The sequence below is a fragment of the Struthio camelus genome, chromosome 21 (assembly GCF_040807025.1).
Source record: "Struthio camelus isolate bStrCam1 chromosome 21, bStrCam1.hap1, whole genome shotgun sequence".
NCBI classification, from domain to species: Eukaryota; Metazoa; Chordata; class Aves; order Struthioniformes; family Struthionidae; genus Struthio; species Struthio camelus.
This window is the reverse complement of record NC_090962.1, coordinates 7,957,262-8,026,745: the sequence shown is the minus strand read 5'-3', so window position 1 is coordinate 8,026,745 and position 69,484 is coordinate 7,957,262.

Here is a 69,484-nt window from a genome sequence, read left to right as displayed (position 1 = left end):
GAAAGACACTCGGAGGCCCCTCGCCCTCCCCGAAAGCCACTCGGAGGCCCCTCGCCCACCCCGAAAGACACTCGGAGGCCCCTCGCCCTCCCCGAAAGACACTCGGAGGACCCTCGCCCTCCCCGAAAGCCACTCGGAGGCCCCTCGCCCTGCCCGAAAGACACTCGGAGGCCCCTCGCCCTGCCCGAAAGACACTCGGAGGCCCCTCGCCCACCCCAAAAGCCACTCGGAGGCCCCTCGTCCTGCCCGAAAGACACTCGGAGGCCCCTCGCCCTCCCCGAAAGACACTCGGAGGCCCCTTGCCCTCCCCGAAAGACACTCCGAGGCCCCTCGCCCTGCCCGAAAGACACTCGGAGGCCCCTCGCCCTCCCCGAAAGACACTCGGAGGCACCTCGCCCACCCCGAAAGACACTCGGAGGCCCCTCGCCCTCCCCGAAAAACACTCGGAGGCCCCTCGCCCTCCCCGAAAGACACTCGGAGGCCCCTCGCCCTCCCCGAAAGACACTCGGAGGCCCCTCGCCCTCCCCGAAAGACACTCGGAGGCCCCTCGCCCACACCGAAAGACACTCGGAGGCCCCTCGCCCTCCCCCAAAGCCACTCCGAGGCCCCTCGCCCTGCCCGAAAGCCACTCGGAGGCCCCTCGCCCTCCCCGAAAGACACTCGGAGGCCCCTCGCCCTCCCCGAAAGACATTCCGAGGCCCCTCGCCCTCCCCGAAAGACACTCCGAGGCCCCTCGCCCTCCCCGAAAGACACTCGGAGGCCCCTCGCCCTCCCCGAAAGACACTCCGAGGCCCCTCGCCCTGCCCGAAAGACACTCGGAGGCCCCTCGCCCTCCCCGAAAGACACTCGGAGGCCCCTCGCCCTCCCCGAAAGACACTCCGAGGCCCCTCGCCCTCCCCGAAAGACACTCCGAGGCCCCTCGCCCTCCCCGAAAGACACTCGGAGGCCCCTCGCCCACCCCGAAAGACATTCCGAGGCCCCACGCCCTCCCCGAAAGACACTCGGAGGCCCCTCGCCCTCCCCGAAAGCCACTCCGAGGCCCCTCGCCCTCCCCGAAAGACACTCGGAGGCCCCTCGCCCTCCCCGAAAGACACTCGGAGGCCCCTCGCCCTCCCCGAAAGACACTCCGAGGCCCCTCGCCCTCCCCGAAAGACACTCGGAGGCCCCTCGCCCACCCCGAAAGACACTCGGAGGCCCCTCGTCCTGCCCGAAAGACACTCGGAGGCCCCTCGCCCTCCCCGAAAGCCACTCGGAGGCCCCTCGCCCTCCCCGAAAGCCACTCGGAGGCCCCTCGCCCTCCCCGAAAGACACTCCGAGGCCCCTCGCCCACACCGAAAGACACTCGGAGGCCCCTCGCCCTCCCCGAAAGACACTCGGAGGCCCCTCGCCCTCCCCGAAAGACACTCGGAGGCCCCTCGCCCTCCCCGAAAGCCACTCGGAGGCCCCTCGCCCTCCCCGAAAGACACTCGGAGGCCCCTCGCCCACACCGAAAGACACTCGGAGGCCCCTCGCCCTCCCCGAAAGCCACTCCGAGGCCCCTCGCCCTCCCCGAAACACACTCCGACGCCCCTCGCCCTCCCTGAAAGACACTCGGAGGCCCCTCGCCCTCCCCGAAAGACACTCGGAGGCCCCTCGCCCTCCCCGAAAGACACTCCGAGGCCCCTCGCCCTCCCCGAAAGCCACTCGGAGGCCCCTCGCCCTCCCCGAAAGACACTCCAAGGCCCCTCGCCCACCCCGAAAGACACTCCGAGGCCCCTCGCCCTCCCCGAAAGACACTCGGAGGCCCCTCGCCCACCCCGAAAGACACTCCGAGGCCCCACGCCCTCCCCGAAAGCCACTCGGAGGCCCCTCGCCCTCCCCGAAAGCCACTCCGAGGCCCCTCGCCCTCCCCGAAAGACACTCGGAGGCCACTCGCCCTCCCCGAAAGACACTCCGAGGCCCCTCGCCCTCCCCGAAAGCCACTCGGAGGCCCCTCGCCCTCCCCGAAAGCCACTCGGAGGCCCCTCGCCCTGCCCGAAAGACACTCGGAGGCCCCTCGCCCTCCCCGAAAGCGACTCCGACGCCCCTTGCCCTCCCCGAAAGCCACTCCGAGGCCCCTCGCCCTCCCCGAAAGCCACTCGGAGGCCCCTCGCCCTCCCCGAAAGACACTCCGAGGCCCCTCGCTCTACCCGAAAGACACTCGGAGGCCCCTCGCCCTCCCCGAAAGCCACTCGGAGGCCCCTCGCCCTCCCCGAAACACACTCGGAGGCCCCTCGCCCTCCCCGAAAGACACTCGGAGGCCCCTCGCCCTCCCCGAAAGACACTCGGATGCCCCTCGCCCTCCCCGAAAGACACTCGCAGGCCCCTACCCTCCCCGAAAGACACTCGGAGGCCCCTCGCCCTCCCCGAAAGACACTCCGAGGCCCCTCGCCCTGCCCGAAAGACACTCGGAGGCCCCTCGCCCTGCCCGAAAGACACTCGGAGGCCCCTCGCCCACCCCAAAAGCCACTCGGAGGCCCCTCGTCCTGTCCGAAAGACACTCGGAGGCCCCTCGCCCTCCCCGAAAGCCACTCCGAGGCCCCTCGCCCTCCCCGAAAGACACTCCGAGGCCCCTCGCCCTCCCCGAAAGCCACTCGGAGGCCCCTCGCCCTCCCCGAAACACACTCGGAGGCCCCTCGCCCTCCCCGAAAGACACTCGGAGGCCCCTCGCCCTCCCCGAAAGACACTCCGAGGCCCCTCGCCCTCCCCGAAAGACACTCGCAGGCCCCTCGCCCTCCCCGAAAGACACTCGCAGGCCCCTCGCCCTCCCCGAAAGACACTCGGAGGCCCCTCGCCCTCCCCGAAAGACACTCGGAGGCCCCTCGCCCTCCCCGAAACACACTCGGAGGCCCCTCGCCCTCCCCGAAACACACTTGGAGGCCCCTCGCCCTCCCCGAAAGACACTCCGAGGCCCCTAGCCCTCCCCGAAAGACACTCGGAGGCCCCTCGCCCTGCCCGAAAGCCACTCCGAGGCCCCTCGCCCTCCCCGAAAGCCACTCAGAGGCCCCTCGCCCTCCCCGAAAGCCACTCGGAGGCCCCTGGCCCTCCCCGAAAGACACTCGGAGGCCCCTCGCCCACACCGAAAGACACTCGGAGGCCCCTCGCCCTCCCCGAAAGACACTCCGAGGCCCCTCGCCCTCCCCGAAAGACACTCGGAGGCCCCTCGCCCTCCCCGAAAGCCACTCGGAGGCCCCTCGCCCACCCCGAAAGCCACTCGGAGGACCCTCGCCCACCCCGAAAGTGACTCCGAGGCCCCTCGCCCTCCCCGAAAGACACTCCGAGGCCCCTCGCCCTCCCCGAAAGACACTCCGAGGCCCCTCGCCCTCCCCGAAAGACACTCGGAGGCCCCTCGCCCTCCCCGAACAACACTCGGAGGCCCCTCGCCATCCCCGAAAGACACTCCGAGACCCCTCGCCCACCCCGAAAGACACTCGGAGGACCCTCGCCCACCCCGAAAGACACTCGGAGGCCCCTCGCCCTCCCCGAAAGACACTCGGAGGCCCCTCGCCCTCCCCGAAAGACACTCGGAGGCCCCTCGCCCTCCCCGAAAGACACTCGGAGGCCCCTCGCCCTCCCCGAAAGAAACTCGGAGGCCCTTCGCCCTCCCCGAAAGAAACTCGGAGGCCCCTCGCCCTCCCCGAAAGCCACTCGGAGGCCCCTCGCCCTCCCCGAAAGACACTCCGAGGCCCCTCGCCCTACATGAAAGACACTCGGAGGCCCCTCGCCCTCCCCGAAAGCCACTCGGAGGCCCCTCGCCCACCCCGAAAGCCACTCGGAGGCCCCTCGCCCACCCCGAAAGACACTCGGAGGCCACTCGCCCACACCGAAAGACACTCGGAGGCCCCTCGCCCTCCCCGAAACACACTCGGAGGCCCCTCGCCCACCCCGAAAGACACTCGGAGGCCCCTCGCCCTCCCCGAAAGACACTCGGAGGCCCGTCGCCCTCCCCGAAAGACACTCGGAGGCCCCTCGCCCACACCGAAAGACACTCGGAGGCCCCTCGCCCTCCCCGAAAGACACTCGGAGGCCCCTCGCCCTCCCCGAAAGGCACTCGGAGGCCCCTCGCCCTCCCCGAAAGCCACTCGGAGGCCCCTCGCCCACCCCGAAAGACACTCGGAGGCCCCTCGCCCACACCGAAAGACACTCGGAGGCCCCTCGCCCTCCCCGAAAGACACTCGGAGGCCCCTCGCCCTCCCCAAAAGACACTCGGAGGTCCCTCGCCCTCCCCGAAAGCCACTCAGAGGCCCCTCGCCCTCCCCGAAAGACACTCGGAGGCCCCTCGCCCACACCGAAAGACACTCGGAGGCCCCTCGCCCACACCGAAAGACACTCGGAGGCCCCTCGCCCTCCCCGAAAGACACTCGGAGGCCCCTCGCCCACCCCGAAAGACACTCGGAGGCCCCTCGCCCTCCCCGAAAGACACTCGGAGGCCCCTCGCCCTCCCCGAAAGACACTCGGAGGCCCCTCGCCCTCCCTGAAAGACACTCGGAGGGCCCTCGCCCACCCCGAAAGACACTCGGAGGCCCCTCGCCCTCCCCGAAAGCCACTCCGAAGCCCCTCGCCCTCCCCGAAAGACACTCGGAGGCCCCTCGCCCTCCCCGAAAGACACTCGGAGGCCCCTCGCCCTCCCCGAAAGACACTCGGAGGCCCTTCGCCCTCCCCGAAAGACACTCCGAGGCCCCTCGCCCACCCCGAAAGACACTCGGAGGCCCCTCGCCCTCCCCGAAAGACACTCGCAGGCCCCTCGCCCTCCCCGAAAGACACTCGGAGGCCCCTCGCCCACCCCGAAAGACACTCGGAGGCCCCTCGCCCTCCCCGAAAGACACTCGGAGGGCCCTCGCCCTCCCCGAAAGCCACTCGGAGGCCCCTCGCCCTCCCCGAAAGGCACTCGGAGGCCCCTCGCCCTCCCCGAAAGCCACTCGGAGGCCCCTCGCCCTCCCCGAAAGACACTCGGAGGCCCCTCGCCCACACCGAAAGACACTCGGAGGCCCCTCGCCCTCCCCGAAAGACACTCGGAGGCCACTAGCCCTCCCCGAAAGACACTCGGAGGTCCCTCGCCCTCCCCGAAAGACACTCAGAGGCCCCTCGCCCTCCCCGAAAGACACTCGGAGGCCCCTCGCCCACCCCGAAAGACACTCGGAGGCCCCTCGCCCACACCGAAAGACACTCGGAGGCCCCTCGCCCTCCCCGAAAGACACTCGGAGGCCCCTCGCCCTCCCCGAAAGACACTCGGAGGCCCCTCGCCCTCCCCGAAAGACACTCGGAGGCCCCTCGCCCACCCCGAAAGACACTCGGAGGCCCCTCGCCCACCCCGAAAGACACTTGGAGGCCCCTCGCCCTCCCCGAAAGACACTCGGAGGCCCCTCGCCCTCCCCGAAAGACACTCGGAGGCCCCTCGCCCTCACCGAAAGACACTCGGAGGCCACTCGCCCTCCCCGAAAGACACTCGGAGGCCCCTCGCCCTCCCCGAAAGCCACTCCGAGGCCCCTCGCCCTCCCCGAAAGCCACTCGGAGGCCCCTCGCCCACCCCGAAAGCCACTCGGAGGCCCCTCGCCCTCCCCGAAAGACACTCGCAGGCCCCTCGCCCTCCCCGAAAGACACTCGGAGGCCCTTCGCCCTCCCCGAAAGACACTCGGAGGCCCCTCGCCCACCCCGAAAGAAACTCGGAGGCCCCTCGCCCTCCCCGAAAGCCACTCCGACGCCCCTCGCCCTCCCCGAAAGCCACTCGGAGGACCCTCGCCCACCCCGAAAGACACTCGGAGGCCCCTCGCCCTCCCCGAAAGACACTCGGAGGCCCCTCGCCCTCCCCGAAAGACACTCGGAGGCCCCTCGCCCTCCCCGAAAGCCACTCCGAGGCCCCTCGCCCTCCCCGAAAGGCACTCGGAGGCCCCTCGCCCTCCCCGAAAGCCACTCGGAGGCCCCTCGCCCTCCCCGAAAGACACTCGGAGGCCCCTCGCCCACCCCGAAAGACACTCCGAGGCCCCTCGCCCTCCCCGAAAGACACTCGGAGGCCCCTCGCCCACCCCGAAAGCCACTCGGAGGCCCCTCGCCCACACCGAAAGACACTCGGAGGCCCCTCGCCCACCCCGGAACACACTCGGAGGCCCCTCGCCCACCCCAAAAGCCACTCGGAGCCCCCTCGCCCTCCCCGAAACACACTCGGAGGACCCTCACCCTCCCCGAAAGCCACTCGGAGGCCCCTCGCCCACCCCGAAAGACACTCGGAGGCCCCTCGCCCACCCCGAAACACACTCGGAGGCCCCTCGCCCACACCGAAAGACACTCGGAGGCCCCTCGCCCTCCCCGAAAGACACTCGGAGGCCCCACGCCCTCCCCGAAAGACACTCGGAGGCCCCTCGCCCTCCCCGAAAGACACTCGGAGGCCCCTCGCCCACACCGAAAGACACTCGGAGGCCCCTCGCCCACCCCGAAAGACACTCGGAGGCCCCTCGCCCACCCCAAAAGCCACTCGGAGGCCCCTCGCCCTCCCCGAAAGACACTCGGAGGCCCCTCGCCCTCCCCGAAAGACACTCCGAGGCCCCTCGCCCTCCCCGAAACACACTCGGAGGCCCCTCGCCCACAACGAAAGACACTCGGAGGCCCCTCGCCCTCCCCGAAAGCCACTCCGAGGCCCCTCGCCCTGCCCGAAACACACTCGGAGGCCCCTCGCCCTCCCCGAAAGACACTCGGAGGCCCCTCGCCCTCCCCGAAAGCCACTCCGACGCCCCTCGCCCTCCCCGAAAGACACTCGGAGGCCCCTCGCCCTCCCCGAAAGACACTCGGAGGCCCCTCGCCCTCCCCGAAAGACACTCGGAGGCCCTTCGCCCTCCCCGAAAGACACTCGGAGGCCCCTCGCCCACCCCGAAAGACACTCGGAGGCCCCTCGCCCTCCCCGAAAGACACTCGCAGGCCCCTCGCCCTCCCCGAAAGACACTCCGAGGCCCCACGCCCTCCCCGAAAGACACTCCGAGGCCCCTCGCCCTCCCCGAACGCCACTCCGAGGCCCCTCGCCCACCCCGAAAGACACTCGGAGGCCCCTCGCCCTCCCCGAAAGACACTCGGAGGCCCCTCGCCCTCCCCGAAAGACACTCGGAGGCCCCTCGCCCTCCCCGAAAGACACTCGGAGGCCCCTCGCCCTCCCCGAAAGCCACTCTGAGGCCCCTCGCCCTGCCCGAAAGACACTCGGAGGTCCCTCGCCCACCCCGAAAGACACTCGGAGGCCCCTCGCCCTCCCCGAAAGACACTCGGAGGCCCCTCGCCCTTCCCGAAAGACACTCGGAGGCCCCTCGCCCTCACCGAAAGACACTCGGAGGCCACTCGCCCTCCCCGAAAGACACTCGGAGGCCCCTCGCCCTCCCCGAAAGCCACTCCGAGGCCCCTCGCCCTCCCCGAAAGCCACTCGGAGGCCCCTCGCCCACCCCGAAAGCCACTCGGAGGCCCCTCGCCCTCCCCGAAAGCCACTCGGAGGCCCCTCGCCCTCCCCAAAAGACACTCGGAGGCCCCTCGCCCTCCCCGAAACACACTCGGAGGCCCCTCGCCCTCCCCGAAAGACACTCGGAGGCCCCTCGCCCTCCCCGAAAGACACTCGGATGCCCCTCGCCCTCCCCGAGAGACACTCGCAGGCCCCTACCCTCCCCGAAAGACACTCGCAGGCCCCTCGCCCTCCCCGAAAGACACTCGCAGGCCCCTCGCCCTCCCCGAAAGACACTCGGAGGCCCCTCGCCCTGCCCGAAAGACACTCGGAGGCCCCTCGCCCTCCCCGAAAGACACTCGGAGGCCCCTCGTCCTGTCCAAAAGACACTCGGAGGCCCCTCGCCCTCCCCGAAAGCCACTCCGAGGCCCCTCGCCCTCCCCGAAAGACACTCCGAGGCCCCTCGCCCTCCCCGAAAGCCACTCGGAGGCCCCTCGCCCTCCCCGAAACACACTCGGAGGCCCCTCGCCCTCCCCGAAAGACACTCGGAGGCCCCTCGCCCTCCCCGAAAGACACTCCGAGGCCCCTCGCCCTCCCCGAAAGACACTCGCAGGCCCCTCGCCCTCCCCGAAAGACACTCGCAGGCCCCTCGCCCTCCCCGAAAGACACTCGGAGGCCCCTCGCCCACCCCGAAAGACACTCGGAGGCTCCTCGCCCTGCCCGAAACACACTCGGAGGCCCCTCGCCCTCCCCGAAAGACACTCGGAGGCCCCTCGCCCTGCCCGAAAGCCACTCCGAGGCCCCTCGCCCACCCCGAAAGACACTCGGAGGCCCCTCGCCCTCCCCGAAAGCCACTCGGAGGCCCCTCGCCCTCCCCGAAAGACACTCCGAGGCCCCTCGCCCACCCCGAAAGACACTCGGAGGCCGCTCGCCCTCCCCGAAAGACACTCCGAGGCCCCTCGCCCTCCCCGAAAGACACTCGGAGGCCCCTCGCCCTCCCCGAAAGACACTCGGAGGCCCCTCGCCCACCCCGAAAGCCACTCGGAGGCCCCTCGCCCACCCCGAAAGCCACTCGGAGGACCCTCGCCCACCCCGAAAGTGACTCCGAGGCCCCTCGCCCTCCCCGAAAGACACTCCGAGGCCCCTCGCCCTCCCCGAAAGACACTCCGAGGCCCCTCGCCCTCCCCGAAAGACACTCGGAGGCCCCTCGCCCTCCCCGAACAACACTCGGAGGCTCCTCGCCATCCCCGAAAGACACTCCGAGACCCCTCGCCCACCCCGAAAGACACTCGGAGGCCCCTCGCCCTCCCTGAAAGCCACTCGGAGGCCCCTCGCCCTCCCCGAAAGACACTCGGAGGCCCCTCGCCCACCCCGAAAGACACTCGGAGGCCCCTCGCCCTCCCCGAAAGACACTCGGAGGCCCCTCGCCCTCCCCGAAAGACACTCGGAGGCCCCTCGCCCTCCCCGAAAGAAACTCGGAGGCCCTTCGCCCTGCCTGAAAGAAACTCGGAGGCCCCTCGCCCTCCCCGAAAGACACTCGGAGGCCCCTCGCCCTCCCCGAAAGACACTCCGAGGCCCCTCGCCCACCCCGAAAGACACTCGGAGGCCCCTCGCCCTCCCCGAAAGCCACTCGGAGGCCCCTCGCCCACCCCGAAAGCCACTCGGAGGCCCCTCGCCCTCCCCGAAACACACTCGGAGGCCACTCGCCCTCCCCGAAAGCCACTCGGAGGCCCCTCGCCCTCCCCGAAACACACTCGGAGGCCCCTCGCCCTCCCCGAAAGACACTCGGAGGCCCCTCGCCCACCCCGAAAGACACTCGGAGGCCCCTCGCCCTCCCCGAAAGACACTCGGAGGCCCCTCGCCCTCCCCGAAAGGCACTCGGAGGCCCCTCGCCCTCCCCGAAAGACACTCCGAGGCCCCTCGCCCTGCATGAAAGACACTCGGAGGCCCCTCGCCCTCCCCGAAAGCCACTCGGAGGCCCCTCGCCCACCCCGAAAGCCACTCGGAGGCCCCTCGCCCTCCCCGAAAGACACTCGGAGGCCCCTCGCCCTCCCCGAAAGACACTCGGAGGCCCCTCGCCCTCCCCGAAAGACACTCGGAGGCCCCTCGCCCACCCCGAAAGACACTCGGAGGCCCCTCGCCCTCCCCGAAAGACACTCGGAGGCCCTTCGCCCACCCCGAAAGCCACTCGGAGGCCCCTCGCCCACCCCGAAACACACTCGGAGGCCCCTCGCCCACCCCGAAAGACACTCCGAGGCCCCTCGCCCTCCCCGAAAGACACTCCGACGCCCCTCGCCCTCCCCGAAAGACACTCCGAGGCCCCTCGCCCTCCCCGAAAGACACTCGGAGGCCCCTCGCCCTCCCCGAAAGACACTCGGAGGCCCCTCGCCCACCCCGAAAGACACTCCGAGGCCCCTCGCCCTCCCCGAAAGACACTCGGAGGGCCCTCGCCCTCCCCGAAAGACACTCGGAGGCCCCTCGCCCACACCGAAAGACACTCGGAGGCCCCTCGCCCTCCCCGAAAGACACTCGGAGGCCCCTCGCCCTCCCCGAAAGACACTCCGAGGCCCCTCGCCCTCCCCGAAACACACTCGGAGGCCCCTCGTCCACAACGAAAGACACTCGGAGGCCCCTCGCCCTCCCCGAAAGCCACTCCGAGGCCCCTCGCCCTGCCCGAAAGCCACTCGGAGGCCCCTCGCCCTCCCCGAAAGACACTCGGAGGCCCCTCGCCCTCCCCGAAAGCCACTCCGACGCCCCTCGCCCTCCCCGAAAGACACTCGGAGGCCCCTCGCCCTCCCCGAAAGACACTCTGAGGCCCCTCGCCCTCCCCGAAAGACACTCGGAGGCCCTTCGCCCTCCCCGAAAGACACTCGGAGGCCCCTCACCCACCCCGAAAGACACTCGGAGGCCCCTCGCCCTCCCTGAAAGACACTCGGAGGCCCCTCGCCCTCCCCGAAAGCCACTCGGAGGCCCCACGCCCTCCCCGAAAGACACTCCGAGGCCCCTCGCCCTCCCCGAAAGCCACTCCGAGGCCCCTCGCCCACCCCGAAAGACACTCGGAGGCCCCTCGCCCTCCCCGAAAGACACTCGGAGGCCCCTCGCCCTCCCCGAAAGACACTCGGAGGCCCCTCGCCCTCCCCGAAAGCCACTCTGAGGCCCCTCGCCCTGCCCGAAAGACACTCGGAGGCCCCTCGCCCACCCCGAAAGACACTCGGAGGCCCCTCGCCCTCCCCGAAAGACACTCGGAGGCCCCTCGCCCTCCCCGAAAGACACTCGGAGGCCCCTCGCCCTCACCGAAAGACACTCGGAGGCCCCTCGCCCTCCCCGAAAGACACTCGGAGGCCCCTCACCCTCCCCGAAAGCCACTCCGAGGCCCCTCGCCCACACCGAAAGCCACTCGGAGGCCCCTCGCCCTCCCCGAAAGCCACTCGGAGGCCCCTCGCTCTACCCGAAAGACACTCGGAGGCCCCTCGCCCTCCCCAAAAGACACTCGGAGGCCCCTCGCCCTCCCCGAAACACACTCGGAGGCCCCTCGCCCTCCCCGAAAGACACTCCGAGGCCCCTCGCCCTCCCCGAAAGACACTCGGATGCCCCTCGCCCTCCCCGAAAGACACTCGCAGGCCCCTACCCTCCCCGAAAGACACTCGCAGGCCCCTACCCTCCCCGAAAGACACTCGCAGGCCCCTCGCCCTCCCCGAAAGACACTCGGAGGCCCCTCGCCCTCCCCGAAAGACACTCGGAGGCCCCTCGCCCTCCCCGAAAGACACTCCGAGGCCCCTCGCCCTGCCCGAAAGACACTCCGAGGCCCCTCGCCCTCCCCGAAAGCCACTCGGAGGCCCCTCGCCCTCCCCGAAACACACTCGGAGGCCCCTCGCCCTCCCCGAAAGACACTCGGAGGCCCCTCGCCCTCCCCGAACAACACTCGGAGGCTCCTCGCCATCCCCGAAAGACACTCCGAGACCCCTCGCCCACCCCGAAAGACACTCGGAGGCCCCTCGCCCTCCCTGAAAGCCACTCGGAGGCCCCTCGCCCTCCCCGAAAGACACTCGGAGGCCCCTCGCCCACCCCGAAAGACACTCGGAGGCCCCTCGCCCTCCCCGAAAGACACTCGGAGGCCCCTCGCCCTCCCCGAAAGACACTCGGAGGCCCCTCGCCCTCCCCGAAAGAAACTCGGAGGCCCTTCGCCCTGCCTGAAAGAAACTCGGAGGCCCCTCGCCCTCCCCGAAAGACACTCGGAGGCCCCTCGCCCTCCCCGAAAGACACTCCGAGGCCCCTCGCCCACCCCGAAAGACACTCGGAGGCCCCTCGCCCTCCCCGAAAGCCACTCCGAGGCCCCTCGCCCACCCCGAAAGCCACTCGGAGGCCCCTCGCCCTCCCCGAAACACACTCGGAGGCCACTCGCCCTCCCCGAAAGCCACTCGGAGGCCCCTCGCCCTCCCCGAAACACACTCGGAGGCCCCTCGCCCTCCCCGAAAGACACTCGGAGGCCCCTCGCCCACCCCGAAAGACACTCGGAGGCCCCTCGCCCTCCCCGAAAGACACTCGGAGGCCCCTCGCCCTCCCCGAAAGGCACTCGGAGGCCCCTCGCCCTCCCCGAAAGACACTCCGAGGCCCCTCGCCCTGCATGAAAGACACTCGGAGGCCCCTCGCCCTCCCCGAAAGCCACTCGGAGGCCCCTCGCCCACCCCGAAAGCCACTCGGAGGCCCCTCGCCCTCCCCGAAAGACACTCGGAGGCCCCTCGCCCTCCCCGAAAGACACTCGGAGGCCCCTCGCCCTCCCCGAAAGACACTCGGAGGCCCCTCGCCCTCCCCGAAAGACACTCGGAGGCCCCTCGCCCACCCCGAAAGACACTCGGAGGCCCCTCGCCCTCCCCGAAAGCCACTCGGAGGCCCTTCGCCCACCCCGAAAGCCACTCGGAGGCCCCTCGCCCACCCCGAAACACACTCGGAGGCCCCTCGCCCACCCCGAAAGACACTCCGAGGCCCCTCGCCCTCCCCGAAAGACACTCCGACGCCCCTCGCCCTCCCCGAAAGACACTCGGAGGCCCCTCGCCCTCCCCGAAAGACACTCGGAGGCCCCTCGCCCACCCCGAAAGACACTCGGAGGCCCCTCGCCCACCCCGAAAGACACTCCGAGGCCCCTCGCCCTCCCCGAAAGACACTCGGAGGGCCCTCGCCCTCCCCGAAAGACACTCGGAGGCCCCTCGCCCACACCGAAAGACACTCGGAGGCCCCTCGCCCTCCCCGAAAGACACTCGGAGGCCCCTCGCCCTCCCCGAAAGACACTCGGAGGCCCCTCGCCCTCCCCGAAACACACTCGGAGGCCCCTCGTCCACAACGAAAGACACTCGGAGGCCCCTCGCCCTCCCCGAAAGCCACTCCGAGGCCCCTCGCCCTGCCCGAAAGCCACTCGGAGGCCCCTCGCCCTCCCCGAAAGACACTCGGAGGCCCCTCGCCCTCCCCGAAAGCCACTCCGACGCCCCTCGCCCTCCCCGAAAGACACTCGGAGGCCCCTCGCCCTCCCCGAAAGACACTCTGAGGCCCCTCGCCCTCCCCGAAAGACACTCGGAGGCCCTTCGCCCTCCCCGAAAGACACTCGGAGGCCCCTCACCCACCCCGAAAGACACTCGGAGGCCCCTCGCCCTCCCTGAAAGACACTCGGAGGCCCCTCGCCCTCCCCGAAAGACACTCCGAGGCCCCACGCCCTCCCCGAAAGACACTCCGAGGCCCCTCGCCCTCCCCGAAAGCCACTCCGAGGCCCCTCGCCCACCCCGAAAGACACTCGGAGGCCCCTCGCCCTCCCCGAAAGACACTCGGAGGCCCCTCGCCCTCCCCGAAAGACACTCGGAGGCCCCTCGCCCTCCCCGAAAGCCACTCCGAGGCCCCTCGCCCTGCCCGAAAGACACTCGGAGGCCCCTCGCCCACCCCGAAAGACACTCGGAGGCCCCTCGCCCTCCCCGAAAGACACTCCGAGGCCCCTCGCCCTCCCCGAAAGACACTCGGAGGCCCCTCGCCCTCACCGAAAGACACTCGGAGGCCCCTCGCCCTCCCCGAAAGACACTCGGAGGCCCCTCACCCTCCCCGAAAGCCACTCCGAGGCCCCTCGCCCACACCGAAAGCCACTCGGAGGCCCCTCGCCCTCCCCGAAAGCCACTCGGAGGCCCCTCGCTCTACCCGAAAGACACTCGGAGGCCCCTCGCCCTCCCCAAAAGACACTCGGAGGCCCCTCGCCCTCCCCGAAACACACTCGGAGGCCCCTCGCCCTCCCCGAAAGACACTCCGAGGCCCCTCGCCCACACCGAAAGACACTCGGATGCCCCTCGCCCTCCCCGAAAGACACTCGCAGGCCCCTACCCTCCCCGAAAGACACTCGCAGGCCCCTACCCTCCCCGAAAGACACTCGCAGGCCCCTCGCCCTCCCCGAAACACACTCGGAGGCCCCTCGCCCTCCCCGAAAGACACTCGGAGGCCCCTCGCCCTCCCCGAAAGACACTCCGAGGCCCCTCGCCCTCCCCGAAAGACACTCCGAGGCCCCTCGCCCTCCCCGAAAGCCACTCGGAGGCCCCTCGCCCTCCCCGAAACACACTCGGAGGCCCCTCGCCCTCCCCGAAAGACACTCGGAGGCCCCTCGCCCTCCCCGAAAGACACTCCGAGGCCCCTCGCCCTCCCCGAAAGACACTCGCAGGCCCCTCGCCCTCCCCGAAAGACACTCGCAGGCCCCTCGCCCTCCCCGAAAGACACTCCGAGGCCCCTCGCCCACCCCGAAAACCACTCGGAGGCCCCTCGCCCTGCCCGAAACACACTCGGAGGCCCCTCGCCCTCCCCGAAACACACTCGGAGGCCCCTCGCCCTCCCCCAAAGCCACTCCGAGGCCCCTAGCCCTCCCCGAAAGACACTCGGAGGCCCCTCGCCCTGCCCGAAAGCCACTCCGAGGCCCCTCGCCCACCCCGAAAGCCACTCGGAGGCCCCTCGCCCTCCCCGAAAGCCACTCGGAGGCCCCTCGCCCTCCCCGAAAGACACTCCGAGGCCCCTCGCCCACCCCGAAAGACACTCGGAGGCCCCTCGCCCACCCCGAAAGACACTCCGAGGCCCCTCGCCCTCCCCGAAAGCCACTCGGAGGCCCCTCGCCCTCCCCGAAAGACACTCGGAGGCCCCTCGCCCACCCCGAAAGCCACTCGGAGGCCCCTCGCCCTCCCCGAAAGCCACTCGGAGGACCCTCGCCCACCCCGAAAGTGACTCCGAGGCCCCTCGCCCTCCCCGAAAGACACTCCGAGGCCCCTCGCCCTCCCCGAAAGACACTCCGAGGCCCCTCGCCCTCCCCGAAAGACACTCGGAGGCCCCTCGCCCTCCCCGAACAACACTCGGAGGCCCCTCGCCATCCCCGAAAGACACTCCGAGACCCCTCGCCCACCCCGAAAGACACTCGGAGGCCCCTCGCCCTCCCTGAAAGCCACTCGGAGGCCCCTCGCCCACCCCGAAAGACACTCGGAGGCCCCTCGCCCACCCCGAAAGACACTCGGAGGCCCCTCGCCCTCCCCGAAAGACACTCGGAGGCCCCTCGCCCTCCCCGAAAGACACTCGGAGGCCCCTCGCCCTCCCCGAAAGAAACTCGGAGGCCCTTCGCCCTGCCCGAAAGAAACTCGGAGGCCCCTCGCCCTCCCCGAAACACACTCGGAGGCCCCTCGCCCTCCCCGAAAGACACTCCGAGGCCCCTCGCCCACCCCGAAAGACACTCGGAGGCCCCTCGCCCTCCCCGAAAGACACTCGGAGGCCACTCGCCCTCCCCGAAAGCCACTCAGAGGCCCCTCGCCCTCCCCGAAACACACTCGGAGGCCCCTCGCCCTCCCCGAAAGACACTCGGAGGCCCCTCGCCCACCCCGAAAGACACTCGGAGGCCCCTCGCCCTCCCCGAAAGACACTCGGAGGCCCCTCGCCCTCCCCGAAAGACACTCGGAGGCCCCTCGCCCACCCCGAAAGCCACTCCGAGGCCCCTCGCCCTCCCCGAAACACACTCGGAGGCCACTCGCCCTCCCCGAAAGCCACTCGGAGGCCCCTCGCCCTCCCCGAAACACACTCGGAGGCCCCTCGCCCTCCCCGAAAGACACTCGGAGGCCCCTCGCCCACCCCGAAAGACACTCGGAGGCCCCTCGCCCTCCCCGAAAGCCACTCGGAGGCCCCTCGCCCTCCCCGAAAGACACTCGGAGGCCCCTCGCCCACCCCGAAAGACACTCCGAGGCCCCTCGCCCTGCATGAAGGACACTCAGAGGCCCCTCGCCCTCCCCGAAAGCCACTCGGAGGCCCCTCGCCCACCCCGAAAGACACTCGGAGGCCCCTCGCCCTCCCCGAAAGCCACTCCGAGGCCACTCGCCCTCCCCGAAAGACACTCGGAGGCCCCTCGCCCTCCCCAAAAGACACTCGGAGGCCCCTCGCCCTCCCCGAAAGACACTCGGAGGCCCCTCGCCCACCCCGAAAGACACTCGGAGGCCCCTCGCCCTCCCCGAAAGACACTCGGAGGCCCCTCGCCCTCCCCGAAAGACACTCGGAGGCCCCTCGCCCTCCCCGAAAGGCACTCGGAGGCCCCTCGCCCTCCCCGAAAGACACTCGGAGGCACCTCGCCCTCCCCGAAAGACACTCAGAGGCCCCTCGCCCTCCCCGAAAGACACTCGGAGGCCCCTCGCCCTCCCCAAAAGACACTCGGAGGCCCCTCGCCCTCCCCGAAAGACACTCGCAGGCCCCTCGCCCACCCCGAAAGACACTCGGAGGCCCCTCGCCCTCCCCGAAAGACACTCCGAGGCCCCTCGCCCTCCCCGAAAGACACTCGGAGGGCCCTCGCCCTCCCCGAAAGACACTCGGAGGCCCCTCGCCCTCCCCGAAAGGCACTCGGAGGCCCCTCGCCCACCCCGAAAGCCACTCCGAGGCCCCTCGCCCTCCCCGAAAGACACTCGGAGGCCCCTCGCCCTCCCCGAAAGACACTCGGAGGCCCCTCGCCCTCCCCGAAAGACACTCGGAGGTCCCTCGCCCTCCCCGAAAGCCACTCAGAGGCCCCTCGCCCTCCCCGAAAGACACTCGGAGGCCCCTCGCCCACCCCGAAAGACACTCGGAGGCCCCTCGCCCACACCGAAAGACACTCGGAGGCACCTCGCCCTCCCCGAAAGACACTCCGAGGCCCCTCGCCCACCCCGAAAGACACTCGGAGGCCCCTCGCCCTCCCCGAAAGACACTCGGAGGCCCCTCGCCCTCCCCGAAAGACACTCGGAGGCCCCTCGCCCACCCCGAAAGACACTCGGAGGCCCCTCGCCCACCCCGAAAGACACTCGGAGGCCCCTCGCCCTCCCCGAAAGACACTCGGATCCCCTCGCCCTCCCCGAAAGACACTCGGAGGCCCCTCGCCCTCACCGAAAGACACTCGGAGGCCACTCGCCCTCCCCGAAAGACACTCGGAGGCCCCTCGCCCTCCCCGAAAGCCACTCCGAGGCCCCTCGCCCTCCCCGAAAGCCACTCGGAGGCCCCTCGCCCACCCCGAAAGCCACTCGGAGGCCCCTCGCCCTCCCCGAAAGACACCCGCAGGCCCCTCGCCCTCCCCGAAAGACACTCGGAGGCCCTTCGCCCTCCCCGAAACACACTCGGAGGCCCCTCGCCCACCCCGAAAGAAACTCGTAGGCCCCTCGCCCTCCCCGAAAGCCACTCCGAGGCCCCTCGCCCACCCCGAAAGCCACTCGGAGGCCCCTCGCCCACCCCGAAAGACACTCGGAGGCCCCTCGCCCTCCCCGAAAGACACTCGGAGGCCCCTAGCCCTCCCCGAAAGGCACTCGGAGGCCCCTCGCCCTCCCCGAAAGACACTCGGAGGCCCCTCGCCCACCCCGAAAGACACTCCGAGGCCCCTCGCCCACCCCAAAATCCACTCGGAGGCCCCTCGCCCTCCCCAAAAGACACTCGGAGGTCCCTCGCCCTCCCCGAAAGACACTCAGAGGCCCCTCGCCCTCCCCGAAAGACACTCCGAGGCCCCTCGCCCTCCCCGAAAGACACTCGGAGGCCCCTCGCCCTCCCCGAAAGCCACTCCGACGCCCCTCGCCCTCCCTGAAAGACACTCGGAGGCCCCTCGCCCTGCCCGAAAGACACTCGGAGGACCCTCGCCCACCCCGAAAGACACTCGGAGGCCCCTCGCCCTCCCCGAAAGCCACTCGGAGGCCCCTCGCCCACCCTGAAAGACACTCGGAGGCCCCTCGCCCTCCCCGAAAGACACTCGGAGGCCCCTCGCCCACACCGAAAGACACTCGGAGGCCCCTCGCCCTCCCCGAAAGACACTCGGAGGCCCCTCGCCCTCCCCGAAAGACACTCGGAGGCCCCTCGCCCACCCCGAAAGACACTCGGAGGCCCCTCGCCCACCCCGAAAGACACTCGGAGGCCCCTCGCCCTCCCCGAAAGACACTCCGAGGCCCCTCGCCCTCCCCGAAAGAGCTCGGAGGCCCCTCGCCCACAACGAAAGACACTCGGAGGCCCCTCGCCCTCCCCGAAAGCCACTCGGAGGCCCCTCGCCCACCCCGAAAGACACTCGGAGGCCCCTCGCCCTCCCCGAAAGACACTCCGAGGCCCCTCGCCCTCCCCGAAAGACACTCGGAGGGCCCTCGCCCACCCCGAAAGACACTCGGAGGCCCCTCGCCCTCCCCGAAAGACACTCCGAGGCCCCTCGCCCTCCCCGAAAGACACTCGGAGGCCCTTCGCCCTCCCCGAAAGACACTCCGAGGCCCCTCGCCCACCCCGAAAGACACTCGGAGGCCCCTCGCCCTCCCCGAAAGACACTCCGAGGCCCCTCGCCCACCCCGAAAGACACTCCGAGGCCCCACGCCCTCCCCGAAAGACACTCCGAGGCCCCTCGCCCTCCCCGAAAGCCACTCCGAGGCCCCTCGCCGACCCCGAAAGACACTCGGAGGCCCCTCGCCCTCCCCGAAAGACACTCGGAGGCCCCTCGCCCTCCCCGAAAGACACTCGGAGGTCCCTCGCCCTCCCCGAAAGCCACTCAGAGGCCCCTCACCCACCCTGAAAGACACTCGGAGGCCCCTCGCCCACCCCGAAAGACACTCGGAGGCCCCTCGCCCACACCGAAAGACACTCGGAGGCCCCTCGCCCTCCCCGAAAGCCACTCCGAGGCCCCTCGCCCTCCCCGAAAGCCACTCCGAGGCCCCTCGCCCTCCCCGAAAGACACTCGGAGGCCCCTCGCCCTCCCCGAAAGACACTCGGAGGCCCCTCGCCCTGCCCGAAAGACACTCGGAGGTCCCTCGCCCTCCCCGAAAGACACTCGGAGGCCCCTCGCCCTCCCCGAAAGACACTCGGAGGCCCCTCGCCCACCCCGAAAGCCACTCGGAGGCCCCTCGCCCTCCCCGAAAGCCACTCCGACGCCCCTCGCCCTCCCTGAAAGACACTCGGAGGCCCCTCGCCCTCCCCGAAAGACACTCGGAGGACCCTCGCCCACCCCGAAAGACACTCGGAGGCCCCTCGCCCTCCCCGAAAGCCACTCGGAGGCCCCTCGCCCACCCCGAAAGACACTCGGAGGCCCCTCGCCCTCCCCGAAAGACACTCCGAGGCCCCTCGCCCTCCCCGAAAGACACTCGGAGGGCCCTCGCCCACCCCGAAAGACACTCGGAGGCCCCTCGCCCTCCCCGAAAGACACTCCGAGGCCCCTCGCCCTCCCCGAAAGACACTCGGAGGCCCTTCGCCCTCCCCGAAAGACACTCCGAGGCCCCTCGCCCACCCCGAAAGACACTCGGAGGCCCCTCGCCCTCCCCGAAAGACACTCCGAGGCCCCTCGCCCACCCCGAAAGACACTCGGAGGCCCCTCGCCCTCCCCGAAAGACACTCCGAGGCCCCTCGCCCTCCCCGAAAGCCACTCCGAGGCCCCTCGCCGACCCCGAAAGACACTCGGAGGCCCCTCGCCCTCCCCGAAAGACACTCGGAGGCCCCTCGCCCTCCCCGAAAGACACTCGGAGGTCCCTCGCCCTCCCCGAAAGCCACTCAGAGGCCCCTCACCCACCCTGAAAGACACTCGGAGGCCCCTCGCCCACCCCGAAAGACACTCGGAGGCCCCTCGCCCACACCGAAAGACACTCGGAGGCCCCTCGCCCTCCCCGAAAGCCACTCGGAGGCCCCTCGCCCTCCCCGAAAGACACTCGGAGGCCCCTCGCCCTCCCCGAAAGACACTCGGAGGCCCCTCGCCCTGCCCGAAAGACACTCGGAGGTCCCTCGCCCTCCCCGAAAGACACTCGGAGGCCCCTCGCCCTCCCCGAAAGACACTCCGAGGCCCCTCGCCCACCCCGAAAGCCACTCGGAGGCCCCTCGCCCTCCCCGAAAGCCACTCCGACGCCCCTCGCCCTCCCTGAAAGACACTCGGAGGCCCCTCGCCCTGCCCGAAAGACACTCGGAGGACCCTCGCCCACCCCGAAAGACACTCGGAGGCCCCTCGCCCTCCCCGAAAGCCACTCGGAGGCCCCTCGCCCACCCTGAAAGACACTCGGAGGCCCCTCGCCCTCCCCGAAAGACACTCGGAGGCCCCTCGCCCTGCCCGAAAGCCACTCGGAGGCCCCTCGCCCTCCCCGAAAGACACTCGGAGGCCCCTCGCCCTCCCCGAAAGACACTCGGAGGCCCCTCGCCCACCCCAAAAGCCACTCGGAGGCCCCTCGTCCTGCCCGAAAGACACTCGGAGGCCCCTCGCCCTCCCCAAAAGACACTCCGAGGCCCCTCGCCCTCCCCGAAAGCCACTCGGAGGCCCCTCGCCCTCCCCGAAAGACACTCGGAGGGCCCTCGCCCACCCCGAAAGACACTCCGAGGCCCCTCGCCCTCCCCGAAAGACACTCGGAGGCCCCTCGCCCTCCCCGAAAGCCACTCCGACGCCCCTCGCCCTCCCCGAAAGACACTCGGAGGCCCCTCGCCCTCCCCGAAAGACACTCCGAGGCCCCTCGCCCTCCCCGAAAGACACTCGGAGGCCCTTCGCCCTCCCCGAAAGACACTCGGAGGCCCCTCGCCCACCCCGAAAGACACTCGGAGGCCCCTCGCCCTCCCCGAAAGACACTCGGAGGCCCCTCGCCCACCCCGAAAGACACTCCGAGGCCCCTCGCCCTCCCCGAAAGACACTCGGAGGCCCCTCGCCCTCCTCGAAAGCCACTCCGAGGCCCCTCGCCCACCCCGAAAGGCACTCGGAGGCCCCTCGCCCACCCCGAAAGACACTCGGAGGCCCCTCGCCCACCCCGAAAGACACTCGGAGGTCCCTCGCCCTCCCCGAAAGCCACTCGGAGGCCCCTCACCCACCCTGAAAGACACTCGGAGGCCCCTCGCCCACCCCGAAAGACACTCGGAGGCCCCTCGCCCACACCGAAAGACACTCGGAGGCCCCTCGCCCTCCCCGAAAGCCACTCCGACGCCCCTCGCCCACCCCGAAAGCCACTCGGAGGCCCCTCGCCCTCCCCGAAAGACACTCCGAGGCCCCTCGCCCTGCCCGAAAGACACTCCGAGGCCCCTCGCCCTCCCCGAAAGACACTCGGAGGCCCCTCGCCCTCCCCGAAAGACACTCCGAGGCCCCTCGCCCTCCCCGAAAGACACTCGGAGGGCCCTCGCCCACACCAAAAGACACTCGGAGGCCCCTCGCCCTCCCCGAAAGCCACTCCGACGCCCCTCGCCCTCCCCGAAAGACACTCGGAGGCCCCTCGCCCTCCCCGAAAGACACTCCGAGGCCCCTCGCCCTCCCCGAAAGACACTCGGAGGCCCTTCGCCCTCCCCGAAAGACACTCGGAGGCCCCTCGCCCACACCGAAAGCCACTCGGAGGCCCCTCGCCCTCCCCGAAAGACACTCGCAGGCCCCTCGCCCACCCCGAAAGCCACTCCGAGGCCCCTCGCCCTCCCCGAAAGCCACTCGGAGGACCCTCGCCCACCCCGAAAGACACTCGGAGGCCCCTCGCCCTCCCCGAAAGCCACTCGGAGACCCCTCGCCCTGCCCGAAAGGCACTCGGAGGCCCCTCGCCCTACCCGAAAGACACTCGGAGGCCCCTCGCCCACCCCGAAAGACACTCGGAGGCCCCTCGCCCTCCCCGAAAGACACTCCGAGGCCCCTCGCCCTCCCCGAAAGCCACTCGGAGGCCCCTCGCCCTCCCCAAAAGACACTCGGAGGTCCCTCGCCCTCCCCGAAAGCCACTCAGAGGCCCCTCGCCCACCCTGAAAGACACTCCGAGGCCCCTCGCCCACCCCGAAAGACACTCGGAGGCCCCTCGCCCTCCCCGAAAGACACTCGGAGGCCCCTCGCCCACCCCGAAAGACACTCGCAGGCCCCTCGCCCTCCCCGAAAGCCACTCGGAGGCCCCTCGCCCTCCCCGAAAGACACTCGGAGGCCCCTCGCCCTCCCCGAAAGCCACTCGGAGGCCCCTCGCCCTCCCCGAAAGACACTCGGAGGCCCCTCGCCCACCCCGAAAGACACTCCGAGGCCCCTCGCCCTCCCCGAAAGACACTCGGAGGCCCCTCGCCCTCCCCAAAAGACACTCGGAGGTCCCTCGCACTCCCCGAAAGACACTCAGAGGCCCCTCGCCCACCCTGAAAGCCACTCGGAGGCCCCTCGCCCACCCCGAAAGCCACTCGGAGGCCCCTCGCCCTCCCCGAAAGCCACTCCGACGCCCCTCGCCCTCCCCGAAAGACACTCGGAGGCCCCTCGCCCTGCCCGAAAGACACTCGGAGGACCCTCGCCCACCCCGAAAGACACTCGGAGGCCCCTCGCCCTCCCCGAAAGCCACTCGGAGGCCCCTCGCCCACCCTGAAAGACACTCGGAGGCCCCTCGCCCTCCCCGAAAGACACTCGGAGGCCCCTCGCCCACAACGAAAGACACTCGGAGGCCCCTCGCCCTCCCCGAAAGCCACTCCGAGGCCCCTCGCCCTGCCCGAAAGCCACTCGGAGGCCCCTCGCCCTCCCCGAAAGACACTCGGAGGCCCCTCGCCCTCCCCGAAAGCCACTCCGACGCCCCTCGCCCTCCCCGAAAGACACTCGGAGGCCCCTCGCCCTCCCCGAAAGACACTCCGAGGCCCCTCGCCCTCCCCGAAAGACACTCAGAGGCCCCTCGCCCTCCCCGAAAGACACTCGGAGGCCCCTCGCCCTCCCCGAAAGACACTCGGAGGCCCCTCGCCCTCCCCGAAAGACACTCCGAGGCCCCACGCCCTCCCCGAAAGACACTCGGAGGCCCCTCGCCCTCCCCGAAAGCCACTCCGAGGCCCCTCGCCCACCCCGAAAGACACTCGGAGGCCCCTCGCCCTCCCCGAAAGACACTCGGAGGCCCCTCGCCCTCCCCGAAAGACACTCGGAGGCCCCTCGCCCTCCCCGAAAGCCACTCAGAGGCCCCTCACCCACCCTGAAAGACACTCGGAGGCCCCTCGCTCTCCCCGAAAGCCACTCGGAGGCCCCTCGCCCTCCCCGAAAGACACTCGCAGGCCCCTCGCCCTCCCCGAAAGACACTCCGAGGCCCCTCGCCCTCCCCGAAAGACACTCGGAGGGCCCTCGCCCTCCCCGAAAGACACTCGGAGGCCCCTCGCCCTCCCCGAAAGCCACTCCGAGGCCCCTCGCCCTGCCCGAAAGCCACTCGGAGGACCCTCGCCCTGCCCGAAAGACACTCGGAGGCCCCTCGCCCTCCCCGAAAGCCACTCCGACGACCCTCGCCCTCCCCGAAAGACACTCGGAGGCCCCTCGCCCTCCCCGAAAGACACTCCGAGGCCCCTCGCCCTCCCCGAAAGACACTCGGAGGCCCTTCGCCCTCCCCGAAAGACACTCGGAGGCCCCTCGCCCACCCCGAAAGCCACTCGGAGGCCCCTCGCCCACCCCGAAAGACACTCCGAGGCCCCTCGCCCTCCCCGAAAGACACTCCGAGGCCCCTCGCCCTCCCCGAAAGACACTCCGAGGCCCCTCGCCCTCCCCGAAAGACACTCGGAGGCCCCTCGCCCTCCCCGAAAGACACTCGGAGGCCCCTCGCCCTCCCCAAAAGACACTCGGAGGTCCCTCGCCCTCCCCGAAAGCCACTCAGAGGCCCCTTACCCGCCCTGAAAGACACTCCGAGGCCCCTCGCCCACCCCGAAAGACACTCGGAGGCCCCTCGCCCTCCCCGAAAGACACTCCGAGGCCCCTCGCCCACCCCGAAAGACACTCCGAGGCCCCACGCCCTCCCCGAAAGACACTCCGAGGCCCCTCGCCCTCCCCGAAAGCCACTCCGAGGCCCCTCGCCGACCCCGAAAGACACTCGGAGGCCCCTCGCCCTCCCCGAAAGACACTCGGAGGCCCCTCGCCCTCCCCGAAAGACACTCGGAGGTCCCTCGCCCTCCCCGAAAGCCACTCAGAGGCCCCTCACCCACCCTGAAAGACACTCGGAGGCCCCTCGCCCACCCCGAAAGACACTCGGAGGCCCCTCGCCCACACCGAAAGACACTCGGAGGCCCCTCGCCCTCCCCGAAAGCCACTCCGAGGCCCCTCGCCCTCCCCGAAAGACACTCCGAGGCCCTTCGCCCTCCCCGAAAGACACTCGGAGGGCCCTCGCCCACACCGAAAGACACTCGGAGGCCCCTCGCCCTCCCCGAAAGACACTCGCAGGCCCCTCGCCCACCCCGAAAGCCACTCGGAGGCCCCTCGCCCTCCCCGAAAGACACTCGGAGGCCCCTCGCCCTCCCCGAAACACACTCGGAGGCCCCTCGCCCACCCCGAAAGACACTCCGAGGCCCCTCGCCCTCCCCGAAAGACACTCGGAGACCCCTCGCCCTGCCCGAAAGGCACTCGGAGGCCCCTCGCCCTCCCCGAAAGACACTCGGAGGCCCCTCGCCCTCCCCGAAAGACACTCGGAGGCCCCTCGCCCTCCCCGAAAGACACTCGGAGGTCCCTCGCCCTCCCCGAAAGCCACTCAGAGGCCCCTCGCCCACCCTGAAAGCCACTCGGAGGCCCCTCGCCCACCCCGAAAGCCACTCGGAGGCCCCTCGCCCTCCCCGAAAGACACTCAGAGGCCCCTCGCCCTCCCCGAAAGCCACTCCGACGCCCCTCGCCCTCCCCGAAAGGCACTCGGAGGCCCCTCGCCCTCCCCGAAAGACACTCGGAGGACCCTCGCCCTGCCCGAAAGACACTCGGAGGCCCCTCGCCCTCCCCGAAAGACACTCGGAGGCCCCTCGCCCTCCCCGAAAGACACTCCGAGGCCCCTCGCCCTCCCCGAAAGACACTCGGAGGCCCCTCGTCCTCCCCGAAAGCCACTCCGAGGCCCCTCGCCCTGCCCGAAAGACACTCGGAGGCCCCTCGCCCACCCCGAAAGACACTCCGAGGCCCCTCGCCCTCCCCGAAAGACACTCGGAGGCCCCTCGCCCACCCCGAAAGACACTCCGAGGCCCCTCGCCCACCCCGAAAGACACTCGGAGGCCCCTCGCCCTCCCCGAAAAGCACTCGGAGGCCCCTCGCCCTCCCCGAAAGACACTCGGAGGCCCCTCGCCCTCCCCGAAAGACACTCGCAGGCCCCTCGCCCTCCCCGAAAGACACTCCGAGGCCCCTCGCCCTCCCCGAAAGACACTCGGAGGGCCCTCGCCCTCCCCGAAAGACACTCGGAGGCCCCTCGCCCTCCCCGAAAGACACTCGGAGGCCCCTCGCCCTCCCCGAAAGACACTCGGAGGCCCCTCGCCCTCCCCGAAAGACACTCGGAGGCCCCTCGCCCACCCCGAAAGACACTCGGAGGCCCCTCGCCCTCCCCGAAAGACACTCGGAGGGCCCTCGCCCTCCCCGAAAGACACTCGGAGGACCCTCGCCCTCCCCGAAAGCCACTCCGACGCCCCTCGCCCTCCCCGAAAGACACTCGGAGGCCCCTCGCCCTACCCGAAAGACACTCGGAGGCCCCTCGCCCTCCCCGAAAGACACTCGGAGGCCCCTCGCCCTCCCCGAAAGACACTCGGAGGCCCTTCGCCCTCCCCGAAAAACACTCGGAGGCCCCTCGCCCACCCCGAAAGACACTCGGAGGCCCCTCGCCCTCCCCGAAAGACACTCGGAGGCCCCTCGCCCACCCCGAAAGACACTCCGAGGCCCCACGCCCTCCCCGAAAGACACTCGGAGGCCCCTCGCCCTCCCCGAAAGCCACTCCGAGGCCCCTCGCCCTCCCCGAAAGACACTCCGAGGCCCCTCGCCCTCCCCGAAAGACACTCGGAGGCCCCTCGCCCTCCCCGAAACACACTCGGAGGCCACTCGCCCTCCCCGAAAGACACTCGGAGGCCACTCGCCCTCCCCGAAAGACACTCGGAGGCCCCTCGCCCTCCCCGAAAGACACTCCGAGGCCCCACGCCCACCCCGAAAGACACTCGGAGGCCCCTCGCCCTCCCCGAAAGACACTCGGAGGCCCCTCGCCCTCCCCGAAAGACACTCGGAGGCCCTTCGCCCTCCCCGAAAGACACTCCGAGGCCCCTCGCCCACCCCGAAAGACACTCGGAGGCCCCTCGCCCTCCCCGAAAGACACTCGGAGGCCCCTCGCCCACCCCGAAAGACACTCCGAGGCCCCACGCCCTCCCCGAAAGACACTCCGAGGCCCCTCGCCCTCCTCGAAAGCCACTCGGAAGCCCCTCGCCCACCCCGAAAGACACTCGGAGGCCCCTCGCCCTCCCCGAAAGACACTCGGAGGTCCCTCGCCCTCCCCGAAAGCCACTCAGAGGCCCCTCACCCACCCTGAAAGACACTCGGAGGCCCCTCGCCCACCCCGAAAGACACTCGGAGGCCCCTCGCCCACACCGAAAGACACTCGGAGGCCCCTCGCCCTCCCCGAAAGCCACTCCGAGGCCCCTCGCCCTCCCCGAAAGACACTCGGAGGCCCCTCGCCCTCCCCGAAAGACACTCCGAGGCCCCTCGCCCTGCCCGAAAGACACTCGGAGGCCCCTCGCCCTCCCCGAAAGACACTCGGAGGGCCCTCGCCCTCCCCGAAAGCCACTCGGAGGCCCCTCGCCCTCCCCGAAAGACACTCGGAGGGCCCTCGCCCACCCCGAAAGACACTCGGAGGCCCCTCGCCCTCCCCGAAAGACACTCGGAGGCCCCTCGCCCACCCCGAAAGCCACTTGGAGGCACCTCGCCCTCCCCGAATGCCACTCGGAGGCCCCTCGCCCTCCCCGAAAGACACTCGGAGGCCCTTCGCCCTCCCCGAAAGACACTCGGAGGGCCCTCGCCCACACCGAAAGCCACTCGGAGGCCCCTCGCCCTCCCCGAAAGCCACTCGGAGGCCCCTCGCCCACCCCGAAAGCCACTCCGAGGCCCCTCGCCCACCCCGAAACACACTCGGAGGCCCCTCGCCCTCCCCGAAACACACTCGGAGGCCCCTCGCCCTCCCCGAAAGACACTCGGAGGCCCCTCGCCCTCCCCGAAAGACACTCCGAGGCCCCTCGCCCTCCCCGAAAGCCACTCCGAGGCCCCTCGCCCTCCCCGAAAGACACTCGGAGGCCCCTCGCCCACCCCGAAAGACACTCGGAGGCCCCTCGCCCTCCCCGAAAGACACTCCGAGGCCCCTCGCCCTCCCCGAAAGCCACTCCGAGGCCCCTCGCCCTCCCCAAAAGACACTCGGAGGTCCCTCGCCCTCCCCGAAAGCCACTCAGAGGCCCCTCGCCCACCCTGAAAGACACTCGGAGGCCCCTCGCCCACCCCGAAAGCCACTCGGAGGCCCCTCGCCCTCCCCGAAAGACACTCGGAGGCCCCTCGCCCTCCCCGAAAGACACTCGGAGGCCCCTCGCCCTCCACGAAAGGCACTCGGAGGCCCCTAGCCCTCCCCGAAAGACACTCGGAGGCCCCTCGCCCTCCCCGAAAGCCACTCGGAGGCCCCTCGCCCTCCCCGAAAGACACTCGGAGGCCCCTCGCCCACCCCGAAAGACACTCCGAGGCCCCTCGCCCTCCCCGAAAGACACTCGGAGGCCCCTCGCCCTCCCCAAAAGACACTCGGAGGCCCCTCGCCCTCCCCGAAAGACACTCAGAGGCCCCTCGCCCACCCTGAAAGCCACTCGGAGGCCCCTCGCCCTCCCCGAAAGACACTCGGAGGCCCCTCGCCCTCCCCGAAAGACACTCCGACGCCCCTCGCCCTCCCCGAAAGACACTCGGAGGCCCCTCGCCCACCCCGAAAGCCACTCGGAGGACCCTCGCCCACCCTGAAAGACACTCGGAGGCCCCTCGCCCTCCCCGAAAGACACTCGGAGGACCCTCGCCCTGCCCGAAAGCCACTCGGAGGCCCCTCGCCCTCCCCGAAAGACACTCGGAGGCCCCTCGCCCACCCCGAAAGACACTCGGAGGCCCCTCGCCCACCCCAAAAGCCACTCGGAGGCCCCTCGTCCTGCCCGAAAGACACTCGGAGGCCCCTCGCCCTCCCCGAAAGACACTCCGAGGCCCCTCGCCTTCCCCGAAACACACTCGGAGGCCCCTCGCCCACAACGAAAGACACTCGGAGGCCCCTCGCCCTCCCCGAAAGACACTCCGAGGCCCCTCGCCCTCCCCGAAACACACTCGGAGGCCCCTCGCCCTCCCCGAAAGACACTCGGAGGCCCCTCGCCCTCCCCGAAAGCCACTCCGAGGCCCCTCGCCCTCCCCGAAAGACACTCGGAGGCCCCTCGCCCTCCCCGAAAGACACTCCGAGGCCCCTCGCCCTCCCCGAAAGACACTCGGAGGCCCTTCGCCCTCCCCGAAAGACACTCGGAGGCCCCTCGCCCTCCCCGAAAGACACTCGGAGGCCCCTCGCCCTCCCCGAAAGACACTCGGAGGCCCCTCGCCCTCCCCGAAAGACACTCCGAGGCCCCACGCCCTCCCCGAAAGACACTCCGAGGCCCCTCGCCCTCCCCAAAAGACACTCGGAGGCCCCTCGCCCACCCCGAAAGACACTCGGAGGCCCCTCGCCCTCCCCGAAAGACACTCGGAGGCCCCTCGCCCTCCCCAAAAGACACTCGGAGGCCCCTCGCCCTCCCCGAAAGCCACTCAGAGGCCCCTCACCCACCCTGAAAGACACTCGGAGGCCCCTCGCCCACCCCGAAAGACACTCGGAGGCCCCTCGCCCTCCCCGAAAGGCACTCGGAGGCCCCTCGCCCTCCCCGAAAGACACTCCGAGGCCCCTCGCCCTCCCCGAAAGACACTCGGAGGGCCCTCGCCCTCCCCGAAAGACACTCGGAGGCCCCTCGCCCTCCCCGAAAGCCACTCCGAGGCCCCTCGCCCTCCCCGAAAGCCACTCGGAGGCCCCTCGCCCTGCCCGAAAGACACTCGGAGGCCCCTCGCCCACCCCAAAAGCCACTCCGACGCCCCTCGCCCTCCCCGAAAGACACTCGGAGGCCACTCGCCCTCCCCGAAAGACACTCCGAGGCCCCTCGCCCTCCCCGAAAGACACTCGGAGGCCCTTCGCCCACCCCGAAAGCCACTCGGAGGCCCCTCGCCCTCCCCGAAAGACACTCGGAGGCCCCTCGCCCACCCCGAAAGCCACTCGGAGGCCCCTCGCCCACCCCGAAAGACACTCCGAGGCCCCACGCCCTCCCCGAAAGACACTCCGAGGCCCCTCGCCCTCCCCGAAAGACACTCGGAGGCCCCTCGCCCACCCCGAAAGACACTCGGAGGCCCCTCGCCCTCCCTGAAAGACACTCGGAGGCCCCTCGCCCTCCCCAAAAGACACTCGGAGGCCCCTCGCCCTCCCCGAGAGCCACTCAGAGGCCCCTCACCCACCCTGAAAGACACTCGGAGGCCCCTCGCCCACCCCGAAAGACACTCGGAGGCCCCTCGCCCACACCGAAAGACACTCGGAGGCCCCTCGCCCTCCCCGAAAGCCACTCCGAGGCCCCTCGCCCACCCCGAAAGACACTCGGAGGCCCCTCGCCCTCCCCGAAAGACACTCGGAGGTCCCTCGCCCTGCCCGAAAGACACTCGGAGGCCCCTCGCCCTCCCCGAAAGACACTCCGAGGCCCCTCGCCCTCCCCGAAAGACACTCGGAGGCCCCTCGCCCTCCCCGAAAGACACTCGGAGGGCCCTCGCCCACCCCGAAAGACACTCGGAGGCCCCTCGCCCTCCCCGAAAGCCACTCCGACGCCCCTCGCCCTCCCCGAAAGACACTCGGAGGCCCCTCGCCCTCCCCGAAAGACACTCCGAGGCCCCTCGCCCTCCCCGAAAGACACTCGGAGGCCCTTCGCCCTCCCCGAAAGACACTCGGAGGGCCCTCGCCCACACCGAAAGCCACTCGGAGGCCCCTCGCCCTCCCCGAAAGACACTCGCAGGCCCCTCGCCCACCCCGAAAGCCACTCCGAGGCCCCTCGCCCTCCCCGAAAGACACTCGGAGGCCCCTCGCCCACACCGAAAGACACTCGGAGGCCCCTCGCCCACCCCGAAAGACACTCGGAGGCCCCTCACCCTCCCCGAAAGACACTCGGAGACCCCTCGCCCTGCCCGAAAGGCACTCGGAGGCCCCTCGCCCTCCCCGAAAGACACTCGGAGGCCCCTCGCCCACCCCGAAAGACACTCGGAGGCCCCTCGCCCTCCCCGAAAGCCACTCGGAGGCCCCTCGCCCTCCCCGAAAGACACTCGGAGGTCCCTCGCCCTCCCCGAAAGCCACTCAGAGGCCCCTCGCCCACCCTGAAAGACACTCGGAGGCCCCTCGCCCACCCCGAAAGCCACTCGGAGGCCCCTCGCCCTCCCCGAAAGCCACTCAGAGGCCCCTCGCCCTACCCGAAAGCCACTCCGACGCCCCTCGCCCTCCCCGAAAGCCACTCGGAGGCCCCTCGCCCTCCCCGAAAGACACTCGGAGGCCCCTCGCCCTCCCCGAAAGACACTCGGAGGCCCCTCGCCCTCCCCGAAAGACACTCGGAGGCCCCTCGCCCTCCCCGAAAGACACTCCGACGCCCCTCGCCCTCCCCGAAACACACTCCGAGGCCCCTCGTCCTGCCCGAAAGACACTCGGAGGCCCCTCGCCCTGCCCGAAAGACACTCGGAGGCCCCTCGCCCTCCCCGAAAGACACTCCGAGGCCCCTCGCCCTCCCCGAAAGCCACTCGGAGGCCCCTCGCCCACCCCGAAAGACACTCCGAGGCCCCTCGCCCACCCCGAAAGCCACTCGGAGGACCCTCGCCCTCCCCGAAAAACACTCGGAGGCCCCTCGCCCTCCCCGAAAGACACTCGGAGGCCCCTCGCCCTCCCCGAAAGACACTCGCAGGCCCCTCTCCCACCCCGAAAGCCACTCGGAGGCCCCTCGCCCTCCCCGAAAGACACTCGGAGGGCCCTCGCCCTCCCCGAAAGACACTCGGAGGCCCCTCGCCCTCCCCGAAAGACACTCCGACGCCCCTCGCCCACCCCGAAAGACACTCCGAGGCCCCACGCCCTCCCCGAAAGACACTCCGAGGCCCCTCGCCCTCCCCGAAAGACACTCGGAGGCCCCTCGCCCACCCCGAAAGACACTCGGAGGCCCCTCGCCCTCCCCGAAAGACACTCGGAGGCCCCTCGCCCTCCCCAAAAGACACTCGCAGGCCCCTCGCCCTCCCCGAAAGCCACTCAGAGGCCCCTCACCCACCCTGAAAGACACTCGGAGGCCCCTCGCCCACCCCGAAAGACACTCGGAGGCCCCTCGCCCACACCGAAAGACACTCGGAGGCCCCTCGCCCTCCCCGAAAGCCACTCCGAGGCCCCTCGCCCACCCCGAAAGACACTCGGAGGCCCCTCGCCCTGCCCGAAAGACACTCGCAGGCCCCTCGCCCTGCCCGAAAGACACTCGGAGGCCCCTCGCCCTCCCCGAAAGACACTCCGAGGCCCCTCGCCCTCCCCGAAAGACACTCGGAGGCCCCTCGCCCTCCCCGAAAGACACTCGGAGGGCCCTCGCCCACCCCGAAAGACACTCGGAGGCCCCTCGCCCTCCCCGAAAGCCACTCCGACGCCCCTCGCCCTCCCCGAAAGACACTCGGAGGCCCCTCGCCCTCCCCGAAAGACACTCCGAGGCCCCTCGCCCTCCCCGAAAGACACTCGGAGGCCCTTCGCCCTCCCCGAAAGACACTCGGAGGGCCCTCGCCCACACCGAAAGCCACTCGGAGGCCCCTCGCCCTCCCCGAAACACACTCGCAGGCCCCTCGCCCACCCCGAAAGCCACTCCGAGGCCCCTCGCCCTCCCCGAAAGCCACTCGGAGGCCCCTCGCCCTCCCCGAAACACACTCGGAGGCCCCTCGCCCACCCCGAAAGACACTCGGAGGCCCCTCGCCCTCCCCGAAAGACACTCGGAGACCCCTCGCCCTGCCCGAAAGGCACTCGGAGGCCCCTCGCCCTCCCCGAAAGACACTCGGAGGCCCCTCGCCCACCCCGAAAGACACTCGGAGGCCCCTCGCCCTCCCCGAAAGCCACTCGGAGGCCCCTCGCCCTCCCCGAAAGACACTCGGAGGTCCCTCGCCCTCCCCGAAAGCCACTCAGAGGCCCCTCGCCCACCCTGAAAGACACTCGGAGGCCCCTCGCCCACCCCGAAAGCCACTCGGAGGCCCCTCGCCCTCCCCGAAAGCCACTCAGAGGCCCCTCGCCCTCCCCGAAAGCCACTCCGACGCCCCTCGCCCTCCCCGAAAGGCACTCCGACGCCCCTCGCCCTCCCCGAAAGACACTCGGAGGCCCCTCGCCCTCCCCGAAAGACACTCGGAGGCCCCTCGCCCTCCCCGAAAGCCACTCGGAGGCCCCTCGCCCTCCCCGAAAGACACTCGGAGGCCCCTCGTCCTGCCCGAAAGACACTCGGAGGCCCCTCGCCCTGCCCGAAAGACACTCGGAGGCCCCTCGCCCTCCCCGAAAGACACTCCGAGGCCCCTCGCCCTCCCCGAAAGCCACTCGGAGGCCCCTCGCCCACCCCGAAAGACACTCCGAGGCCCCTCGCCCACCCCGAAAGCCACTCGGAGGCCCCTCGCCCTCCCCGAAAAACACTCGGAGGCCCCTCGCCCTCCCCGAAAGACACTCGGAGGCCCCTCGCCCTCCCCGAAAGACACTCGCAGGCCCCTCGCCCACCCCGAAAGCCACTCCGAGGCCCCTCGCCCTCCCCGAAAGACACTCGGAGGGCCCTCGCCCTCCCCGAAAGACACTCGGAGGCCCCTCGCCCTCCCCGAAAGACACTCCGACGCCCCTCGCCCACCCCGAAAGACACTCGGAGGCCCCTCGCTCTCCCCGAAAGACACTCGGAGGCCCCTCGCCCACCCTGAAAGACACTCGGAGGCCCCTCGCCCTCCCCGAAAGACACTCGGAGGCCCCTCGCCCTCCCCGAAAGACACTCGGAGGCCCCTCGCCCTCCCCGAAAGCCACTCCGACGCCCCTCGCCCTCCCCGAAAGACACTCGGAGGCCCCTCGCCCTCCCCGAAAGACACTCGGAGGCCCCTCGCCCTCCCCGAAAGCCACTCCGAGGCCCCTCGCCCACCCCGAAAGCCACTCGGAGGCCCCTCGCCCTCCCCGAAAGACACTCGGAGGCCCCTCGCCCTCCCCGAAAGCCACTCGGAGGCCCCTCGCCCTCCCCGAAAGACACTCGGAGGCCCCTCGCCCACCCCGAAAGACACTCGGAGGGCACTCGCCCACACCGAAAGACACTCGGAGGCCCCTCGCCCTCCCCGAAAGACACTCCGAGGCCCCTCGCCCACCCCGAAAGCCACTCGGAGGCCCCTCGCCCTCCCCAAAAGCCACTCGGAGGGCCCTCGCCCTCCCCGAAAGCCACTCCGACGCCACTCGCCCTCCCCGAAAGACACTCGGAGGCCCCTCGCCCTCCCCAAAAGACACTCCGAGGCCCCTCGCCCACCCCGAAAGGCACTCGGAGGCACCTCGCCCACCCCGAAAGACACTCGGAGGCCCCTCGCCCTCCCCGAAAGACACTCGGAGGCCCCTCGCCCACCCCGAAAGACACTCCGAGGCCCCTCGCCCTCCCCGAAAGACACTCCGAGGCCCCTCGCCCTCCCCGAAAGCCACTCGGAGGACCCTCGCCCACCCCGAAAGACACTCGGAGGCCCCTCGCCCACCCCGAAAGACACTCCGAGGCCCCTCGCCCACCCCGAAAGCCACTCGGAGGCCCCTCGCCCTCCCCGAAAAACACTCGGAGGCCCCTCGCCCTCCCCGAAAGACACTCGGAGGCCCCTCGCCCTCCCCGAAAGACACTCGCAGGCCCCTCGCCCACCCCGAAAGCCACTCCGAGGCCCCTCGCCCTCCCCGAAAGACACTCGGAGGGCCCTCGCCCTCCCCGAAAGACACTCGGAGGCCCCTCGCCCTCCCCGAAAGACACTCCGACGCCCCTCGCCCACCCCGAAAGACACTCGGAGGCCCCTCGCCCACCCCGAAAGACACTCGGAGGCCCCTCGCCCACCCTGAAAGACACTCGGAGGCCCCTCGCCCTCCCCGAAAGACACTCGGAGGCCCCTCGCCCTCCCCGAAAGACACTCGGAGGCCCCTCGCCCTCCCCGAAAGCCACTCCGACGCCCCTCGCCCTCCCCGAAAGACACTCGGAGGCCCCTCGCCCTCCCCGAAAGACACTCGGAGGCCCCTCGCCCTCCCCGAAAGACACTCCGAGGCCCCTCGCCCACCCCGAAAGCCACTCGGAGGCCCCTCGCCCTCCCCGAAAGACACTCGGAGGCCCCTCGCCCTCCCCGAAAGCCACTCGGAGGCCCCTCGCCCTCCCCGAAAGACACTCGGAGGCCCCTCGCCCACCCCGAAAGACACTCGGAGGGCACTCGCCCTGCCCGAAAGACACTCGGAGGCCCCTCGCCCTCCCCGAAAGACACTCCGAGGCCCCTCGCCCACCCCGAAAGCCACTCGGAGGCCCCTCGCCCTCCCCAAAAGCCACTCGGAGGGCCCTCGCCCTCCCCGAAAGCCACTCCGACGCCACTCGCCCTCCCCGAAAGACACTCGGAGGCCCCTCGCCCTCCCCAAAAGACACTCCGAGGCCCCTCGCCCACCCCGAAAGGCACTCGGAGGCACCTCGCCCACCCCGAAAGACACTCGGAGGCCCCTCGCCCTCCCCGAAAGACACTCGGAGGCCCCTCGCCCACCCCGAAAGACACTCCGAGGCCCCTCGCCCTCCCCGAAAGACACTCCGAGGCCCCTCGCCCTCCCCGAAAGCCACTCGGAGGACCCTCGCCCACCCCGAAAGACACTCGGAGGCCCCTCGCCCACCCCGAAAGACACTCGGAGGCCCCTCGCCCTCCCCGAAAGACACTCGGAGGCCACTCGCCCTCCCCGAAAGACACTCGGAGGCCCCTCGCCCTCTCCGAAACACACTCGGAGGCCACTCGCCCTCCCCGAAAGACACTCGGAGGGCCCTCGCCCTCCCCGAAAGCCACTCGGAGGCCCCTCGCCCTCCCCGAAAGACACTCGGAGGCCCCTCGCCCTCCCCGAAAGACACTCCGAGGCCACTCGCCCTCCCCGAAAGCCACTCGGAGGCCCCTCGCCCACCCTGAAAGACACTCCGAGGCCACTCGCCCTCCCCGAAAGACACTCGGAGGCCCCTCGCCCTCCCCGAAAGACACTCCGAGGCCCCTCGCCCTCCCCGAAACACACTCGGAGGCCGCTCGCTCTCCCCGAAAGACACTCGGAGGCCCCTCGCCCACCCCGAAAGACACTCGGAGGCCCCTCGCCCTCCCCGAAAGACACTCGGAGGGCCCTCGCCCTCCCCGAAAGACACTCGGAGGCCCCTCGACCTCCCCGAAAGACACTCGGAGGCCCCTCGCCCTCCCCGAAAGACACTCGGAAGCCCCTCGCCCTCCCCGAAAGACACTCGGAGGGCCCACGCCCTCCCCGAAAGACACTCGGAGGCCCCTCGCCCTCCCCGAAAGACACTCGGAGGCCCCTCGCCCTCCCCGAAAGCCACTCGGAGGCCCCTCGCCCTCCCCGAAAGACACTCCGAGGCCCCTCGCCCTCCCCGAAAGACACTCCGAGGCCCCTCACCCACCCCGAAAGACACTCCGACGCCCCTCGCCCTCCCCGAAACACACTCGGAGGCCCCTCGCCCTCCCCGAAAGACACTCCGAGGCCCCTCGCCCACACCGAAGACACTCGGAGGCCCCTCGCCCACCCCGAAAGACACTCGGAGGCCCCTCGCCCACCCCGAAAGACACTCCGAGGCCCCTCGCCCTCCCCGAAAGACACTCGGAGGCCCCTCGCCCACCCCGAAAGACACTCGGAGGCCCCTCGCCCTCCCCGAAACACACTCGGAGGCCCCTCGCCCTCCCCGAAAGCTACTCAGAGGCCCCTCGCCCTCCCCGAAAGACACTCGGAGGCCCCTCGCCCACCCCGAAAGACACTCCGAGGCCCCTCGCCCTCCCCGAAAGACACTCGGAGGCCCCTCGCCCTCCCCGAAAGACACTCCGAGGCCCCTCGCCCTCCCCGAAAGACACTCCGAGGCCCCTCGCCCTCCCCGAAAGACACTCCGAGGCCCCTCGCCCACCCCGAAAGACACTCGGAGGCCCCTCGCCCACCCCGAAAGACACTCGGAGGCCCCTCGCCCACCCCGAAAGACACTCGGAGGCCCCTCGCCCTCCCCGAAAGACACTCCGAGGCCCCTCGCCCTCCCCGAAAGCCACTCCGAGGCCCCTCGCCCACCCCGAAAGCCACTCGGAGGCCCCTCGCCCACCCCGAAAGCCACTCGGAGGCCCCTCGCCCTGCCCGAAAGCCACTCGGAGGCCCCTCGCCCTCCCCGAAAGACACTCGGAGGCCCCTCGCCCTCCCCGAAAGCCAGTCGGAGGCCCCTCGCCCTCCCCGAAAGACACTCCGAGGCCCCTCGCCCTCCCCGAAAGACACTCCGAGGCCCCTCGCCCTCCCCGAAAGACACTCCGAGGCCCCTCGCCCTCCCCGAAAAACACTCGGAGGCCCCTCGCCCACCCCAAAAGACACTCCGAGGCCCCTCGCCCTCCCCGAAAGACACTCGGAGGCCCCTCGCCCTCCCCGAAAGACACTCCGAGGCCCCTCGCCCACCCCGAAAGACACTCGGAGGCCCCTCGCCCTCCCCGAAAGACACTCCGAGGCCCCTCGCCCTCCCCGAAACACACTCGGAGGCCCCTCGCCCACCCCGAAAGCCACTCCGAGGCCCCTCGCCCACCCCGAAAGCCACTCGGAGGCCCCTCGCCCACCCCGAAAGACACTCGGAGGCCCCTCGCCCTCCCCGAAAGACACTCGGAGGCCCCTCGCCCACCCCGAAAGACACTCGGAGGACCCTCACCCTCCCCGAAAGCCACTCCGACGCCCCTCGCCCTACCGAAAGACACTCGGAGGCCCCTCGCCCTCCCCGAAAGACACTCGGAGGCCCCTCGCCCACCCCGAAACACACTCGGAGGCCCCTCGCCCACCCCGAAAGCCACTCCGAGGCCCCTCGCCCACCCCGAAAGCCACTCGGAGGCCCCTCGCCCACCCCGAAAGACACTCGGAGGCCCCTCGCCCACCCCGAAAGACACTCGGAGGCCCCTCGCCCTCCCCGAAAGACACTCCGAGGCCCCTCGCCCTCCCCGAAAGACACTCGGAGGCCCCTCGCCCTCCCCGAAAGGCACTCGGAGGCCCCTCGCCCTCCCCGAAAGACACTCCGAGGCCCCTCGCCCTCCCCGAAAGACACTCAGAGGCCCCTCGCCCACCCCGAAAGACACTCCGAGGCCCCTCGCCCTCCCCGAAAGACACTCGGAGGCCACTCGCCCTCCCCGAAAGACACTCGGAGGCCCCTCGCCCTCCCCGAAACACACTCGGAGGCCACTCGCCCTCCCCGAAAGACACTCGGAGGCCCCTCGCCCTCCCCGAAAGACACTCGGAGGCCCCTCGCCCTCCCCGAAAGACACTCCGAGGCCCCTCGCCCTCCCCGAAAGACACTCCGAGGCCCCTCGCCCTCCCCGAAAGCCACTCCGAGGCCCCTCGCCCACCCCGAAAGACACTCCGAGGCCACTCGCCCTCCCCGAAAGACACTCCGAGGCCCCTCGCCCTGCCCGAAAGACACTCCGAGGCCCCTCGCCCTCCCCGAAAGACACTCGGAGGCCGCTCGCTCTCCCCGAAAGACACTCGGAGGCCCCTCGCCCTCCCCGAAAGACACTCGGAGGCCCCTCGCCCTCCCCGAAAGACACTCGGAGGGCCCTCGCCCTCCCCGAAAGACACTCCGACGCCCCTCGCCCTCCCCGAAAGACACTCGGAAGCCCCTCGCCCTCCCCGAAAGACACTCGGAGGCCCCTCGCCCTCCCCGAAAGACACTCGGAGGCCCCTCGCCCTCCCCGAAAGACACTCGGAGGCCCCTCGCCCTCCCCGAAAGCCACTCGGAGGCCCCTCGCCCTCCCCGAAAGACACTCCGAGGCCCCTCGCCCTCCCCGAAAGACACTCCGAGGCCCCTCACCCACCCCGAAAGACACTCCGACGCCCCTCGCCCTCCCCGAAAGACACTCGGAGGCCCCTCGCCCTCCCCGAAAGACACTCCGAGGCCCCTCGCCCACACCGAAGACACTCGGAGGCCCCTCGCCCTCCCCGAAAGACACTCGGAGGCCCCTCGCCCTCCCCGAAAGCCACTCCGAGGCCCCTCGCCCTCCCCGAAAGACACTCGGAGGCCACTCGCCCTCCCCGAAAGACACTCGGAGGCCCCTCGCCCTCCCCGAAACACACTCGGAGGCCCCTCGCCCTCCCCGAAAGCCACTCAGAGGCCCCTCGCCCTCCCCGAAAGACACTCGGAGGCCCCTCGCCCACCCCGAAAGACACTCCGAGGCCCCTCGCCCTCCCCGAAAGACACTCGGAGGCCCCTCGCCCTCCCCGAAAGACACTCCGAGGCTCCTCGCCCTCCCCGAAAGACACTCGGAGGCCCCTCGCCCTCCCCGAAAGACACTCCGAGGCCCCTCGCCCACCCCGAAAGCCACTCGGAGGCCCCTCGCCCACCCCGAAAGACACTCGGAGGCCCCTCGCCCACCCCGAAAGACACTCGGAGGCCCCTCGCCCTCCCCGAAAGACACTCCGAGGCCCCTCGCCCTCCCCGAAAGACACTCGGAGGCCCCTCGCCCTCCCCGAAAGACACTCGGAGGGCCCTCGCCCACCCCGAAAGCCACTCGGAGGCCCCTCGCCCTGCCCGAAAGACACTCGGAGGCCCCTCGCCCACACCGAAAGACACTCGGAGGCCCCTCGCCCTCCCCGAAAGCCACTCGGAGGCCCCTCGCCCTCCCCGAAAGACACTCCGAGGCCCCTCGCCCTCCCCGAAACACACTCGGAGGCCCCTCGCCCTCCCCGAAAGACACTCGGAGGCCCCACGCCCTCCCCGAAAGACACTCCGACGCCCCTCGCCCACCCCGAAAGACACTCCGAGGCCCCTCGCCCTCCCCGAAAGACACTCGGAGGCCCCTCGCCCTCCCCGAAAGACACTCCGAGGCCCCTCGCCCACCCCGAAAGACACTCGGAGGCCCCTCGCCCTCCCCGAAAGACACTCCGAGGCCCCTCGCCCTCCCCGAAAGCCACTCGGAGGGCCCTCGCCCTCCCCGAAAGACACTCGGAGGGCCCTCGCCCACCCCGAAAGACACTCGGAGGCCCCTCACCCTCCCCGAAAGCCACTCCGACGCCCCTCGCCCTACCGAAAGACACTCGGAGGCCCCTCGCCCTGCCCGAAAGACACTCGGAGGCCCCTCGCCCACCCCGAAACACACTCGGAGGCCCCTCGCCCTCCCCGAAAGCCACTCGGAGGCCCCTCGCCCACCCCGAAAGCCACTCGGAGGCCCCTCGCCCACCCCGAAAGACACTCGGAGGCCCCTCGCCCACCCCGAAAGACACTCGGAGGCCCCTCGCCCTCCCCGAAAGACACTCCGAGGCCCCTCGCCCTCCCCGAAAGACACTCGGAGGCCCCTCGCCCTCCCCGAAAGGCACTCGGAGGCCCCTCGCCCTCCCCGAAAGACACTCCGAGGCCCCTCGCCCTCCCCGAAAGACACTCGGAGGCCCCTCGCCCTCCCCGAAAGACACTCGGAGGCCCCTCGCCCTCCCCGAAAGACCTCGGAGGCCCCTCGCCCTCCCCGAAAGACACTCGGAGGCCCCTCGCCCACCCCGAAAGACACTCGGAGGCCCCTCGCCCACCCCGAAAGACACTCGGAGGCCCCTCGCCCACCCCGAAAGACACTCGGAGGCCCCTCGCCCACCCCGAAAGACACTCGGAGGCCCCTCGCCCTCCCCGAAAGACACTCCGAGGCCCCTCGCCCACCCCGAAAGACACTCCGAGGCCCCTCGCCCACCCCGAAAGACACTCCGAGGCCCCTCGCCCTCCCCGAAAGACACTCGGAGGCCCCTCGCCCACCCCGAAAGACACTCGGAGGCCCCTCGCCCTCCCCGAAAGACACTCCGAGGCCCCTCGCCCACCCCGAAAGACACTCAGAGGCCCCTCGCCCTCCCCGAAAGACACTCGGAGGCCCCTCGCCCTCCCCGAAAGCCACTCGGAGGCCCCTCGCCCTGCCCGAAAGACACTCGGAGGCCACTCGCCCTCCCCGAAAGACACTCGGAGGCCCCTCGGCCTGCCCGAAAGACACTCGGAGGCCCCTCGCCCTCCCCGAAAGACACTCCGAGGCCCCTCACTATACCCGAAAGACACTCGGAGGCCCCTCGCCCTCCCCGAAACACACTCGGAGGCCCCTCGCCCTCCCCGAAAGACACTCGGAGGCCCCTCGCCCTCCCCGAAAGACACTCGGAGGCCCCTCGCCCACCCCGAAAGCCACTCGGAGGCCCCTCGCCCACCCCGAAAGACACTCCGAGGCCCCTCGCCCTCCCCGAAAGACACTCGGAGGCCCCTCGCCCACCCTGAAAGACACTCCGAGGCCCCTCGCCCTCCCCGAAAGACACTCGGAGGCCCCTCGCCCTCCCCGAAAGACACTCGGAGGCCCCTCTCCCACCCCGAAAGACACTCGGAGGCCCCTCGCCCTCCCCGAAAGACACTCAGAGGCCCCTCGCCCACACCGAAAGACACTCGGAGGACCCTCGCCCACCCCGAAAGACACTCGGAGGCCCCTCGCCCTCCCCGAAAGACACTCGGAGGCCCCTCGCCAACCCAGAAAGCCACTCGCAGGCCCCTCGCCCTCCCCGAAAGACACTCGGAGGCCCCTCGCCCACCCCGAAAGACACTCGGAGGCCCCTCGCCCTCCCAAAAAGCCACTCCGAGGCCCCTCGCCCTCCCTGAAAGACACTCCGAGGCCCCTCGCCCTCCCCGAAAGACACTCCGAGGCCCCTCGCCCTCCCCGAAACACACTCGGAGGCCCCTCGCCCACCCCGAAAGACACTCGGAGGCCCCTCGCCCTCCCCGAAAGACACTCGGAGGCCCCTCGCCCACCCCGAAAGACCTCGGAGGCCCCTCGCCCTCCCCGAAAGACACTCCGAGGCCCCTCGCCCTCCCTGAAAGACACTCGGAGGCCCCTCGCCCTCCCCGAAAGACACTCGGAGGCCCCTCGCTCTACCCCAAAGACACTCAGAGGCCCCTCGCCCACCCCGAAAGACACTCGGAGGCCCCTCGCCCACCCCGAAAGACACTCGGAGGCCCCTCGCCCTGCCCGAAAGACACTCGGAGGCCCCTCGCCCTCCCCGAAAGACACTCGGAGGCCCCTCGCCCTCCCCGAAAGACACTCCGAGGCCCCTCGCCCTCCCCGAAAGACACTCAGAGGCCCCTCGCCCTCCCCGAAAGACACTCCGAGGCCCCTCGCCCACCCCGAAAGACACTCGGAGGCCCCTCGCCCTGCCCGAAAGCCACTCCGAGGCCCCTCGCCCACACCGAAAGCCACTCCGAGGCCCCTCGCCCACCCCGAAAGACACTCGGAGGCCCCTCGCCCTCCCCGAAAGACACTCGGAGGCCACTCGCCCTCCCCGAAAGACACTCGGAGGCCCCTCGCCCTCCCCGAAACACACTCGGACGCCCCTCGCCCTCCCCGAAAGCCACTCGGAGGCCCCTCGCCCTCCCCGAAACACACTCGGAGGCCCCTCGCCCACCCCGAAAGACACTCCGAGGCCCCTCGCCCTCCCCGAAAGACACTCGGAGGCCCCTCGCCCACCCCGAAAGACACTCGGAGGCCCCTCGCCCTCCCCGAAAGACACTCGGAGGCCCCTCGCCCTCCCCGAAAGACACTCCGAGGCCCCTCGCCCTGCCCGAAAGCCACTCGGAGGCCCCTCGCCCACCCTGAAAGACACTCGGAGGCCCCTCGCCCACCCTGAAAGACACTCGGAGGCCCCTCGCCCTCCCCGAAAGACACTCGGAGGCCCCTCGCCCTCCCCGAAAGACACTCGGAGGCCCCTCGCCCACCCCGAAAGCCACTCCGAGGCCCCTCGCCCACCCCGAAAGACACTCGGAGGCCCCTCGCCCTGCCCGAAAGACACTCGGAGGCCCCTCGCCCTCCGCGAAAGACACTCCGAGGCCCCTCGCCCACCCCGAAAGACACTCGGAGGCCCCTCGCCCACCCCGAAAGACACTCGGAGGCCCCTCGCCCTCCCCGAAAGACACTCCGAGGCCCCTCGCCCACCCCGAAAGACACTCCGAGGCCCCTCGCCCTCCCCGAAAGACACTCCGAGGCCCCTCGCCCTCCCCGAAAGACACTCGCAGGCCCCTCGCCCTCCCCGAAACACACTCGGAGGCCCCTCGCCCTCCCCGAAAGCCACTCGGAGGCCCCTCGCCCTCCCCGAAAGACACTCGGAGGCCCCTCGCCCACCCCGAAAGACACTCCGAGGCCACTCGCCCTCCCCGAAAGACACTCCGAGGCCCCTCGCCCTCCCCGAAAGACACTCCGAGGCCCCTCGCCCTCCCCGAAAGACACTCGGAGGCCCCTCGCCCTGCCCGAAAGACACTCGGAGGCCCCTCGCCCTCCCCGAAAGACACTCGGAGGCCCCTCGCCCTCCCCGAAAGACACTCGGAGGCCCCTCGCCCTCCCCGAAAGCCACTCGGAGGCCCCTCGCCCTGCCCGAAAGACCTCGGAGGCCCCTCGCCCTCCCCGAAACACACTCGGAGGCCACTCGCCCTCCCCGAAAGACACTCGGAGGCCCCTCGGCCACCCCGAAAGACACTCGGAGGCCCCTCGCCCTCCCCGAAAGACACTCGGAGGCCCCTCACTATACCCGAAAGACACTCGGAGGCCCCTCGCCCTGCCCGAAACACACTCGGAGGCCCCTCGCCCTCCCCGAAAGACACTCGGAGGCCCCTCGCCCTCCCCGAAAGACACTCGGAGGCCCCTCGCCCACCCCGAAAGACACTCGGAGGCCCCTCACCCTCCCCGAAAGACACTCCGAGGCCCCTCGCCCTCCCCGAAAGACACTCGGAGGCCCCTCGTCCACCCTGAAAGACACTCCGAGGCCACTCGCCCTCCCCGAAAGACACTCGGAGGCCCCTCGCCCTCCCCGAAAGACACTCGGAGGCCCCTCGCCCACCCCGAAAGACACTCGGAGGCCCCTCGCCCACCCCGAAAGACACTCCGAGGCCCCTCGCCCACACCGAAAGACACTCGGAGGACCCTCGCCCACCCCGAAAGCTACTTGGAGGCCCCTCGCCCTCCCCGAAAGACACTCGGAGGACCCTCGCCCTCCCCGAAAGCCACTCGGAGGCCCCTCGCCCACCCCGAAAGACACTCGGAGGCCCCTCGCCCTCCCCGAAAGACACTCCGAGGCCCCTCGCCCACCCCGAAAGACACTCCGAGGCCCCTCGCCCTCCCCGAAAGACACTCGGAGGGCCCTCGCCCTCCCCGAAAGACACTCGGAGGGCCCTCGCCCACCCCGAAAGACACTCGGAGGCCCCTCACCCTCCCCGAAAGACACTCGGAGGCCCCTCGCCCTGCCCGAAAGACACTCTGAGGCCCCTCGCCCTCCCCGAAAGACACTCCGAGGCCACTCGCCCTCCCCGAAAGACACTCGGAGGCCCCTCGCCCTGCCCGAAACACACTCGGAGGCCCCTCGCCCTCCCCGAAAGCCACTCCGAGGCCCCTCGCCCTGCCCGAAAGACACTCGGAGGCCCCTCGCCCACCCCGAAAGACACTCCGAGGCCCCTCGCTCTCACCGAAAGACACTCCGAGGCCCCTCGCCCACCCCGAAAGAAACTCGGAGGCCCCTCGCCCTCCCCGAAAGCCACTCGGAGGCCCCTCGCCCACACCGAAAGCCACTTCGAGGCCCATCGCCCACCCCGAAAGCCACTCGGAGGCCCGTCGCCCTCCCCGAAAGCCACTCCGAGGCCCCTCGCCCTGCCCGAAAGACACTCGGAGGCCCCTCGCCCTCCCCGAAAGACACTCGGAGGCCCCTCGCCCACCCCGAAAGCCACTCCGAGGCCCCTCGCCCTCCCCGAAAGACACTCGGAGGCCCCTCACCCTCCCCGAAAGACACTCGGAGGCCCCTCGCCCTCCCCGAAAGACACTCCGAGGCCCCTCGCCCTCCCCGAAAGCCACTCGGAGGCCCCTCGCCCACACCAAAAGACACTCGGAGGCCCCTCGCCCACCCCGAAAGACACTCGGAGGCCCCTCGCCCTCCCCGAAAGACACTCGGAGGCCCCTCGCCCTCCCCGAAAGACACTCGGAGGCCCCTCGCCCTCCCCAAAAGCCACTCGGAGGCCCCTCGCCACCCTGAAAGACACTCGGAGGCCCCTCGCCCTCCCCGAAAGACACTCGGAGGCCCCTCGCCCTCCCCGAAAGACCTCGGAGGCCCCTCGCCCTCCCCGAAAGACACTCGCAGGCCCCTCGCCCTCCCCGAAAGACACTCGGAGGCCCCTCGCCCACCCCGAAAGACACTCGGAGGCCCCTCGCCCTGCCCGAAACCCACTCCGAGGCCCCTCGCCCTGCCCGAAAGCCACTTGGAGGCCCCTCGCCCACCCCGAAAGACACTCGGAGGCCCCTCGCCCTCCCCGAAAGACACTCGGAGGCCCCTCGCCCTCCCCGAAAGACACTCCGAGGCCCCTCGCCCTCCCCGAAAGACACTCGGAGGCCCCTCGCCCTCCCCGAAAAACACTCGGAGGCCCCTCGCCCTCCCCGAAAGACACTCCGAGGCCCCTCGCCCTCCCCGAAAGACACTCGGAGGCCCCTCGCCCACCCCGAAAGACACTCCGAGGCCCCTCGCCCTCCCCGAAAGACACTCGGAGGCCCCTCGCCCTCCCCGAAAGACACTCGGAGGCCCCTCGCCCACACCGAAAGACACTCCGAGGCCCCTCGCCCTCCCCGAAAGACACTCCGAGGCCCCTCGCCCACCCCGAAAGCCACTCCGAGGCCCCTCGCCCACCCCGAAAGACACTCGGAGGCCCCTCGCCCTCCCCGAAAGCCACTCCGACGCCCCTCGTCCTCCCCGAAAGCCACTCGGAGGCCCCTCGCCCACCCCGAAAGACACTCGGAGGCCCCTCGCCCTCCCCGAAAGACACTCGGAGGCCCCTCGCCCTCCCCGAAAGACACTCCGACGCCCCTCGCCCTCCCCGAAAGACACTCGGAGGCCCCTCGCCCTCCCCGAAAGACACTCGGAGGCCCCTCGCCCACCCCGAAAGACACTCGGAGGCCCCTCGCCCACCCCGAAAGCCACTCGGAGGCCCCTTGCCCTCCCCGAAAGACACTCGGAGGCCCCTCGCCCTCCCCGAAAGACACTCGGAGGCCCCTCGCCCACCCCGAAAGACACTCGGAGGCCCCTCGCCCTCCCCGAAAGACACTCGGAGGCCCCTCGCCCTCCCCGAAAGACACTCCGAGGCCCCTCGCCCTGCCCGAAAGCCACTCGGAGGCCCCTCGCCCTCCCCGAAAGCCACTCCGAGGCCCCTCGCCCTGCCCGAAAGACACTCGGAGGCCCCTCGCCCACCCCGAAAGACACTCCGAGGCCCCTCGCTCTCCCCGAAAGACACTCGGAGGCCCCTCGCCCACCCCGAAAGAAACTCGGAGGCCCCTCGCCCTCCCCGAAAGCCACTCGGAGGCCCCTCGCCCACACCGAAAGCCACTTCGAGGCCCATCGCCCACCCCGAAAGCCACTCGGAGGCCCGTCGCCCTCCCCGAAAGCCACTCCGAGGCCCCTCGCCCTGCCCGAAAGACACTCGGAGGCCCCTCGCCCTCCCCGAAAGACACTCGGAGGCCCCTCGCCCACCCCGAAAGACACTCCGAGGCCCCTCGCCCTCCCCGAAAGACACTCGGAGGCCCCTCACCCTCCCCGAAAGACACTCGGAGGCCCCTCGCCCTCCCCGAAAGACACTCCGAGGCCCCTCGCCCTCCCCGAAAGCCACTCGGAGGCCCCTCGCCCACACCAAAAGACACTCGGAGGCCCCTCGCCCACCCCTAAAGCCACTCGGAGGGCCCTCGCCCTCCCCGAAAGACACTCGGAGGGCCCTCGCCCACCCCGAAAGACACTCGGAGGCCCCTCGCCCTCCCCGAAAGACACTCGGAGGCCCCTCGGCCTGCCCGAAAGACACTCGGAGGCCCCTCGCCCTGCCCGAAAGCCACTCGGAGGCCCCTCGCCCACCCTGAAAGACACTCGGAGGCCCCTCGCCCACCCTGAAAGACACTCGGAGGCCCCTCGCCCTCCCCGAAAGACACTCGGAGGCCCCTCGCCCTCCCCGAAAGACACTCGGAGGCCCCTCGCCCACCCCGAAAGCCACTCAGAGGCCCCTCGCCCACCCCGAAAGACACTCGGAGGCCCCTCGCCCTGCCCGAAAGACACTCGGAGGCCCCTCGCCCTCCGCGAAAGACACTCCGAGGCCCCTCGCCCACCCCGAAAGACACTCGGAGGCCCCTCGCCCTCCCCGAAAGACACTCGGAGGCCCCTCGCCCACCCCGAAAGACACTCCGAGGCCCCTCGCCCTCCCCGAAAGACACTCGGAGGACCCTCGCCCTCCCCGAAAGCCACTCGGAGGCCCCTCGCCCACCCCGAAAGACACTCGGAGGCTCCTCGCCCTCCCCGAAAGACACTCGGAGGCCCCTCGCCCTCCCCGAAAGACACTCGGAGGCCCCTTGGCCTGCCCGAAAGACACTCGGAGGCCCCTCGCCCTCCCCGAAAGCCACTCGGAGGCCCCTCGCCCTCCCCGAAAGACACTCGGAGGCCCCTCGCCCTCCCCGAAAGACACTCCGAGGCCCCTCGCCCTGCCCGAAAGACACTCGGAGGCCCCTCGCCCTCCCCGAAAGACACTCGGAGGCCCCTCGCCCTCCCCGAAAGACACTCCGAGGCCCCTCGCCCTGCCCGAAAGCCACTCGGAGGCCCCTCGCCCTCCCCGAAAGCCACTCCGAGGCCCCTCGCCCTGCCCGAAAGACACTCGGAGGCCCCTCGCCCACCCCGAAAGACACTCCGAGGCCCCTCGCTCTCCCCGAAAGACACTCCGAGGCCCCTCGCCCACCCCGAAAGAAACTCGGAGGCCCCTCGCCCTCCCCGAAAGCCACTCGGAGGCCCCTCGCCCACACCGAAAGCCACTTCGAGGCCCATCGCCCACCCCGAAAGCCACTCGGAGGCCCGTCGCCCTCCCCGAAAGCCACTCCGAGGCCCCTCGCCCTGCCCGAAAGACACTCGGAGGCCCCTCGCCCTCCCCGAAAGACACTCGGAGGCCCCTCGCCCACCCCGAAAGACACTCCGAGGCCCCTCGCCCTCCCCGAAAGACACTCGGAGGCCCCTCGCCCTCCCCGAAAGACACTCCGAGGCCCCTCGCCCTCCCCGAAAGCCACTCGGAGGCCCCTCGCCCACACCAAAAGACACTCGGAGGCCCCTCGCCCACACCGAAAGACACTCGGAGGCCCCTCGCCCTCCCCGAAAGACACTCGGAGGCCCCTCGCCCACACCGAAAGACACTCGGAGGCCCCTCGCCCTCCCCAAAAGCCACTCGGAGGCCCCTCGCCACCCTGAAAGACACTCGGAGGCCCCTCGCCCTCCCCGAAAGACACTCGGAGGCCCCTCGCCCTCCCCGAAAGACCTCGGAGGCCCCTCGCCCTCCCCGAAAGACACTCGCAGGCCCCTCGCCCTCCCCGAAAGACACTCGGAGGCCCCTCGCCCACCCCGAAAGACATTCGGAGGCCCCTCGCCCTGCCCGAAACCCACTCCGAGGCCCCTCGCCCTGCCCGAAAGCCACTTGGAGGCCCCTCGCCCACCCCGAAAGACACTCCGAGGCCCCTCGCCCTCCCCGAAAGACACTCGGAGGCCCCTCGCCCTCCCCGAAAGACACTCCGAGGCCCCTCGCCCTCCCCGAAAGCCACTCGGAGGCCCCTCGCCCTCCCCGAAAAACACTCGGAGGCCCCTCGCCCTCCCCGAAAGACACTCCGAGGCCCCTCGCCCTCCCCGAAAGACACTCGGAGGCCCCTCGCCCACCCCGAAAGACACTCCGAGGCCCCTCGCCCTCCCCGAAAGACACTCGGAGGCCCCTCGCCCTCCCCGAAAGACACTCGGAGGCCCCTCGCCCACACCGAAAGACACTCCGAGGCCCCTCGCCCTCCCCGAAAGACACTCGGAGGCCCCTCGCCCACCCCGAAAGCCACTCCGAGGCCCCTCGCCCACCCCGAAAGACACTCGGAGGCCCCTCGCCCTCCCCGAAAGACACTCGGAGGCCCCTCGTCCTCCCCGAAAGCCACTCGGAGGCCCCTCGCCCACCCCGAAAGACACTCGGAGGCCCCTCGCCCTCCCCGAAAGACACTCGGAGGCCCCTCGCCCTCCCCGAAAGACACTCCGAGGCCCCTCGCCCACCCCGAAAGACACTCGGAGGCCCCTCGCCCTCCCCGAAAGACACTCGGAGGCCCCTCGCCCACCCCGAAAGACACTCGGAGGCCCCTCGCCCACCCCGAAAGACACTCGGAGGCCCCTCGCCCACCCCGAAAGACACTCGGAGGTCCCTCGCCCTCCCCGAAAGCCACTCCGAGGCCCCTCGCCCACCCCGAAAGCCACTCGGAGGCCCCTCGCCCTCCCCGAAAGACACTCGGAGGCCCCTCGCCCACACCGAAAGACACTCGGAGGCCCCTCGCCCTCCCCGAAAGCCACTCCGAGGCCCCTCGCCCACCCCGAAAGCCACTCGGAGGCCCCTCGCCCTCCCCGAAAGCCACTCGGAGGCCCCTCGCCCACCCCGAAAGACACTCGGAGGCCCCTCGCCCTCCCCGAAAGACACTCCGAGGCCCCTCGCCCTCCCCGAAAGACACTCGGAGGGCCCTCGCCCTCCCCGAAAGACACTCGGAGGCCCCTCGCCCACCCCGAAAGACACTCGGAGGCCCCTCGCCCTCCCCGAAAGACACTCGGAGGCCCCTCGCCCTCCCCGAAACACACTCGGAGGCCCCTCGCCCACCCCGAAAGACACTCGGAGGCCCCTCGCCCTCCCCGAAAGACACTCGGAGGCCCCTCGCCCACCCCGAAAGACACTCGGAGGCCCCTCGCCCACACCGAAAGACACTCGGAGGCCCCTCGCCCTCCCCGAAAGCCACTCCGAGGCCCCTCGCCCTCCCCGAAAGCCACTCGGAGGCCACTCGCCCTCCCCGAAAGACACTCGGAGGCCCCTCGCCCTCCCCGAAACACAATCGGAGGCCCCTCGCCCTCCCCGAAAGGCACTCGGAGGCCCCTCGCCCTCCCCGAAAGACACTCGGAGGCCCCTCGCCCTCCCCGAAAGACACTCCGAGGCCCCTCGCCCTCCCCGAAAGACACTCGGAGGCCCCTCGCCCACCCCGAAAGACACTCGGAGGCCCCTCGCCCTCCCCGAAAGACACTCGGAGGCCCCTCGCCCTCCCCGAAAGCCACTCGGAGGCCCCTCGCCCTCCCCGAAAGACACTCGGAGGCCCCTCGCCCTCCCCGAAACACACTCGGAGGCCCCTCGCCCTCCCCGAAAGACACTCGGAGGCCCCTCGCCCTCCCCGAAAGACACTCGGAGGCCCCTCGCCCACCCCGAAAGACACTCGGAGGCCCCTCGCCCTCCCCGAAAGCCACTCGGAGGCCCCTCGCCCACCCCGAAAGACACTCGGAGGCCCCTCGCCCACACCGAAAGCCACTCGGAGGCCCCTCGCCCTCCCCGAAAGCCACTCCGAGGCCCCTCGCCCTCCCCGAAAGACACTCCGAGGCCCCTCGCCCTGCCCGAAAGCCACTCGGAGGCCCCTCGCCCTCCCCGAAAGACACTCGGAGGCCCCTCGCCCTCCCCGAAAGCCACTCCGAGGCCCCTCGCCCTCCCCGAAAGACACTCGGAGGCCCCTCGCCCTCCCCGAAAGACACTCCGAGGCCCCTTGCCCTCCCCGAAAGCCACTCGGAGGCCCCTCGCCACCCTGAAAGACACTCCGAGGCCCCTCGCCCTCCCCGAAAGACACTCCGAGGCCCCTCGCCCTGCCCGAAAGACACTCGGAGGCCCCTCGCCCTCCCCGAAACACACTCGGAGGCCCCTCGCCCTCCCCGAAAGCCACTCCGAGGCCCCTCGCCCTCCCCGAAACACACTCCGAGGCCCCTCGCCCACCCCGAAAGACACTCGGAGGCCCCTCGCCCTCCCCGAAAGACACTCCGAGGCCCCTCGCCCTCCCCGAAAGCCACGCGGAGGCCCCTCGCCCTCCCCGAAAGACACTCGGAGGCCCCTCGCCCACCCCGAAAGACACTCGGAGGCCCCTCGCCCTCCCCGAAAGACACTCCGAGGCCCCTCGCCCACCCCGAAAGACACTCGGAGGCCCCTCGCCCTCCCCGAAAGACACTCCAACGAAGCTCGCCCTCCACAAAAGCCACTCGGAGGCCCCTCGCCCTCCCCGAAAGACACTCCGAGGCCCCTCGCCCTCCCCGAAAGACACTCCGAGGCCCCTCGACCTCCCCGAAAGACACTCGGAGGCCCCTCGCCCTCCCCGAAAGACACTCGGAGGCCCCTCGCCCACCCCGAAAGACACTCCGAGGCCCCTCGCCCTCCCTGAAAGCCACTCCGAGGCCCCTCGCCCACCCCGAAAGACACTCGGAGGCCCCTCGCCCACCCCGAAAGACACTCGGAGGCCCCTCGCCCTGCCCGAAAGACACTCGGAGGCCCCTCGCCCTCCCCGAAAGCCACTCCGACGCCCCTCGCCACCCTGAAAGCCACTCGGAGGCCCCTCGCCCTCCCCGAAAGACACTCGGAGGCCCCTTGCCCACCCCGAAAGACACTCCGAGGCCCCTCGCCCTCCCCGAAAGCCACTCCGAGGCCCCTCGCCCACCCCAAAAGACACTCGGAGGCCCCTCGCCCTCCCCGAAAGACACTCGGAGGCCCCTCGCCCACCCCGAAAGACACTCAGAGGCCCCTCGCCCACCCCGAAAGCCACTCGGAGGCCCCTCGCCCACCCCGAAAGACACTCCGAGGCCCCTTGCCCTCCCCGAAAGACACTCGGAGGCCCCTCGCCCTCCCCGAAAGACACTCGGAGGCCCCTCGCCCTCCCCGAAAGACACTCGGAGGCCCCTCGCCCTCCCCGAAAGACACTGCGAGGCCCCTCGCCCTCCCCGAAAGACACTCCGAGGCCCCTCGCCCTCCCCGAAAGACACTCGGAGGCCCCTCGCCCTCCCCGAAAGACACTCGGAGGCCCCTCGCCCACCCCGAAAGCCACTCCGAGGCCCCTCACCCTCCCCGAAAGCCACTCCGAGGCCCCTCGCCCACCCCGAAAGCCACTCGGAGGACCCTCGCCCTCCCCGAAAGACACTCGGAGGCCCCTCGCCCACCCCGAAAGCCACTCAGAGGCCCCTCGCCCTCCCCGAAAGCCACTCGGAGGCCCCTCGCCCTCCCCGAAAGACACTCCGAGGCCCCTCGCCCACCCCGAAAGACACTCGGAGGCCCCTCGCCCTCCCCGAAAGACACTCGGAGGCCCCTCGCCCTGCCCGAAAGACACTCCGAGGCCTCTCGCCCACCCCGAAAGACACTCGGAGGCCCCTCGCCCTCCCCGAAAGACACTCCGAGGCCCCTCGCCCTCCCCGAAAGACACTCGGAGGACCCTCGCCCACCCCGAAAGACACTCCGAGGCCCCTCGCCCTCCCCGAAAGACACTCGGAGGCCCCTCGCCCACCCCGAAAGACACTCCGAGGCCCCTCGCCCTCCCCGAAAGACACTCCGAGGCCCCTCGCCCACCCCGAAAGACACTCGGAGGCCCCTCGCCCTGCCCGAAAGACACTCGGAGGCCCCTCGCCCTCCCCGAAAGACACTCCGACGCCCCTCGCCCTCCCCGAAAGACACTCGGAGGCACCTCGCCCTCCCCGAAAGACACTCGGAGGCCCCTCGCCCACCCCGAAAGACACTCGGAGGCCCCTCGCCCTCCCCGAAAGCCACTCCGAGGCCCCTCGCCCTCCCCGAAAGACACTCGCAGGCCCCTCGCTCTCCCCGAAAGCCACTCGGAGGCCCCTCGCCCACCCCGAAAGACACTCGGAGGCCCCTCGCCCACCCCGAAAGCCACTCGGAGGCCCCTCGCCCTCCCCGAAAGACACTCGGAGGCCCCTCGCCCTCCCCGAAAGCCACTCGGAGGCCCCTCGCCCTCCCCGAAAGCCACTCGGAGGACCCTCGCCCACCCCGAAAGCCACTCGGAGGCCCCTCGCCCACCCCGAAAGACACTCGGAGGCCCCTCGCCCTCCCCGAAAGACACTCCGAGGCCCCTCGCCCACCCCGAAAGCCACTCGGAGGCCCCTCGCCCTCCCCGAAAGACACTCGGAGGGCCCTCGCCCACCCCGAAAGCCACTCCGACGCCACTCGCCCTCCCCGAAAGACACTCCGAGGCCCCTCGCCCTCCCCGAAAGACACTCGGAGGCCCCTCGCCCTCCCCGAAAGACACTCGGAGGCCCCTCGCCCTCCCCGAAAGACACTCCGACGCCCCTCGCCCTCCCCGAAAGCCACTCGGAGGACCCTCGCCCTCCCCGAAAGACACTCGGAGGCCCCTCGCCCACACCGAAAGACACTCGGAGGCCCCTCGCCCTCCCCGAAAGACACTCGGAGGCCCCTCGCCACCCTGAAAGACACTCGGAGGCCCCTCGCCCTCCCCGAAAGCCACTCCGACGCCCCTCGCCCACCCCGAAAGACACTCGGAGGCCCCTCGCCCTCCCCGAAACACACTCGGAGGCCCCTCGCCCACCCCGAAAGACACTCGGAGGCCCCTCGCCCTCCCCGAAAGACACTCGGAGGCCCCTTGCCCACCCCGAAAGACACTCAGAGGCCCCTCGCCCACCCCGAAAGACACTCGGAGGCCCCTCGCCCACCCCGAAAGACACTCCGAGGCCCCTCGCCCTGCCCGAAAGCCACTCGGAGGCCCCTCGCCCTCCCCAAAAGACACTCGGAGGACCCTCGCCCACCCCGAAAGACACTCGGAGGCCCCTCGCCCTCCCCGAAAGCCACTCGGAGGCCCTTCGCCCACCCCGAAAGCCACTCGGAGGCCTCTCGCCCACCCCGAAAGACACTCCGAGGCCCCTCGCCCACCCCGAAAGACACTCGGAGGCCCCTCGCCCTCCCCGAAAGACACTCGGAGGCCCCTCGCCCTCCCCGAAAGACACTCGGAGGCCCCTCGCCCACCCCGAAAGACACTCGGAGGCCCCTCGCCCTCCCCGAAAGCCACTCCGAGGCCCCTCGCCCTCCCCGAAAGACACTCCGAGGCCCCTCGCCCTCCCCGAAAGACACTCCGAGGCCCCTCGCCCTCCCCGAAAGACACTCGGAGGCCCCTCGCCCTCCCCGAAAGACACTCGGAGGCCCCTCGCCCACCCCGAAAGACACTCCGAGGCCCCTCACCCTCCCCGAAAGCCACTCCGAGGCCCCTCGCCCACCCCGAAAGCCACTCGGAGGACCCTCGCCCTCCCCGAAAGACACTCGGAGGCCCCTCGCCCACCCCGAAAGCCACTCCGAGGCCCCTCGCCCTCCCCGAAAGCCACTCGGAGGCCCCTCGCCCTCCCCGAAAGACACTCCGAGGCCCCTCGCCCACCCCGAAAGACACTCGGAGGCCCCTCGCCCTCCCCGAAAGACACTCGGAGGCCCCTCGCCCTGCCCGAAAGACACTCGGAGGCCCCTCGCCCACCCCGAAAGACACTCGGAGGCCCCTCGCCCTCCCCGAAAGACACTCCGAGGCCCCTCGCCCTCCCCGAAAGACACTCGGAGGACCCTCGCCCACCCCGAAAGACACTCCGAGGCCCCTCGCCCTCCCCGAAAGACACTCGGAGGCCCCTCGCCCACCCCGAAAGACACTCGGAGGCCCCTCGCCCTCCCCGAAACACACTCCGAGGCCCCTCGCCCACCCCGAAAGACACTCGGAGGCCCCTCGCCCACCCCGAAAGACACTCCGAGGCCCCTCGCCCTCCCCGAAAGACACTCCGAGGCCCCTCGCCCTCCCCGAAAGACACTCGGAGGCCCCTCGCACACCCCGAAAGACACTCGGAGGCCCCTCGCCCTGCCCGAAAGACACTCGGAGGCCCCTCGCCCTCCCCGAAAGACACTCGGAGGCCCCTCGCCCTCCCCGAAAGACACTCGGAGGCCCCTCGCCCTCCCCGAAAGACACTCCGAGGCCCCTCGCCCACCCCGAAAGACACTCCGAGGCCCCTCGCCCACACCGAAAAACACTCGGAGGCCCCTCGCCCTCCCCGAAAGACACTCGGAGGCCCCTCGCCCTCCCCGAAAGACACTCGGAGGCCCCTCGCCCTCCCCGAAAGACACTCGGAGGCCCCTCGCCCTCCCCGAAAGACACTCCGAGGCCCCTCGCCCACCCCGAAAGCCACTCGGAGGCCCCTCGCCCTCCCCGAAAGACACTCGGAGGCCCCTCGCCCTCCCCGAAAGCCACTCGGAGGCCCCTCGCCCTCCCCGAAAGACACTCGGAGGCCCCTCGCCCACCCCGAAAGACACTCGGAGGGCACTCGCCCACACCGAAAGACACTCGGAGGCCCCTCGCCCTCCCCGAAAGACACTCCGAGGCCCCTCGCCCACCCCGAAAGCCACTCGGAGGCCCCTCGCCCTCCCCAAAAGCCACTCGGAGGGCCCTCGCCCTCCCCGAAAGCCACTCCGACGCCACTCGCCCTCCCCGAAAGACACTCGGAGGCCCCTCGCCCTCCCCAAAAGACACTCGGAGGCCCCTCGCCCTCCCCGAAAGCCACTCCGAGGCCCCTCGCCCTCCCCGAAAGACACTCCGAGGCCCCTCGCCCTCCCCGAAAGACACTCGGAGGCCCCTCGCCCTCCCCGAAAGCCACTCGGAGGCCCCTCGCCCTCCCCGAAAGACACTCGCAGGCTCCTCGCCAACCCCGAAAGACACTCGGAGGCACCTCGCCCTCCCCGAAAGACACTCGGAGGCCCCTCGCCCACCCCGAAAGACACTCCGAGGCCCCTCGCCCTCCTCGAAAGACACTCGGAGGCCCCTCGCCCTCCCCGAAAGACACTCGGAGGCCCCTCGCCCTCCCCGAAAGACACTCCGAGGACCCTCGCCCTCCCCGAAAGACACTCGGAGGCCACTCGCCCTCCCCGAAAGACACTCGGAGGCCCCTCGCCCACCCCGAAAGACACTCGGAGGCCCCTCGCCCTGCCCGAAAGACACTCCGAGGCCCCTCGCCCACCCCGAAAGACACTCGGAGGCCCCTCGCCCACCCCGAAAGCCACTCGGAGGACCCTCGCCCTCCCCGAAAGCCACTTGGAGGCCCGTCGCCCTCCCCGAAAGCCACTCCGAGGCCCCTCGCCCTCCCCGAAAGCCACTCGGAGGCCCCTCGCCCTGCCCGAAAGCCACTCGGAGGCCCCTCGCCCTGCCCGAAAGACACTCGGAGGCCCCTCGCCCACCCCGAAAGACACTCCGAGGCCCCTCGCCCTCCCCGAAAGACACTCGGAGGCCCCTCGCCCACCCCGAAAGACACTCCGAGGCCCCTCGCCCACCCCGAAAGACACTCGGAGGCCCCTCGCCCACCCCGAAAGACACTCGGAGGCCCCTCGCCCTCCCCGAAAGACACTCGGAGGCCCCTCGCCCACCCCGAAAGACACTCGGAGGCACCTCGCCCTCCCCGAAAGCCACTCCGAGGCGCCTCGCCCTCCCCGAAAGACACTCGGAGGCCCCTCGCCCACCCCGAAAGACACTCGGAGGCCCCTCGCCCTCCCCGAAAGCCACTCGGAGGCCCCTCGCCCTCCCCGAAACACACTCGGAGGCCCCTCGCCCTGCCCGAAACACACTCGGAGGCCCCTCGCCCTCCCCGAAAGACACTCGGAGGCCCCTCGCCCTCCCCGAAAGACACTCGGAGGCCCCTCGCCCTGCCCGAAACACACTCCGAGGCCCCTCGCCCTCCCCGAAAGACACTCGGAGGGCCCTCGCCCACCCCGAAAGACACTCGGAGGCCCCTCGCCCTCCCCGAAAGCCACTCCGACGCCCCTCGCCCTCCCCGAAAGACACTCGGAGGCCCCTCGCCCTCCCCGAAAGACACTCGGAGGCCCCTCGCCCTCCCCGAAAGACACTCGGAGGCCCCTCGCCCTGCCCGAAAGACACTCGGAGGACCCTCGCTCTCCCCGAAAGACACTCGGAGGCCCCTCGCCCACCCCGAAAGACACTCCGAGGCCCCTCGCCCTCCCCGAAAGACACTCGGAGGCCCCTCGCCCTCCCCAAAAGACACTCGGAGGTCCCTCGCCCACCCCGAAAGACACTCGGAGGCCCCTCGCCCACCCTGAAAGACACTCGGAGGCCCCTCGCCCTCCCCGAAAGCCACTCGGAGGCCCCTCGCCCTCCCCGAAAGACACTCGGAGGCCCCTCGCCCACCCCGAAAGCCACTTCGACGCCCCTCGCCCTCCCCGAAAGACACTCGGAGGCCCCTCGCCCACACCGAAAGACACTGGGAGGACCCTCGCCCTGCACGAAAGACACTCGGAGGCCCCTCGCCCACCCCGAAAGCCACTCGGAGGCCCCTCGCCCACCCTGAAAGACACTCGGAGGCCCCTCGCCCTCCCCGAAAGCCACTCGGAGGACCCTCGCCCTCCCCGAAAGACACTCCGAGGCCACTCGCCCTCCCCGAAAGACACTCCGAGGCCCCTCGCCCACCCCGAAAGACACTCCGAGGCCCCTCGCCCACCCCAAAAGCCACTCGGAGGCCCCTCGTCCTGCCCGAAAGACACTCGGAGGCCCCTCGCCCTCCCCGAAACACACTCGGAGGCCCCTCGCCCTCCCCAAAAGACACTCGGAGGCCCCTCGCCCTCCCCAAAAGACACTCGGAGGTCCCTCGCCCTCCCCGAAAGACACTCGGAGGCCCCTCGCCCACCCCGAAAGCCACTTCGAGGCCCCTCGCCCTCCCCGAAAGACACTCCGAGGCCCCTCGCCCACCCCGAAAGACACTCCGAGGCCCCTCGCCCTCCCCGAAAGACACTCGGAGGCCCCTCGCCCTCCCCGAAAGACACTCGGAGGCCCCTCGCCCACCCCGAAAGACACTCCGAGGCCCCTCGCCCTCCCCGAAAGACACTCGCAGGCCCCTCGCCCACCCCGAAAGACACTCCGAGGCCCCTCGCCCTCCCCGAAAGCCACTCCGAGGCCCCTCGCCCTCCCCGAAAGACACTCCGAGGCCCCTCGCCCTCCCCGAAAGACACTCGGAGGACCCTCGCCCTCCCCGAAAGCCACTCGGAGGCCCCTCGCCCTCCCCGAAAGACACTCGGAGGCCCCTCGCCCTGCCCGAAAGCCACTCCGAGGCCCCTCGCCCACCCCGAAAGACACTCCGAGGCCCCTCGCCCTGCCCGAAAGCCACTCGGAGGCCCCTCGCCCTCCCCGAAAGCCACTCGCAGGCCCATCGCCCTCCCCGAAAGACACTCGGAGGCCCCTCGCCCACCCCGAAAGACACTCGGAGGCCCCTCGCCCACCCCGAAAGACACTCGGAGGCCCCTCGCCCTCCCCGAAAGACACTCGGAGGCCCCTCGCCCACCCCGAAAGACACTCGGAGGCCCCTCGCCCTCCCCGAAAGACACTCCGAGGCCCCTCGCCCTCCCCGAAAGACACTCCGAGGCCCCTCGCCCACCCCGAAAGACACTCGCAGGCCCCTCGCCCTTCCCGAAAGACACTCGGAGGCCCCTCGCCCACCCCGAAAGCCACTCCGAGGCCCCTCGCCCTCCCCGAAAGACACTCCGAGGCCCCTCGCCCTCCCCGAAAGACACTCCGAGGCCCCTCGCCCTCCCCGAAAGACACTCGGAGGCCCCTCGCCCTCCCCGAAAGCCACTCGGAGGCCCCTCGCCCTCCCCGAAAGCCACTCGGAGGCCCCTCGCCCACCCCGAAAGCCACTCCGAGGCCCCTCGCCCACCCCGAAAGCCACTCCGAGGCCCCTCGCCCTCCCCGAAAGACACTCGGAGGCCCCTCGCCCTCCCCGAAAGACACTCGGAGGCCCCTCGCCCTCCCCGAAAGCCACTCCGAGGCCCCACGCCCTCCCCGAAAGCCACTCGGAGGCCCCTCGCTCTCCCCGAAAGACACTCGGAGGCCCCTCGCCCTCCCCGAAAGACACTCGGAGGCCCCTCGCCCTCCCCGAAAGACACTCGGAGGCCCCTCGCCCACCCCGAAAGACACTCGGAGGCCCCTCGCCCTCCCCGAAAGCCACTCCGAGGCCCCTCGCCCTCCCCGAAAGACACTCGGAGGCCCCTCGCCCTCCCCGAAAGCCACTCCGAGGCCCCTCGCCCTCCCCGAAAGACACTCCGAGGCCCTTCGCCCTCCCCGAAAGACACTCGGAGGCCCCTCGCCCTCCCCGAAAGACACTCGGAGGCCCCTCGCCCACCCCGAAAGACACTCCGAGGCCCCTCGCCCTCCCCGAAAGACACTCGGAGGCCCCTCGCCCTCCCCGAAAGCCACTCGGAGGCCCCTCGCCCTCCCCGAAAGACACTCGGAGGCCCCTCGCCCTCCCCGAAACACACTCGGAGGCCACTCGCCCTGCCCGAAACACACTCGGAGGCCCCTCGCCCTCCCCGAAAGACACTCGGAGGCCCCTCGCCCACCCCGAAAGACACTCGGAGGCCCCTCGCCCACACCGAAAGACACTCGGAGGCCCCTCGCCCTCCCCGAAAGACACTCGGAGGCCCCTCGCCCTCCCCGAAAGACACTCCGAGGCCCCTCGCCCTCCCCGAAAGACACTCGGAGGCCCCTCGCCCTCCCCAAAAGACACTCGGAGGTCCCTCGCCCTCCCCGAAAGCCACTTCGAGGCCCCTCGCCCACCCTGAAAGACACTCGGAGGCCCCTCGCCCACCCCGAAAGCCACTCGGAGGCCCCTCGCCCACCCCGAAAGACACTCCGAGGCCCCTCGCCCTCCCCGAAAGACACTCCGACGCCCCTCGCCCTCCCCGAAAGACACTCGGAGGCCCCTCGCCCACACCGAAAGACACTCGGAGGACCCTCGCCCTGCACGAAAGCCACTCGGAGGCCCCTCGCCCTGCCCGAAAGCCACTCGGAGGCCCCTCGCCCACCCTGAAAGACACTCGGAGGCCCCTCGCCCTCCCCGAAAGCCACTCGGAGGACCCTCGCCCTCCCCGAAAGCCACTCCGAGGCCCCTCGCCCTCCCCGAAAGACACTCCGAGGCCCCTCGCCCACCCCGAAAGACACTCCGAGGCCCCTCGCCCACCCCAAAAGCCACTCGGAGGCCCCTCGTCCTGCCCGAAAGACACTCGGAGGCCCCTCGCCCTCCCCGAAACACACTCGGAGGCCCCTCGCCCTCCCCGAAAGACACTCCGAGGCCCCTCGCCCTCCCCGAAAGCCACTCGGAGGCCCCTCGCCCACCCCGAAAGCCACTCGGAGGCCCCTCGCCCTCCCCGAAAGACACTCGGAGGCCCCTCGCCCTCCCCGAAAGACACTCGGAGGGCCCTCGCCCTCCCCGAAAGACACTCCGAGGCCCCTCGCCCTCCCCGAAAGACACTCGGAGGCCCCTCGCCCACCCCGAAAGACACTCGGAGGCCCCTCGCCCTGCCCGAAAGACACTCCGAGGCCCCTCGCCCTCCCCGAAAGACACTCGCAGGCCCCTCACCCACCCCGAAAGCCACTCCGAGGCCCCTCGCCCTCCCCGAAAGACACTCGGAGGCCCCTCGCCCTCCCCGAAAGCCACTCGGAGGCCCCTCGCCCTCCCCGAAAGACACTCCGAGGCCCCTCGCCCTCCCCGAAAGACACTCGGAGGACCCTCGCCCTCCCCGAAAGCCACTCGGAGGCCCCTCGCCCACCCCGAAAGCCACTCGGAGGCCCCTCGCCCTGCCCGAAAGCCACTCCGAGGCCCCTCGCCCACCCCGAAAGACACTCGGAGGCCCCTCGCCCTGCCCGAAAGACACTCGGAGGCCCCTCGCCCTCCCCGAAAGCCACTCGGAGGCCCCTCGCCCTCCCCGAAAGCCACTCGGAGGCCCCTCGCCCACCCCGAAAGACACTCGGAGGCCCCTCGCCCACCCCGAAAGACATTCGGAGGCCCCTCGCCCTCCCCGAAAGACACTCGGAGGCCCCTCGCCCTCCCCGAAAGACACTCCGAGGCCCCTCGCCCTCCCCGAAAGACACTCCGAGGCCCCTCGCCCTCCCCGAAAGACACTCGGAGGCCCCTCGCCCACCCCGAAAGACACTCCGAGGCCCCTCGCCCTCCCCGAAAGCCACTCGGAGGCCCCTCGCCCTCCCCGAAAGCCACTCCGAGGCCCCTCGCCCTGCCCGAAACACACTCGGAGGCCCCTCGCCCTCCCCGAAAGACACTCGGAGGCCCCTCGCCCACCCCGAAAGACACTCGGAGGCCCCTCGCCCTCCCCGAAAGACACTCCGAGGCCCCTCGCCCTCCCCGAAAGACACTCGGAGGCCCCTCGCCCACCCCGAAAGACACTCGGAGGCCCCTCGCCCTCCCCGAAAGCCACTCCGACGCCCCTCGCCCTCCCCGAAAGACACTCGGAGGCCCCTCGCCCTCCCCGAAAGACACTCGGAGGACCCTCGCCCTCCCCGAAAGCCACTCGGAGGCCCCTCGCCCTGCCCGAAAGACACTCGGAGGCCCCTCGCCCACCCTGAAAGACACTCGGAGGCCCCTCGCCCTCCCCGAAAGCCACTCGGAGGACCCTCGCCCTCCCCGAAAGCCACTCCGAGGCCCCTCGCCCTCCCCGAAAGACACTCCGAGGCGCCTCGCCCACCCCGAAAGACACTCCGAGGCCCCTCGCCCACCCCAAAAGCCACTCGGAGGCCCCTCGTCCTGCCCGAAAGACACTCGGAGGCCCCTCGCCCTCCCCGAAACACACTCGGAGGCCCCTCGCCCTCCCCGAAAGACACTCCGAGGCCCCTCGCCCTCCCCGAAAGACACTCGGAGGCCCCTCGCCCACCCCGAAAGCCACTCGGAGGCCCCTCGCCCTCCCCGAAAGACACTCGGAGGCCCCTCGCCCTCCCCGAAAGACACTCGGAGGGCCCTCGCCCTCCCCGAAAGACACTCCGAGGCCCCTCGCCCTCCCCGAAAGACACTCCGAGGCCCCTCGCCCTCCCCGAAAGACACTCGGAGGCCCCTCGCCCTCCCCGAAAGACACTCCGAGGCCCCTCGCCCTCCCCGAAAGACACTCGGAGGCCCCTCGCCCTCCCCGAAAGCCACTCCGAGGCCCCTCGCCCTCCCCGAAAGACACTCGGAGGCCCCTCGCCCTCCCCGAAAGACACTCCGAGGCCCCTCGCCCACACCGAAAGACACTCGGAGGACCCTCGCCCTCCCCGAAAGCCACTCGGAGGCCCCTCGCCCACCCCGAAAGCCACTCGGAGGCCCCTCGCCCTGCCCTAAAGCCACTCGGAGGCCCCTCGCCCACCCCGAAAGACACTCGGAGGCCCCTCGCCCTGCCCGAAAGCCACTCGGAGGCCCCTCGCCCTCCCCGAAAGCCACTCGGAGGCCCCTCGCCCTCCCCGAAAGCCACTCGGAGGCCCCTCGCCCACCCCGAAAGACACTCGGAGGCCCCTCGCCCACCCCGAAAGACACTCGGAGGCCCCTCGCCCTCCCCGAAAGACACTCCGAGGCCCCTCGCCCTCCCCGAAAGACACTCCGAGGCCCCTCGCCCTCCCCGAAAGCCACTCCGACGCCCCTCGCCCTCCCCGAAAGACACTCGGAGGCCCCTCGCCCACCCCGAAAGACACTCGGAGGCCCCTCGCCCTCCCCGAAAGACACTCGGAGGCCCCTCGCCCTCCCCGAAAGCCACTCCGACGCCCCTCGCCCTGCCCGAAACACACTCGGAGGCCCCTCGCCCTCCCCGAAAGACACTCGGAGGCCCCTCGCCCACCCCGAAAGACACTCGGAGGCCCCTCGCCCTCCCCGAAAGACACTCCGAGGCCCCTCGCCCTCCCCGAAAGACACTCGGAGGCCCCTCGCCCACCCCGAAAGACACTCGGAGGCCCCTCGCCCTCCCCGAAAGCCACTCCGACGCCCCTCGCCCTCCCCGAAAGACACTCGGAGGCCCCTCGCCCTCCCCGAAAGCCACTCGGAGGCCCCTCGCCCTCCCCGAAAGACACTCCGAGGCCCCTCGCCCACCCCGAAAGACACTCCGAGGCCCCTCGCCCTCCCCGAAAGCCACTCGGAGGCCCCTCGCCCACCCCGAAAGACACTCCGAGGCCCCTCGCCCACCCCGAAAGACACTCGGAGGCCCCTCGCCCTCCCCGAAAGACACTCGGAGGCCCCTCGCCCTCCCCGAAAGACACTCGGAGGCCCCTCGCCCTCCCCGAAAGACACTCGGAGGCCCCTCGCCCTCCCCGAAAGACACTCGGAGGCCCCTCGCCCTCCCCGACAGACACTCGGAGGCCCCTCGCCCTCCCCGAAACACACTCGGAGGCCCGTCGCCCTCCCCGAAAGACACTCGGAGGCACCTCGCCCTCCCCGAAAGACACTCGGAGGCCCCTCGCCCACCCCGAAAGACACTCGGAGGCCCCTCGCCCTCCCCGAAAGACACTCGGAGGGCCCTCGCCCTCCCCGAAAGACACTCCGAGGCCCCTCGCCCACACCGAAAGCCACTCGGAGGCCCCTCGCCCTCCCCGAAAGACACTCGGAGGCCCCTCGCCCTCCCCGAAACACACTCGGAGGCCCCTTGCCCTCCCCGAAAGACACTCGGAGGCCCCTCGCCCACACCAAAAGACACTCGGAGGCCCCTCGCCCACCCCGAAAGACACTCGGAGGCCCCTCGCCCTCCCCGAAAGACACTCCGAGGCCCCTCGCCCTCCCCGAAAGCAACTCGGAGGCCCCTCGCCCTCCCCGAAAGACACTCGGAGGCCCCTCGCCCTCCCCGAAAGCCACTCCGACGCCCCTCGCCCTCCCCGAAAGACACTCCGAGGCCCCTCGCCCTCCCTGAAAGCCACTCCGAGGCACCTCGCCCTCCCCGAAAGACACTCGGAGGCCCCTCGCCCTCCCCGAAAGCCACTCGGAGGCCCCTCGCCCACCCCGAAAGCCACTCGGAGGCCCCTCGCCCTCCCCGAAAGACACTCGGAGGCCCCTCGCCCACCCCGAAAGCCACTCCGAGGCCCCTCGCCCTCCCCGAAAGACACTCCGAGGCCCCTCGCCCTCTCCAAAAGCCACTAGGAGCACCCTCGCCCTCCCCGAAAGACACTCGGAGGCCCCTCGCCCACCCCGAAAGCCACTCCGAGGCCCCTCGCCCTCCCCGAAAGACACTCGGAGGCCCCTCGCCCACCCCGAAAGACACTCCGAGGCCCCTCGCCCTCCCCGAAAGACACTCCGAGGCCCCTCGCCCTCCCCGAAAGCCACTCGGAGGCCCCTCGCCCTCCCCGAAAGACACTCGGAGGGCCCTCGCCCACCCCGAAAGACACTCCGAGGCCCCTCGCCCTCCCCGAAAGCCACTCCGACGCCCCTCGCCCTCCCCGAAAGACACTCGGAGGCCCCTCGCCCTCCCCGAAAGACACTCCGAGGCCCCTCGCCCTCCCCGAAAGACACTCCAAGGACCCTCGCCCACCCCGAAAGACACTCGGAGGCCCCTCGCCCACCCCGAAAGACACTCGGAGGCCCCTCGCCCTCCCCGAAAGACACTCGGAGGCCCCTCGCCCTCCCCGAAAGCCACTCCGAGGCCCCTCGCCCTGCCCGAAACACACTCGGAGGCCCCTCGCCCTCCCCGAAAGACACTCGGAGGCCCCTCGCCCACCCCGAAAGACACTCGGAGGCCCCTCGCCCTCCCCGAAACACACTCGGAGGCCCCTCGCCCTCCCCGAAAGACACTCCGAGGCCCCTCGCCCTCCCCGAAAGACACTCGGAGGCCCCTCGCCCACCCCGAAAGCCACTCGGAGGCCCCTCGCCCTCCCCGAAAGACACTCGGAGGCCCCTCGCCCTCCCCGAAAGACACTCGGAGGGCCCTCGCCCTCCCCGAAAGACACTCCGAGGCCCCTCGCCCTCCCCGAAAGACACTCGGAGGCCCCTCGCCCACCCCGAAAGACACTCGGAGGCCCCTCGCCCTGCCCGAAAGACACTCCGAGGCCCCTCGCCCTCCCCGAAAGACACTCGCAGGCCCCTCACCCACCCCGAAAGCCACTCCGAGGCCCCTCGCCCTCCCCGAAAGACACTCGGAGGCCCCTCGCCCTCCCCGAAAGCCACTCGGAGGCCCCTCGCCCTCCCCGAAAGACACTCCGAGGCCCCTCGCCCTCCCCGAAAGACACTCGGAGGACCCTCGCCCTCCCCGAAAGCCACTCGGAGGCCCCTCGCCCACCCCGAAAGCCACTCGGAGGCCCCTCGCCCTGCCCTAAAGCCACTCGGAGGCCCCTCGCCCACCCCGAAAGACACTCGGAGGCCCCTCGCCCTGCCCGAAAGCCACTCGGAGGCCCCTCGCCCTCCCCGAAAGCCACTCGGAGGCCCCTCGCCCTCCCCGAAAGCCACTCGGAGGCCCCTCGCCCACCCCGAAAGACACTCGGAGGCCCCTCGCCCACCCCGAAAGACACTCGGAGGCCCCTCGCCCTCCCCGAAAGACACTCGGAGGCCCCTCGCCCTCCCCGAAAGACACTCCGAGGCCCCTCGCCCTCCCCGAAAGACACTCGGAGGCCCCTCGCCCACCCCGAAAGACACTCGGAGGCCCCTCGCCCTCCCCGAAAGACACTCGGAGGCCCCTCGCCCTCCCCGAAAGCCACTCCGAGGCCCCTCGCCCTGCCCGAAACACACTCGGAGGCCCCTCGCCCTCCCCGAAAGACACTCGGAGGCCCCTCGCCCACCCCGAAAGACACTCCGAGGCCCCTCGCCCTCCCCGAAAGACACTCGGAGGCCCCTCGCCCACCCCGAAAGACACTCGGAGGCCCCTCGCCCTCCCCGAAAGACACTCGGAGGCCCCTCGCCCTCCCCGAAAGCCACTCCGAGGCCCCTCGCCCTGCCCGAAACACACTCGGAGGCCCCTCGCCCTCCCCGAAAGACACTCGGAGGCCCCTCGCCCACCCCGAAAGACACTCGGAGGCCCCTCGCCCTCCCCGAAAGACACTCCGAGGCCCCTCGCCCTCCCCGAAAGACACTCGGAGGCCCCTCGCCCACCCCGAAAGACACTCGGAGGCCCCTCGCCCTCCCCGAAAGCCACTCCGACGCCCCTCGCCCTCCCCGAAAGACACTCGGAGGCCCCTCGCCCTCCCCGAAAGCCACTCGGAGGCCCCTCGCCCTCCCCGAAAGACACTCGGAGGCCCCTCGCCCACCCCGAAAGACACTCCGAGGCCCCTCGCCCTCCCCGAAAGCCACTCGGAGGCACCTCGCCCACCCCGAAAGACACTCCGAGGCCCCTCGCCCACCCCGAAAGACACTCGGAGGCCCCTCGCCCTCCCCGAAAGACACTCGGAGGCCCCTCGCCCTCCCCGAAAGACACTCGGAGGCCCCTCGCCCTCCCCGAAAGACACTCGGAGGCCCCTCGCCCTCCCCGACAGACACTCGGAGGCCCCTCGCCCTCCCCGAAACACACTCGGAGGCCCGTCGCCCACCCCGAAAGACACTCGGAGGCACCTCGCCCTCCCCGAAAGACACTCGGAGGCCCCTCGCCCACCCCGAAAGACACTCGGAGGCCCCTCGCCCTCCCCGAAAGACACTCGGAGGGCCCTCGCCCTCCCCGAAAGCCACTCGGAGGCCCCTCGCCCACACCGAAAGCCACTCCGAGGCCCCTCGCCCTCCCCGAAAGACACTCGGAGGCCCCTCGCCCTCCCCGACAGACACTCGGAGGCCCCTCGCCCTCCCCGAAACACACTCGGAGGCCCGTCGCCCTCCCCGAAAGACACTCGGAGGCACCTCGCCCTCCCCGAAAGACACTCGGAGGCCCCTCGCCCTCCCCGAAAGACACTCCGAGGCCCCTCGCCCTCCCCGAAAGCAACTCGGAGGCCCCTCGCCCTCCCCGAAAGACACTCGGAGGCCCCTCGCCCTCCCCGAAAGCCACTCCGACGCCCCTCGCCCTCCCCGAAAGACACTCCGAGGCCCCTCGCCCTCCCTGAAAGCCACTCCGAGGCACCTCGCCCTCCCCGAAAGACACTCGGAGGCCCCTCGCCCTCCCCGAAAGACACTCGGAGGCCCCTCGCCCACCCCGAAAGCCACTCGGAGGCCCCTCGCCCTCCCCGAAAGACACTCGGAGGCCCCTCGCCCTCCCCGAAAGCCACTCGGAGGCCCCTCGCCCTCCCCGAAAGACACTCCGAGGCCCCTCGCCCTCCCCGAAAGACACTCGGAGGACCCTCGCCCTCCCCGAAAGCCACTCGGAGGCCCCTCGCCCACCCCGAAAGCCACTCGGAGGCCCCTCGCCCTGCCCTAAAGCCACTCGGAGGCCCCTCGCCCACCCCGAAAGCCACTCGGAGGCCCCTCGCCCTGCCCGAAAGACACTCGGAGGCCCCTCGCCCTCCCCGAAAGCCACTCGGAGGCCCCTCGCCCTCCCCGAAAGACACTCGGAGGCCCCTCGCCCACCCCGAAAGACACTCGGAGGCCCCTCGCCCACCCCGAAAGACATTCGGAGGCCCCTCGCCCTCCCCGAAAGACACTCGGAGGCCCCTCGCCCTCCCCGAAAGACACTCCGAGGCCCCTCGCCCTCCCCGAAAGCCACTCGGAGGCCCCTCGCCCTCCCCGAAAGACACTCGGAGGCCCCTCGCCCACCCCGAAAGACACTCCGAGGCCCCTCGCCCTCCCCGAAAGACACTCGGAGGCCCCTCGCCCTCCCCGAAAGACACTCGGAGGGCCCTCGCCCTCCCCGAAAGACACTCCGAGGCCCCTCGCCCTCCCCGAAAGACACTCCGAGGCCCCTCGCCCACCCCGAAAGACACTCCGAGGCCCCTCGCCCACCCCGAAAGACACTCGGAGGCCCCTCGCCCTCCCCGAAAGACACTCGGAGGCCCCTCGCCCTCCCCGAAAGACACTCGGAGGCCCCTCGCCCTCCCCGAAAGACACTCCGACGCCCCTCGCCCTCCCCGAAAGACACTCGGAGGCCCCTCGCCCTCCCCGAAAGACACTCCGACGCCCCTCGCCCTACCCGAAAGACACTCGGAGGCCCCTCGCCCACCCCGAAAGACACTCCGAGGCCCCTCGCCCTCCCCGAAAGACACTCGGAGGGCTCTCGCCCTCCCCGAAAGCCACTCGGAGGCCCCTCGCCCACACCGAAAGCCACTCGGAGGCCCCTCGCCCTCCCCGAAAGCCACTCGGAGGCCCCTCGCCCTCCCCGAAACACACTCGGAGGCCCCTCGCCCTCCCCGAAAGCCACTCGGAGGCCCCTCGCCCTCCCCGAAAGACACTCCGAGGCCCCTCGCCCACCCCGAAAGACACTCGGAGGCCCCTCGCCCTCCCCGAAAGACACTCCGAGGCCCCTCGCCCTCCCCGAAAGCCACTCGGAGGCCCCTCGCCCACCCCGAAAGACACTCGGAGGCCCCTCGCCCTCCCCGAAAGCCACTCCGACGCCCCTCGCCCTCCCCGAAAGACACTCCGAGGCCCCTCGCCCTCCCTGAAAGCCACTCCGAGGCCCCTCGCCCTCCCCGAAAGACACTCGGAGGCCCCTCGCCCACACCGAAAGCCACTCGGAGGCCCCTCGCCCTCCCCGAAAGCCACTCCGAGGCCCCTCGCCCTCCCCGAAAGACACTCGGAGGCCCCTCGCCCACCCCGAAAGACACTCGGAGGCCCCTCGCCCACACCGAAAGACACTCGGAGGCCCCTCGCCCTCCCCGAAAGCCACTCCGAGGCCCCTCGCCCTCCCCGAAACACACTCGGAGGCCCCTCGCCCTCCCCGAAAGACACTCGGAGGCCCCTCGCCCACCCCGAAAGACACTCGGAGGCCCCTCGCCCACACCGAAAGACACTCCGAGGCCCCTCGCCCTCCCCGAAAGACACTCGGAGGGCCCTCGCCCACCCCGAAAGACACTCGGAGGCCCCTCGCCCTCCCCGAAAGCCACTCCGACGCCCCTCGCCCTCCCCGAAACACACTCGGAGGCCCCTCGCCCTCCCCGAAAGCCACTCCGAGGCCCCTCGCCCTCCCCGAAAGACACTCGGAGGCCCCTCGCCCACCCCGAAAGACACTCCGAGGCCCCTCGCCCTCCCCGAAAGCCACTCGGAGGCCCCTCGCCCTCCCCGAAAGACACTCCGAGGCCCCTCGCCCACCCCGAAAGCCACTCGGAGGCCCCTCGCCCTCCCCGAAAGACACTCGGAGGCCCCTCGCCCTCCCCGAAAGACACTCGGAGGCCCCTCGCCCTCCCCGAAAGACACTCGGAGGCCCCTCGCCCTCCCCGACAGACACTCGGAGGCCCCTCGCCCTCCCCGAAACACACTCGGAGGCCCGTCGCCCTCCCCGAAACACACTCGGAGGCACCTCGCCCTCCCCGAAAGACACTCGGAGGCCCCTCGCCCACCCCGAAAGACACTCGGAGGCCCCTCGCCCTCCCCGAAAGACACTCGGAGGCCCCTCGCCCTCCCCGAAAGCCACTCGGAGGCCCCTCGCCCACACCGAAAGCCACTCGGAGGCCCCTCGCCCTCCCCGAAAGACACTCGGAGGCCCCTCGCCCTCCCCGAAACACACTCGGAGGCCCCTTGCCCTCCCCGAAAGACACTCGGAGGCCCCTCGCCCACACCAAAAGACACTCGGAGGCCCCTCGCCCACCCCGAAAGACACTCGGAGGCCCCTCGCCCTCCCCGAAAGACACTCCGAGGCCCCTCGCCCTCCCCGAAACACACTCGGAGGCCCCTCGCCCTCCCCGAAAGACACTCGGAGGCCCCTCGCCCTCCCCGAAAGCCACTCCGACGCCCCTCGCCCTCCCCGAAAGACACTCCGAGGCCCCTCGCCCTCCCTGAAAGCCACTCCGAGGCACCTCGCCCTCCCCGAAAGACACTCGGAGGCCCCTCGCCCTCCCCGAAAGACACTCCGAGGCCCCTCGCCCACCCCGAAAGCCACTCGGAGGCCCCTCGCCCTCCCCGAAAGACACTCGGAGGCCCCTCGCCCTCCCCAAAAGCCACTCGGAGGACCCTCGCCCTCCCCGAAAGACACTCGGAGGCCCCTCGCCCTCCCCGAAAGACACTCCGAGGCCCCTCGCCCTCCCCGAAACACACTCCGAGGCCCCTCGCCCACCCCGAAAGCCACTCGGAGGCCCCTCGCCCTCCCCGAAAGACACTCGGAGGCCCCTCGCCCTCCCCGAAAGACACTCCGAGGCCCCTCGCCCACCCCGAAAGACACTCGGAGGCCCCTCGCCCTCCCCGAAAGACACTCGGAGGCCCCTCGCCCTCCCCGAAAGACACTCGGAGGCCCCTCGCCCACACCGAAAGCCACTCGGAGGCCCCTCGCTCTCCCCGAAAGACACTCGGAGGCCCCTCGCCCTCCCCGAAAGACACTCCGAGGCCCCTCGCCCTCCCCGAAAGACACTCGGAGGCCCCTCGCCCACACCGAAAGACACTCGGAGGCCCCTCGCCCTCCCCGAAAGCCACTCCGAGGCCCCTCGCCCTGCCCGAAAGACACTCGGAGGACCCTCGCCCACCCCGAAAGACACTCGGAGGCCCCTCGCCCTCCCCGAAAGGCACTCCGAGGCCCCTCGCCCTCCCCGAAACACACTCGGAGGCCCCTCGCCCTCCCCAAAAGACACTCCGACGCCCCTCGCCCTCCCCGAAAGACACTCCGAGGCCCCTCGCCCACCCTGAAAGACACTCGGAGGCCCCTCGCCCACCCCGAAAGCCACTCGGAGGCCCCTCGCCCTCCCCGAAAGACACTCCGAGGCCCCTCGACCTCCCCGAAAGCCACTCCGAGGCCCCTCGCCCTCCCCGAAAGACACTCGGAGGCCCCTCGCCCTGCCCGAAAGACACTCGGAGGACCCTCGCCCTGCCCGAAAGACACTCGGAGGCCCCTCGCCCTCCCCGAAAGCCACTCGGAGGCCCCTCGCCCTCCCCGAAA